Raw genomic sequence first — 72089 nt, 5'->3', positions numbered from 1 at the left:
AGAGGACCTTAAACAGGAGGTGAAAAACTGCCACAACCAATTAGAGATTGCATAGTAACCTAAAATCAAGTTAAAAAGCAATGCCATACCAAAAAAAGAAAAAGAAAGAAAGGAAAAGAAAAAAGAAATGGGATAGGTCAATTTCATCTCTTTGTCACACAGTGATGAACCCATATATGACCCATCCATATCAAGATATGAATCACCTTTTAATATTTTCTCTACCATGAAGCTCCTCTGATACTGTGGACTACATGACATGCTTTGTATTCAATCCAGTGTCACTTCTGAAAGGAAAAACTTCCCCATGTAGGAAATTCACAAGCTATGAGTTCAGGCAGCTACATTAGCATTCTGGAGTTCCCACCTTTCCACGTAAGTGCTACTCCTGTTACCTTACAACCTTCATACTGTAGCTTCGCATGATGTTGACAGTCAGTTTCTATTGCTTCTGACCATGTAGTTTCAAATTCACCTGCAAAGCCTGGCATGGTTTCCAGCATTTTCCTAAAAGTGGAGACTGGAATTTATAGGTTTTTTTTTTTTAATAAATTTGAAAGTTTAGCAAACTCTGAGATGTAAGCACATATTAAAAAAGTTACTGGTGTTTGGGTTGGAGTGTGAATTTTAAGGTCTGCAGAAATTTTAACTTCATTCTGAAATTCCTCCTCTGTTATATCTGAAATAGACCTTTCTCTTATGTAGACAAGTTCATGGACAGATGCTGCCTCAAGTGGAAGTCTGGGGCATCTAAAGAAAGGCCTGGTCATGAAATTTTTCTAGGTTAAGTTGGTGATACAGGAATACAGGAGAGAGACAGACAGACAAAAAGGAGAGAGAGACAGAGACAGAGACACACAGAGAGAGACAGAGACAGAGAGAGAGAATATCACTAAAATTATGTAATTAAATGAGAACTTTTTTTACTTCCTGAGCTCTCTTGATTCTTCTCTTCTTTCCACTCTTCTGATGACTGCCCTCCCCCTTTTTGCTTCTCGACATCTGTTCTGTGTTTCCTTTTATATTTTCTCTGATCTTACATGCTTTGTAAAACAGTTGTTCTTACCGTGAGTGAATGTTCTAACGCTGAAAGCAAGCATGATGAATTAATAAGGCTCCTGTAGTCCTTAGAGAGGAATAACGATACATGCAGGAGAGAGGCTATAACCCTGTAGTGCCAACATTCCAGTTTGTGGTTCTTTCCAATACCCTTTCTGCACTACTATCAACAAGATCACTGCAGGATGTCACAATTTAAATGTAATGGATAATGAATTCTCTAGAGATTTTTAAATATTTGTTACCTCTGTGTCTGGAAAAGCTGACGCAATACAACATGTAATTAGATACGGGTTTGCATTCAGAACGTGAGACAACAATGAAAAGCTTCAAGTGTGGTCTAGACTGTGGAAAAACAGACTCTATAGCTAAGTACTGTAGGTAACTAAATTTCAGTTCTAGGTAACAACAGATAGAAAATGTTTCATTATTTGGCTGTCTTCTTGAAAATCATTTAGTAGACTATAGAGCCAATTTCATATCTAAATCTGGTTCTCCAAAATGGTACTTCCCTTAATATTTCACTGCTTCCTACCAAAGAAAATAGATTAAATATTTTTAGTCTAACAATATATAGCAACTTTTGCTCAATGAATAACTCATTCACAAACATATTACAATAAAATAACAGCTATTTATTTTACCTCTGCCAAATTGTCTGATAATCTTGATCCATAAATCTAGCCTTAAATGTCTCACTAGATGGAAGAATATAGTGGTTTCCACTCAGAGTTGTATTGTGAGATACCAAATAGACTACACTGAGTAAAAGTGGACACAAATGTGAACAGCATGATTGACTTAGTTCTAATATTACTGTATGTCTGCCTATAATGGAATATGCCGATCTCTAGAGTTTAGCTTGAGAAGGTCAATAATGGAAAACAAAGAGGATAATATATAGCTTGGCACTTACTGTCCTGAAATTCCTTTCATCCAACACTTTGTCTCATAGTATTTTCATTTCCCTACCAAAAAAATGGTTACATTAGGTAACCTTCTCCACATGGACCCTTTCTGACCTCTGATATAGTTTTTCTGTTGCCAATTCAGGACAAGAAATGGCAAGCAGGCTCCCATCTGGAAATATATATATTTCTCCTGACTAAACTCAACAACTGGCTGTGATCCCAGGATCAAATTCTCCATACACAATGTGAGCATGATGTAATACTTTTCTTTTATATTTATTTTTAAACCAATATTCTCTGCTTCTTTACCGTCTATTAATTTAGAGTTTAGTTGGTCTTTTCTTGATTAGCTTCCTAAGATGCTTTGAAAGGTTGGTTCTTTAATAGTTTCTGTTTCGTGTAACCTTTGATCTTATAATCTCCCCTCTTAGAATTGTTTATAATATAGCTCCATAAGTCTTGATATGATGCATGAAGAAAAATATATAATTTTTACCTTCTTATTTGAACTACTGTTTATTCATTGTTTTTACATATCTGTACAATTCCCAGATGTTTTTCATCCTTGTTACTGACTTGGGATTTTATGGAATTCTGATCAGGAAAGCTGGGTGACATAATATAATTTAATAATTTAATTTTTTAAATTTCTGTGACTCATTTTGTTTTGTTTTTGTTTTTTTTGTTTGTTTGTTTTTCGAGACACTGTGACTCATTTTGAATGTGCCACATGAAACTATGCTGCAGAATCTCCCTCACATTGTTGAGAATGTGTGTTCTGCAGTTGGATGTAATCTTTCAGAAGTCTGTCAGGTACAATTGGTCCATAGTGAAGTTAACTCTGTTTCGCTGTTAGATGGACTGACTGATGTCAACCTGATATTATAATACCACCACATTGAAAGGAAGGTGTTGATGTCTTCTATTAATTAGTACATTGTATTCTGTCAGTCTCTTTATGTCTCTTAATGTTTATTTTATTTAATGTTCAGATATTGGGTACATAAACATGTAGATTTTTTTCCCAGCTGTATTAATCCCTTTGTCATTATGTAGTGAATTCTTTGTCTTTTCTACTGCTTTTTATTTTTACTTCAATTTACCTAATGAATTCATGATTATTTCTGCCTTGTTCTGTAGTCCATTCACCTAGAATTTCCTATTTCATCCAATTCGCATTCAGACTGTACATGACCTTTAGAAACAACTTGTTTCTCAAAATCAATATGTATTTCATCACTCTGTCTTTCAATGAGAAATCTCAATTTCTTTACAGACCACTATGGTTATTGATGTATGAGGTTTACAAAAACAATGTTCATACTTATCTTCTAATTTTATTACAGTTGAGTTCTCATTCCTTACTCTAACACAATCTTTAAATCTGATTTAGAGTTTTATTCTGGTACTGTTTTGCCTACTATATTATTTTTGGTTCATATTTTATGGAATTATGTTTTGTAATAACTATGAAGGCTAAAAATTAAAGTACCTTTTCATAATAATAAGTTACTTTGAAATAAGGGAGATTTATCATTGATTTAGAGATACAAAAAAGAAACTCAAAATCCTTAGGCATCAGAAAAATGCAAATCAAAATAACCCTGAGATTCCATCTTACATCTGTAGGAATGGCCAAGATCAAAAACACCAATGACAATGTATACTGGAGAGGATGTGGGGAAAGGGAAACACACCTGCATTTCTGATGGGAATGCAAACTGGTTCAGCCAATTTGTATATCAGTATGGCGATTTCTCAGAAAATTAGGAAACAACCTTCCTCAAGACCCAGCAATACCACTTTTGCATGTATGTTCAAAGGATACTAAATTGTACCACAAGGACATGTGCTCAACTATGTTCATAGCAGCATTGTTTGTTATAGCCAGAACCTGGAAACAACCTAATGCTCCTTGACCAAAGAATGGACAAGGAAAATGTGGTACATTTACACAATAGAGTACTACACAGCAGAAAAAAATATTGACATCTTGAAATTTGCAGGCAAATGGATGGAGCTAGAAAACATCATATTGAGTGAGGTAACCCAGACACCGAAAGACAAGTATCATATGTACTCACTCATAAGTGACTTTAGACATAAAGCAAAGAAAACCAGCTTATAAATCACAATCCCAGAGAACCTAGACAACAATGAGGACCCTAAGAGAGACATACATAGATCTAATCTACATGGGAAGTAGAAGTAGACAAGATCTCCTGAGTAAATTGGGAACATGGGAACCAAAGGTTAGGGTTGAAGGGAAGGGGATTAGAAAGGGAGGGGAGTGGAGAAAAAGGTATAGCTCAATAAATAAAGAAATAAAAATACCAGCAAAACATTGAGTTGTCTTCAATTCTTCCACATATTTTGAATTTTTATCTCTACCTTTACATCTTTCTATGCTGTTCTATCTCAAATTAATGGTCACTGTTTGGAATTATTTTACTTTCAGCTTTTTATACTCTATGTGTGAACGGTTTATTTACCATGTTCACTTTAGAGCACTCTAAATATTTCTGCATAACTACTTTTTGGGATGAGTTTTTTAGCACTGGCTATTTTCTAATTTACCACTTCAAACATATTTTAAAGAACTCCTTTGGCCATGTTGTGCAAAAGATCTGATGATATTAAGTTCACTCAACTTTCTCAGCTAAATTCACTTTTAGTCCTGATTGTCAGTTTGGTTGATCACTATCATTTTGTTATTTTCTTCAGCTAATGTTTATCAGATCTGTAAGGATTCTTCTGCATAGTAACAGACCAACTGAATAACAACTCTTTTGTGTTACTCATTCATTTTCTCTTGTTGCCTTGAGAATAATTGCTTTATCTTTGACCTTGGAGAATTTGGTAAAATTATATCTTGAGATATATGATGTACTAGGATTTCACTGTCAGACATGAATCTGATTCTAGGATTATGAAACTTTCTGTTGTTACCCTCTTTGATACTTTCTGCCTCTTTGATATTCTCTCATTCTTATTTCAAGTAACTTGAAAACTTATCCTATTAATACTGTTCCAAATTGTCTTCATCCTGCTTTTTTTGTCTAATCTAGAATTTAAAATTGACCATCTGTGATCTAACTAATTTTTTCATCTGTCTAGCATCTTTACAGTATTTGATGTTTCCTTAATAATTCTAATTTCATTTAGTATGGTTTCCAGCTTGACAGTATCTGTTTGGTTTTGTAAATTATCTCTATCTCTCTTTTTTCTGTGAAAGTATTAAAGTGTTGTTCTGTTTTTTTAAATATATATATATATATATATATTGAGCTTCTTTAAAACAATCTGTTTAAATTTCTATATGAATTGAGTTTCTAAAGGATCATATTCTGTACTTTCATCTGTTCTTATTTTGTAATCTTTTGAGGTTACAATTGCATCATGTTCCCTTTTCTTTCCTCCATCCAAACACTCCCCTATGACTTTTTGATGTTAGTTGTCATTATATTTATATGTGTATATACAATATATTCCTAAATATAACCTGCCCAGTCTGTATAATTTTACTTGTATGTATGTTTTAAGGGTTGTCCTTGCCTATTAGATAGTAATACTTCATAAACATGAGCTGAACAAGAAAAGCAACTATAAACACTATAAACATGCCAAAGTGTATGAAGAAAAGACCACGATGTCACCTTATATATTCTTCAAACAAGATGTTAGCTATCTGAAAGCTCTTGGTACTTCACATATCATATTGTATGTTTAATGTTGGTTCTAGATATTTACCCTAATTTTCACAATTTGACTTTTCTAGTATTAAATGCTTCCAAGAGTTTGAAACAATAAAACAGTCTATTATTTTTACCCAGACTATGCAATATGCTATATCTTGTTTTCAGTGAATCTGCCATTAAAATGTAGTTGTTTTACTCTTAGAAAGTGATCTTAGTCCAGGGTTTTCACAAACCAATTGTGTTGTTCCATGTGGATGGACCTGAGAGAGTATCTCACAAAGAAGACCATCTCGAGAACCTTAAAACTAGTTATAGAATATAAACTGATTTCTTGCCCATGGTAATTGGTCTCTTATCATGAACCACAGATCCTACGGTTACCATGAAGAATCAGTGCCAGATATGCCGTGACTTGACAGCCACTTCATTTCCTAGAAAAATAAAATAGAATAAAAAAAAGACAATGACTTCCCTATACTGTAATATTTGTGATTGGGGGAGAAATAGAGTGGGCAGTTGTCACTGGAAGCAGCAACGCAATCATAGAGACACCCGAGTCCAGAGTTTTCCAAGGGCAGTGGAGCACCAATACAAAGCCGAAGCCTACAAAGTCCTACCCTGCCTACTGCTGTACAGGAAGGACCCAGGTCACCAGGCAAAAATAATGAAAGTAAAATTGCAAGGATTTTAGGTCAAGGATTACCAGATGTCACCAAGATATGTATAGTATTTGTTTCTTGGAGACTGGGACTCTTGGATACATGAAATATTACAGTTTAATATTCCTACATAGTTAGAATACATACAGACCTATGTTCACTTTCCTACCCTAATTCCTAATGGGTAGGGAAACAATAGTAAGGTTTGAAATATATTATTAAACATATATTAGACAATTTTTGGTTAGGTATGGAAATTCAAAACTTTAATTAAGAGTTGAGTAATATTGGATCCGTCAAAATATAGGTATTTATATACTTTGTATACACATCAATTATATTTCCAAAAAGCTGAATATATCTATAATATATACAACAAAGGAAATGATTACATTCAATGCATGTGTTAGTAGAAACTGGTACAAACAATCAAGTGAATAACAGGGAATAGTCTTTCATTGAAGAACACACCAGCTAATCAGGATATTATCTGAACTCCTGAAAATTCCAAATAAAATAAAAGAATTCCCCTACTATATATGAACCACCTGATCAAAATTACAGTCTGCATGTCCAAGCATTAGTAAAGACATCAAACAGCACAAGCATCTTGTATTTTGCTGGTGATTTCAGTTCATCAACATTTATCTAAAATACTTAAAATTTTGATTCTTAGATGTAGAAATCAACATTCCAAGTGCATGATTGTTGTGTGACATTTCTTTGTACTGTGTGAAGATGTGTCACAATGATAGCCTTAATAAAAAACTAAATGGCACATAGTTAGGCAGGAGGTATAACAAAGTCTTCTGAACAAAGAGAGCTCTGGGAAGAAGAAGGCAGAGTCTCCAGCAAGATGGAGAGAAAGCAGGATGAAAAATAGAGTAAAGATAACTGATACACAGAAAAGAATGTAAATTAAAATATGGATTAATTTAAGTAATAAGAACTGGTTAGGAACAAGCATTAGATAAGGTCACACTTTCATAATTAATAATAAATCTCCATATCTTTTTTGTGGGCTGATGCCCCAAAGAAAAATCTGCCCACAAATGGCATCCAATGCAGGAACTCAATTGTCCTAACATAGGGCCTGAGAAAGCTGAGAAAAGTTCTGGACAAAGAGAAAGATCTAATTTTCTAGTCCTGAAGACCTCAGATGGGCCAGGGCTCAGCATATAGAGGCATGGTTACCAGCTGTTGTGTGCAGGCTTGACCCAGCCACCGCCTGCACCACGCGTCAGTCCCTTGTGCTAACCTGAGCCATGGGAAGCTCACATAGCAGGTTTAAGATTTTTCTCAAGTGATCAGAGAACATTGTAGATACTCAGTAAAGACAGATCCAGGTAGGGGAAAAACTCTAAACAGATTAAAATGCATTTTTAAAAAGTGTACATAGGCTTAAAAAAGAAAATAAAATGGTACAGGCAGTCATAGAAAATAGTTTATAAAGAATAAGAAAAAGTCTTTAAAGAGAGAATAAAATAATATGATGTGGGATGCCCTTCTATATGTTGTGGGTATGTTTTATTACTATTGGTTAATAAAGAAGCTGATTTTGCCAATAGTCAGGCAGAACGGAGCCAGGTGGGAAATTCAAGCAAAGATAAAAGGAAAAAGAAGACAGAGTCTGGGAGATGCCAGCAGGTAATGGAGGAAGGTCATTGGTTAATTAATAAAGAAACTGCTTGGCCTCATAGGTTAGAACATAGGTGGGTGGAGTAAACAGAACAGAATGCTGGGAGGAAGAGGAAGTGAGCTCATATGCCTTAGCTCTGCTGGGGCAGATGCGATGAAGCTCCAACCCAGGATGGACGTAGGCTAGAATCTTTCCAGTAAGTGCACCTCAGTGCTACACACATTAACAGAAATGGGCCAGGCAGTGTTTAAATGAATACAGTTTGTGTGTTGTTATTTTGGGGCATAAGCTAGCCAGGCGGCTGCGAGCTGGGTGGCAGGAATGCAGCCCCGCAGCTCCCCTCAACAGAATGGCTGACCAACGTGTGGACAACTGAGTCCACAGAAAGCCTGAGAAAGCTTGGGAAAGAATAGAGTAAAGCACGTTTTCTTGGTAGCAGCAATTTCTCAGGTCTGCTCTGCTTGCTAGAGGCAAGCAAGCACTCTCATCTAAGAGAGGCTTCCTGACTCAGCTTTAGCTGCAAAACCCTGCAGCTCATTAAGAGGTCCTGCCACGAAACACTTAAATGGTATTGATAAAAGCTGACTGCATGCTTGTTTGTTTTCAGCCGTAGCAGGAAAAAAGTTGTGCTGTTTTATTTAAAATGCTGGCTTTCTGGTCTGTCCTGCCAGGGCAAACTCTGACTCTTTCAGGCAGTCAGTTCGAATGAGTGTGATCTGTGATCAGAATGCTGCAGCTTGCTTGCTGGCAGGGACCTTGAAACGCCATAGACTTGTGGCAATAAACATGGCTATAGCTGGTACCTCCACCATGAGGCTGAAAGCTAAGGAATGGGCTGAATCTAACCGCCAAAGCCATGGCTTTAATCCTACCCATATTGCTCAGTAATTTTAAGGCTCATGTGGTCAGAAAAAGAGAGAGAGATACAGTAAAGAGAGATTCAAAAGCAAAGAAAATTTCTAAATGGTTTACAGTGTACTAAAAATATATGCAGACTAAAAGTTAAAGTTCTTAAAGTGAAAAACAAAAAAACGAAGAAAGAGAGTAGTTGGGTGTGGTAGTACACACCTTTAATCCCAATGCCTGGGAGGCAGAGACAGATGGATCTCTGAGAGTTCAAGGACAGCCTGGTCTACAGAGTTATTCCAGGTCAAAGATATACAGAGAACCTGTCTCAAAAAGCAAAAAATAAAAGTAAAAATAAATGAAATAGAGGTTAAAATAAAGCCACACAAAGATAGAAAATACAATGAGAATCTTGATACTATATGCTGTTATGCTCTGTTTGAATTGTTTGAATGCTGAGGAAGGAGCAACAGATGCTAAAAGGTATTTGTTTATAAATGCTGATGAACTAATCCAACGTATATATTTTGAAAATACCTTGACTTTAAAATTTGGATCTAAGGATATGATACTTTGGAAAAGAGTTTCTTCTTTTGTTTTCACAGAGGATGAGACTCTATGGATTGCTTCAATCCCAATATGGTATAGTAGACCACGCCCTCATGAAAGGTTGCTGTGAACACCCTCAAAAAATTGCTTCGCTCCACTGCCAACAGAGATGAAACTAGCAAAGAGGTTATCCCATAAAAGATCTGAATAACAGTGCCCCCATTCAGCAAGAAGCAGTTTGGAGAGAAATAACTGCGCCCATGTTCCCATATATTGTTTATAAATGTTCTTTTACATTTAAAGGGGGAGATGATATAGATGTGAATAGTTTGCATTGATATGAATCTTGGTTTACTGATACTAATTTAAGGTCAGTTTTGTTATATGTATATGTATTTCTGATATTGATTAAGGTATTGTGATTGTGTAGTTCATTTAAAAATGTAATGTATATAGGTTGTTAATGGATAATTATCAATAATAGTCAAGCTTGTAGTTATATTAGCTAGATTTTCTGGTTGTACATAGATATATTTCAGATAGGCATTCTTCATATCTTTCAAAGACTACAGAAAATGACATTTAATGTTTTAATAACTTGGGATTGTTCATGACAATGAGACACTCTGCTCCTGTCAGCACCAATCTACTTCAAGAGGACGATGGGCATTGAAGAAGCTCCTTATGGAGTTTGATAGCCATTTGGGCAAGAAACTGCTCTTGCCTGGACTGTTGCAAAAACTGGACACAAAGAACCCGCAGAGAGAGGACTGCTGAACTTGCCTAAAGGTGAGATGATCTTTCGGGATTCCTGATTCATGAAGGATTCTACGAGATATTCTGCAGGACACAGCAGATAGTGACTGAACTGCCTTTGAAATTTCCTGCTTCATGGAAATGTCTATGGATACTATGGACCTGTAGGCCGAAGATGGATGCCCCAACGGTACAGAGGAACTTTGGGTGACTGTCCAGGCAGCGAGATGTCTCTGTGATTTCTAGAGTTTTGTAAGTTGCTTACTTCTCATTTACTTAGGTAATATTATATCCTTCTGGAGTCTTTTATGGAGTTGAAGAATAGATAGATATAGCTGTTTTCCTTTGTTATGATAAAAGATAGAATAGATGTAAATATTGTAACTGTAATTCTTGCTTGATAACTTTTGTTATATGTAATTTTGCTATGTTAAAGTGAATGCCTTTCCTTTTTGTTTAAACAGAAAAAGGGGAAATGATGGAGGAAGGTCATTGGTTAATTAATAAAGAAACTGCTTGGCCTCATAGGTTAGAACATAGGTGGGTGGAGTAAACAGAACAGAATTCTGGGAGGAAGAGGAAGTGAGCTCATATGCTTTAGCTCTGCTCTCTGGGGCAGATGCAATGAAACTCCGACCCAGGATGGATGTAGGCTAGAATCTTCCCGGTAAGCACACCTTGGTGCTACACACATTAATAGAAACTGGCCAGGCACTGTTTAAATGAATACAGTTTGTGTGTTTTTATTTTGGGGCATAAGCTAGCCAGGCGGCTGCAAGCTGGGTGGCAAGAATGCAGCCCTGCAGCTCCCTTCAACAAGCAGGCACCAGGGAAGCAAGATGTAAGGCAATGTTGGCTACATAACAATATATAGATTAATATAAATGGGTTAATTTAAGTTGTAAAAAATAGTTAATAATAGGCATGAGCTAATAGGCTAAACAGTTTTTAATTAATATTAAGCCTCAGAGTGGTTATTCAGGAACTTATTGGGAGAAGAGAAACCTCTAGTTACAATAATATAAAATGTTAAGCCACATAAAGATGAAAAATACACAGGCTAGATTCTATATGGTTTCTTGTTGACTTTAAATTTTTGATTGTTGATGAGTAAACAATAGCTGCTGAGAGACATTGGATTATGGAAACTGCGAAATTAAACCAACCTATATATTTTAAAAATGTCTTCACTTCAAAATGAAGTCAAAAAATATGTTGCATTGGGGAAGAGGTTGTGCTTTTGTTTCTACAGAAAATGAAAGGTTTTGGATTCCTTAAAGATTGATAGAGACAGAGTTAAATCAGAAAAGATACCCTAAAATCTTAGCTACAAACATAAAGAAATAAACCTAAAAAAATCTGCAAGAGAAGTGGTATATATTTTATCTGCTCAGACATTAAACAAAAAAAAATCTTTGTCTGACATATGCACACCTCACATTCTATACTTGTATTGATACATATAAGTATGTTACCTTTAAATATTTGCCTGTTTTCAGAGCAAGGGAATAAGACACCAATAAAAATGGGTGAGCTAAGCTATTTAGCCTCTTAAAGTGCCTCTGTTGCAGTTTCCTCAGAGTACTGCATCCAGAACAGCATCAAGATTGCTGGCTGAGATGGTCCAGCCTCACAGACTATTCCACTCAGGACTCCAGATAAGCCTTACACTTTTTGTGCAGAGACTGGACAACAAATGATACAACTAGCTTTTCCAGGACTTGACCATTATCCCAATTTTCTGAGGGTCTCCTAAAAATTACCAGTATCACCAGACAATGGAAAGCAGTCTAGAGAGCACAATATCCACATCCCCAAGAGGCAGGGTGGGTGGTTTTTGATCATTTAGTGGGTTATGGATGTTTGTAATTGTTCAGGGGATTGGATGCAAGTTGTTATTGGTAATGATCAGAAAGAAAGCTAAACAAAGTAGATTATATTCAAAAATTTCTTCTGAAAAGGAAAAGGGGAGGATATAATATAGAAATAGAGAGATAAAAAGGTGGATTGTTGAGTCTATTTTGAATTGGCATGGATTTTTGTATATTCATACAAGTTTAAGAGTTTTTAAATACTTTTTCTATTTTTATTTAAGATAATGTACCTATACAGCTCATTTTATTATTTTTTTATTATTGCAAAAAATTTTCTGCCTTCTCCCTACCTCCCATTTCCCTCCCCCTCCCCTCATTCCTCTCCCCCTCCCCCCACTCCTTTCCCTGTCCCTCTCCAGTCCAAAGAGCAGTCAGGGTTACTTACCCTGTGGGAAGTTCAAGGTCATCCCCCCTCTATCCAGGTCTAGGAAGGTGAGCATCCAAATAGGCTAGGCTCCCACACAGCCAGTAAAAATGCAGTAGGATCAAAACCCAGTGCCATTGTCCTTGGCTTCTCATCAGCCCTCATTGTCCACTATGTTCAGAGAGTCCAGTTTTATCCCTTGCTTTTTCAGACCCAGTTCAGCTGGCCTTGGTGAGCTCCCAATAGATCAGCCCCACTGTTTTAGTGGGTGGGTACACCCCTTGTGGTCCTCCCTCCTTCTGCTTCTCATTTGGACCTTGGGAGCTCAGCCAGATGAAGGTTCTATGGTGATATGCAAGATATTCATCAGTATGGCTATAGGATAGAACCATTTCAGATTCCCTCTCCTCAGCTGCCCAAGGAACTAACTGGGGACATCTCCTTGGACACCTGGGAGCCCCTCTAGAGTCAAGTCTCTTGGCAACCCTAAGATGACTCCCTTAATTAGAATATATACTTCCCTGCTCCCATATCCACCCTTCCTTTATCCCAACCATCCCATTCCCCCAAGCTCCCTCCATCCTCCATTTTAAGAGGTAATGTAAAGTTTTAGTCCTTGAAGATTATTTAGGGTAACAAAAAAATACAGGTTAATAGTTAATCATCTGTAACAATCAAACTTACAGTCATTTTAAGTATGTTTTCAGCATCAAACAGAGATATATTTTAAATAGATAGAAAGTCTTAAAACACTTCAAAGACCCATAGTATATAACATTTAAAATGTTTTGATAACATAAGGAATTTCATGAGAGTGAGACAAGTCTACTCCTGGCAGCAACAATCTATTTCAAAAAGAATGATGGGCATTGAAGAACCTCCATGTGGAGTTTGTTTTTTGTGTATCAAAAGCTAACCATTTGGCAAGGGGTTGCCTCAACTGCTGAAAGTGTGCTGTCCAAACTAGACAAACAGAAAATAAAAGAAAATGACTGCTGAACTTTGCCAAGACAAGATAAGACAATCCTTTAAAGTTCCTGCTTTACAGAAAAGTCTGTCATATAGTCTAGACCCATAGGTTAAAGATAGATGTTTCAGTGTTACAGAGGAACACTAGAGTGACTGGCCAGACAGTCAGATGTTCTATTATTTCATAGTTTTGGAAGTTGTTTGACCTCCACTTCTTGTTTATTTGAGTAATATTTTATCCTTCTCAGGTCTCTGACAGAATTGAAGACAAGATAGTTATAGTTTTCTTTGTAACCAAAATTTTTTTCTCTTTTATTTATTTATTTATTAAAGATTTCTGGCTCCTCCCCGCCACAGCCTCCCATTCCCTCCTCCCCCAATCAAGTCTCCCTCCCTCATCAGCCCGAAGAGCAGTCAGGGTTCCCTGCCCTGTGGGAAGTCCGAGCCAGGTCTAGTAAGGTGAGCATCCAAACTGCCTAGGCTCCCACAAAGCCAGTACGTGCAGTAGGATAAAAACCCAGTGTCATTGTCCTTGGCTTCTCATCAGCCCTCATTGTCTGCTATGTTCAGAGAGTGATTTTATCCCATGCTTTTTCAGACCCAGTCCAGCTGGCCTTGGTGAGTTCCCAATAGATCACCCCCACTGTCTCAGTGGGTGGGTGCACCCCTCGCGGTCCTGAGTTCCTTGCTCATGCTCTCTCTCCTTCTGCTCCTGATTTGGACCTTGAGATTTCAGTCCCGTGCTCCAATGTGGGTCTCTGTCTCTGTCTCCTTTCATCGTCTGATGAAGGTTAATATTCAGGAGGATGACTATATGTTTTTCTTTGGGTTCACCTTCTTATTTAGCTTCTCTAGGATCACAAATTATAGGCTCAATGTCCTTTATTTATGGCTAGAAACCAAATATGAGTGAGGACATCCCATGTTCCTCTTTCTGGGTCTGGCTTATCTCACTCAGGATAGTGTTTTCTATTTCTGTCCATTTGCATGCAAAATTCAAGAAGTCATTGTTTTTTACTGCTGAGTAGTACTCTAATATGTATATATTCCATACTTTCTTCATCCATTCTTCCATTGAAGGGCATCTAGGTTGTTTCCAGGTTCTGGCTATTACAAACAATGCTGCTATGAACATAGTTGAGCATATATTTTTGTTGTATGATAGGGCATCTCTTGGGTATATTCCCAAGAGTGGTATTGCGGGGTCCAGGGATAGGTTGATCCCGAATTACCTGAGAAACCACCACACTGCTTTCCAAAGTGGTTGCACAAGTTTGCATTCCCACCAGCAATAAATGAGTGTACCCCTTACTCCACAAGCTCTCCAGCAAAGACTATCGTTGGTGTTTTTGATTTTAGTCATTCTGACAGGTGTAAGATAGTATCTTAAAGTTTTCTTGATTTGCACTTCCCTGATCGCTAAGGAAGTTGAGCATGACCTTAAATGTCTGGAGGCATTACTGTCCCTGACTTCAAACTCTATTACAGAGCTACAGTATTGAAAACAGCTTGGTATTGGCAAAACAGAGAAGTCAACCAATGGAATCGAATAGAAGACCCGGATTTTAAACCACAAACCTATGAACACCTCATTTTCGATAAAGGAGCTAAAAGTATACAATGGAAAAAAGAGAGCATCTTCAACAAATGGTGCTGGCATAACTGGATGTCAATCTGTAGAAGAATGAAAATAGATCCATATCTATCACCATGCACAAAACTCAAGTCCAAATGGATTAAAAACCTCAATATCAGTCCGAACACACTAAACCTGATAGAAAAGAAAGTGGGAAGTACTCTACAACACATGGGCACAGGAGACCACTTCCTACGTATAACCCCAGCAGCACACACATTAAGAGCAACATTGAATAAATGGGACCTCCTAAAACTGAGAAGCTTCTGTAAAGCAAAGGACACTGTCACTAAGACAACAAGGCAACCCATTGACTAGGAGAAGATCTTCACCAACCCCGCAACTGACAAAGGTCTGATCTCCAAAATATATAAAGAACTCAAGAAACTAGACTGTAAAAAACTAATCAACCCAATTGTAAAATGGGGCACTGAGCTGAAGAGAGAATTCTCAACAGAAGATGTCACCAAAATTTTTAAAAAGGTATAAAATGTATAAAGTTTATAGACATAAAAACTTAAATTGTTTATCTAAAAGCATGCTTTAATATCTAAAAGATATTATTTTTAGTATGTTAGTACAACTTATGACAAAACGATTTAAGTATAAAACTTTAGAGTAAGATAGAATAGATAGTGGAGTATTTTCTCTAGATTTGCAAAATGTAAATGGATTAGAATAATGCAATTTTTACCTCATAATTGTTCTTCTTGTATATAGTTTTACTATGTTAGAATTAAAGCCTTTCTTTTTTATTTATACAAAAAGGGGAAATTTGTGAAATAGCCCTTTACACTGTGTGAAGGTATGCCACTGTGACCGGTTTAATAAAAAGTTAAACAGTCAATAGCTAGTCAGGAGATAAATCATGGACTTCTGGACAGAGGGAGCTCTGTAAAGAGAAAAGGCAGAGTTGTTAGCCAGATGGAGTGGAAGCAGGATGGAAACACAGAATAAAGGTAGCTGAACCACATAAAAGAACTTAGATTTAAAAATATGGATTAAATTAAGTTATAAGAACTAGTTAGAAACAAGAATATGCTAAGGATGAACTTTCATAACTAATAAGTTTCCTTGTTGTTTTTGTGAGCTGGCATTTCAAAGAAAAATTCATCTACACATTTAGAAGTGTGTATCAAACTAAGTTCACTGTTTTTAGAACATATCAACATAGGGTAGGTAAGCAAATTGTGGAATGTATTTCCATAGCCTCTCATTCAGGAGAGAAAACTAGAGGACAATTAATAACCTAGGGCAAATCCACTTTTCTCCACTCTACACATTGCATACTGTGTGACTCAGTTTGCACAAAATGCTAAACAATCAGGACATGGTTGTAGGACTAACAATTACACATACTCTAAGTATGTAGAAAAAAATGAAAAGTAAGGAATAGTAAGTATTGAATGTTTCTGTGAAGCTTGCCATGGGGAAAAGAAGACACTTGTAATTACTGGACCTGTTTCTTTGGGTTTTATGACCTCTCCTGTTTGTGAATTGCATATCTGAGATAATGGTGGAAGGCTGTATTGCTTACCTTTCTCTAATCACCTAAGTCTAAGATGGAATTCACATAGGTGACTTAAGGGGACTATCTCAATGTATCTTTCTAACTGTCTGCCTCATTAATAGTTTTTTTTATGTCAAATCCACTTTATACACAAAAAATTCTTATTAAACTACCTCCTGAAATTGTTCTTAATTAATTACATGCACAGGTAGGTTGACCACTAATAGACTCCTACTGTCAAAATGCAGCTAAAAATTTTTGGTTCAAATGTACATTTTAATGTTTTATTGCTTATCATTCCTTATAAAGATACACAATGTTTGCTTTTTTCTGCTCCAGTTGGATTAGATTTTCCATTTTCTGTTGCTTATGTTAATAACAACAAAAGTCAGCCTAATTTAAAAATGTTTTTAGTACACTTTTATATCTACTACCTATAATTGAGTTTATTTAATTCACCCCTGTTAAATAGGTATTTGCAATATCTTATTAGTTTGGGTTCCATATATAAGAATACCACCTATGCTATATATTCATTAACTTGCCTATATCTCTGCTGTGATTTCTGTATTCATCATGTTTATTTATTTTAAGTTGATTTCTCATTGCCAAGTGACTCAGAAGTGTGTTTCACAAGCACTAAACTATGTCTCCAGGATTAAAATAAGTTATTTAGTAATTCACTTCTATTATCTCATTAAACATCTTTTACTATTGTCTATCAACTAAAACATTGTTCTTTATTTTTGTTACTGATTATTTATTATGCAATAAATATATTTCATGTTTACTATTTTTTCATATTGTGTGTGTGGTGTGGTGTGTGCAAGTGTGTGTATGTACAACTTCTTAAATTTATGTAGGCAATCATGCAGAAGTATGCAGGACATGTGAAAGGCTGAGTCTGGGATGAGGATTCATTTTTTTTCATCAAGACAGGATATGTCAATCAACCCAGAGTTTGCCCAAATGTCTTATCTTTCTCAGTCAGCTCGCACTTCAGAAGTCTTGCTGTCTTTTTCCTCTTGTGGAAATTGCAGGGCGTCTGCCATGACCACCTGGCATTTACACGGGTTTCTGGGGATCACAATTCTGCACTTGAGCATCAAGGGCTTAATTACTGATTCATTTCTTCAGAAACACTAAATTTTATTTTGGATGCACAATAGCTTGTTTATGTTTGTTTCTTTGAAAAATTCTTTTTTCTCTCAAAATTAATGTTTAAATCTACCTACTGAATGATTCATTCTCCATCGCTCCCTCTCCTTCCCTTTCTCCCTTCCTCCCTTTTTGTTTCCCTCCCTGCAATCCCCTATCTTTTATAGATGCCTTCTTATTTTCTTTATTCAAACAATTATTTGCCAAAAATAAGAAATCAACATGACTTCCCCCATCTATAATGCTTTTTAGTGTGTGCTTGTAATCAGCTTATTTGATCTCAGACTTGCTCTTTTGTTGAGTAAAATTTAGCATGATATTCATAGATATATCAAAATAATAAGTTGAAGGCATGGATAAAGAGGATGTAGGAACTGTGAAGACAGAAGCAGAGGCCCTGCTCATAGCCAGTGTGGTTAGCTAAGGATTATGTGAAATAAGTTTCTGAGTGTATAATTTTCTGTACACATTTGTATATTATATTAGCTACCATAAATGCAAATACGACTTTTGTTTTAATAAGTGCCAGGCAGTGTGTCCTATGATTTTGTGACTTAAGGTGGGTAGGACAGAGTACTGACAATGCCAGCAGTAAGCAAGTGTTAAATACTACAGCTTTGCCTCTGTATTCAATTACTCTTCAACCTCTAAATTTTAATAAATCACAGTAAAACTCAAATTTGTATTACAATAACTAACGAATGAGGGTCAAATAAGCATCCACACCTACATTCATATCATTGCTTCAGTTTTTTAAAGCTTATTTGTAAATATCGTAATTCCTTGCTCTTTCTTTGAAATTTCCCTGTGTACATTTCTTGGTATATTTAATAGGTTTTAGATTTCACTATATAATTTTGTCTGAATTACTTATTATATATTATCACTAAATTTTTATAAAGAGTATGTAAAGCACATTAGCTGTTTGAAAAATTGTCAAAATAGAGATTAGAAGAAATACCAGTAGGTGAAGCATAGTCAAAATTACAGGCATTTGCTGGATTAGAAATTCAGAATGGTGATTTACAAAATTTGCTCTGACATTTTCCTGAAGAAAATGCTGATTCCAAAATTTGTTTTTAATATGGCTCCACGGTATCAGGAAGGAACAAATAAGAATATGTTTGTAGTTCCAATCCAAAAAAAATGCATTAAAAAATTTGAAATTTAAACATGGTTGTTTTTTATTTAACACATACATCTACAAATTATAAGTATCTGAAATTCACATGCTATCACAGTTTCCTGTTTAGAGAAAACATAGATTTAACTCATTCAAGTTGCTATTTAGAGACCACTCAGCATTTCAACAGAGGGAGTCCTTGATGTTTACAAGGGTTTATTGGAGAAAAGCATCTTCACAACTTTGTCACGGATTTGTTTAGTTTTAACACCATAGACAATGGGGTTGAGAAAAGGTGGGACTAACAGGTAAAGATCTGACAGGAGGATATGCACATAGGTGGGTATGTGAGTCCCAAACCTGTGTGTGAAGAAAGAGAAGAAGCCCAGGAGGTAGAACTGTAGGAAGACACAGATGTGGGCAATGCAGGTGTTGAAGGCTTTGAATCGAGCTTCCTTCTGAGGCAGCTGGAAGACAGTGATGAAGATTCGCACATAGGAGAAGGTAATGAAGACTATGTCAAACCCTAAGATGGCAAAGGCAACAAGGAGGCCACAGACCTTGTTGATTCTGATATCTTCAGCTGCCAATTTCACAATGGCCATGTGTTCACAGTAAGAGTGGGAAACAATGGTAGTTCGGTAGTACTTTAGGCGGCACTTGATGAGCAATATCATTGGGAATGTGAGAATGAAAGACCTGAGTAAGACAGCAGCTCCAAGGCAGATCATAAGTTGTGGAGAGAAGATGGTGGCATGTCGCAGGGGGTTGCAGATGGCCACATAGCGATCCAGAGCCATGGCCAGGAGGATGCCTGATTCTGTTGCCTGGAATGAGTGGATGAGTTCCATTTGCAGCAAGCATGCATCAAAGGAAATCTGTGGTATATGAAACCAGAAGATGCCCAACATTTTGGGGAGAATGCATGTGCTAAGTGCAATGTCTGTGACTGCCAAAATGGCCAGGAAAATGTACATGGGTATGTGGAGGCTCTTTTCACTTTTGATTATAACTAAAATTAGAGAGTTCCCAATCAAAGCGATGATGTACATGGCACAGAATGGAATTCCAATCCAGCACTGCACTGACTCCAGGCCAGGTATCCCTACTAGTGTTAATACAGAAGGCATGAAGACTGAGCCATTGAATGTCAGCATGGTGAATATGTCAGTAGAACAGTGTAGCCGTATAACGCTTCAACTTCTGCTTCATACTAGGACTAGGCATATTAAATATAAGAGAAAATAATCCATTAGCAAAATAAATACTATGTAGGCTAGAAATAAGATTTGAAGCATGACATCTTCTTTTTCTAACCCCAACCATTCCCCTGGCCAAAGGGATTTAAAAATTAGTTACAAGGTTTTGTCTTTCTCCTTACCTGAGTTATTTTCTGTGACAAAGTTAAATTCAATAATCGATTGTTTATTTCTGCTCCAAGACCAAAAATACCTGATCAGAAATACCTCGTGCTTGATACTTGTCCTCTATGAACTCTTGTCTCCTTGTGACTGGAATACAGAGAATGAAGATATCACAAGAACTTGATTTTTCTAGACATGAATAATCTAACAGAGTGGGATATTAGTCGGCTTTCTCAAGGTGAGTTTGTCAGGAAGGCCTTCCAGGTCTGTCTCTCTTTACCTGGTTCTGCAGGTCTTTGCATTGTCTGGTCTTTCTGTGAAAGGATCCGCTAGACCTTATGCAGATTAGTCTTCTGAACATCTGTTCCTTTCCCAAGCACAACTGTTTATTTTATATTTCTGCCATTCTCTGAGAACATATTCTTTTTTATTTAATTACTATCCATCTTTTCTGTTTTGGCCATAGAAGGCCCTCACCTTCCATTGTCTGCCCTTTGCACATTATTTGCATTCACCAAGTCCCCACTTGCAGCCTCTGCTGTTTGCTCTTTATCAGTAACTAAGTCACGTATCAAAAGTTACCATTCCTTTGTGACGAAGTGCTTGAATAATACTGAAAATAATATAGAAGACTTTCTAAAGTTTTAATATATCCTTTGTCTGCAGCAGGGAAAGACTTCTATAGACAAGACTTTTATGCCTTTACATATTTTCTGGGAGACTATTCCCACACTAGTTCTCTGTCCCTTATCCTCCTCCTTCAATCCTTTTCACCTAGGGCATTACAATAGGCTTAACAACGTGCCTCTGTGTAGAAGGCCTTTGCTTTTTCATGTATCCAAAATTGCATGGGTATGGGATGTCTTGCCTCATGCTTACTTGAAACCTATATTAATCTCTTTCAAGAAATATTTTCACTGCAGAGGATATAATGTAGTAAATTATTTAGAAAGTATTTATTTTCTTTCAGCAATCCACAAACCGGTTTCCTGAGATGATTTTAAGTATTAAATGCTGTGAAGATGACCTAAAATGTCAAATTTCTAAAAGACATGCCACATAAAGGTGTCTTCCTATCCACTCAGCAAATGCGTTAGTCGGTGCTCTTTTTACCCTAATAAACACAAACTGTCTCTGAGAAAGGGAAGGGTGCCCATCATCCAGCCTTCTCGGCTCACTTGGAGAAGTACAATGTGCATCTTTTTCTTTCATCTTCATCTAGCTCTTTTTATTAATTAATTTTTCCCTGTCCCATCACACTTTCCTCTTCCTCACTCCTCTTCTCTCAGCCCCTTCTCACAAGCTCCCCTCCCTCATCCAATCCTCCTTTCTCTTTAGAAAAGTATAGACAAATTCATCTAATTCTTATACAGACTCCTGCTTCTCAATTTTCTTACACAGGACTCTCTTCAAACTTCAATATGTTGAAGCCTTCCTTATTGTAGCAGGCAATGTTAATACTCACAAATTGGAAGCCTATATGCTACCAATTTTATTAAGAAATATTGCCCATACAATCCAAATGTTCTTTAAACCAGCTAAGGAAAAAATGAAGGTTCATTAATCCTATATTTATAAAGCTCAATGTTATGTTTATAATTTGAAGTTAAGATTGTAGTATTTATAATATATTATTAAATATATTTGAATATCTTTACTCTGTGTAGATAGTAAACATTTTAGATTGTTTTAGTTTATTTAGATTGTGCCATTAGCATCAATGTTCTGTGATATCTGAAGATGAGGGGAGAGAGAAACATGTCAGTGTCATGAACTGTAGCTGTGGTTGAGCTAGACCTTGCTATAAAAGCTAGACCGCCCAGGAACTGCATAAATGCTCCTGGTTCTGTCTGCTGAGCACTAGTCTACAGATTTGTGTCAGTATACATAGCCTCAAGGTGGTCTCAATGGAAAGGAAAGACCTTGACAGTTGTTTACTGCATGTAGGATGTTATGAAATAATGTAAAAGTAGTAGCTCGCAGACTGGGAAAGGAGTCAGTGAGCACTGATGACTGTTGCAGAAAAAAAACACATAAAAAATGAAGCTAGAAATGGCCTCAGGTTAGAGTCACTGAAAAAGATGAAAAAGAGCAATCTAGAGAAGTATGTGCATACAAATTATACACATTCAAAAGGAGAAGGAAAGTCTTATTTCATTGATGCATCTGAACCAGCCACACACTACAGCTGTCTGGCCCCACTCTGTAGGAATACACAAGAAAACAGTATTACCTAGAGCTCCTGTCCTGAGTATGCTTTCCAGTGTCCAAGGTTGCAAGAATTTAAAAATAAAAATTCAAACTCCTATGAGGCCTAATCTGAACTCCCTACTGTCTGGATGATCTCTAGGTCTTAGACTACCCCTCTGATGGTCACCAGGCTTTACCTGCCACTGTCAGTCAGCTTTCGCAATTTTCTGAGGTAGTAAACCACATTGCAGGGCAGGTCCAAAGTCAACCAGATACTTTTTATAATTTGCTCCAAATTACCTGCTCTTTGTTTTCCATAAATGTTTAGATCCACATCCCCACCACAGATGTTTCCCATAAGGCACAGAGTGAACTGTTTCAAATCTACAGTTGGACGAGACAACCAAACTCTGGATCTGTAGCTGGTTATCCTTCAGGCTCTGGAGATTATTCGTAAATTAAGTTGTTCAGTTTCAACATAGGTAAACTAGGAAAAATATCTAGAAACACATTGAACAAAGGTCATGAATTTGAACAGGACAGTACATTTTAAATACTTAGAAATTATTTTAAAACACAATTATGTCAGTAAATTGCTGATACTGAGTCACAGGACTAGTGCCCAACGACTCTGTCACCAATCTTAGCATGATATAGCTCTCTTAACCATGTAACTAGCTTGTTTTCCATAAATGTATTTTACTTCTGTTCATATTGCTCTCTTAAAGTCGTCTGGTTTTCCAAAATTCTGCTTTAATTTTGCTATATCATATTTTACTAACAATTTCTGAAAGAATCCAGAATACACAGATTTCTATCACTGAAAATATTTCTAAAGCTGAAACAAGCAGCTACGTTTTGTCCTCCTACTGTCAAAGGGATCACATGGACTGCATGCTTCCATGATCAGTTCTCTGCCTCCCACTCACAGGAGACTCACCCAGCACCATCTGATGAGATGAGCTTGTGGAGTAGGGTCTTCTTGATGGTTCGGTCAGTGAAGGACGGGAGTTTTATACCCTAATGTGTCTGTGTGGAAATGAGCCTCCTAGTCCCTGTGGACCTGAAGGGTGAAGAGAAAGAGTAACAGGGCTGGCAGGTGACTCAGGGGGTGGAGACCTGTGTACCATCTGGGAAGCTTTGCAAGTGAGAAAGAGAGAAAAGTGAGATGACTGTTGAGTACCAGGCAGGCAATTGCCTCAAAGAGGGCCCGCATCAATTATTCTCTTTATAACACTTTGCTATACTTTTGGTGTATAGAAACAAAAAACCTGGTTTTCAAGGTTAATGAGAAAACAGGGTCCCAAGATGACAAAATCAACTATAATCACTATTTTTCAATAATCACCTAGAAAAACAAGTAAAAACTTTTTGTTGGCTTTTTTTGTTTGTTTTTTGTTTTCTTTTTTTACTTTATTTATGTATTTATTAAAATTTTCTACCTCCTCCCATCCTCCCATTTTCTTCCCACTCCCCCCAGTCCTCTTCCCCCTCACTCTCCAGTCCTAAGAGAAGTCAGGGTGCCCTGCCCTGTGGGAAGTTCAGTGCCCCCCCCATCCAGGTCTAGGAAGGTGTGCATCCAAACAGACTAGGGTCCCAAAAAGCCAGTACATGCAGTAGAATCAAAATCCGGTGTAATTATCATTGGCTTCTCAGTCAGCCATCATTGTAAGTCACATTCAGAGAGTCCGGTTTGATCATAAGCTCCTTCAGTCCCAGTCCAGCTGGCCTTGGTGAGTGCCCATTTGATCAGTCCCACCGACTCCGTGGGTGGATGCACCCCTTGTGGTCCTGACTTCCTTGCTCATGTTCTCCCTCCTTTTGCTCTTCATCTGGGCCTTGGGAGTTCAGTCCAGTGCTCCAATGTGGGTCTCTGTCTCTATCTCCATCCAACGCCAGATGAAGGTTCTATGGTGATATGCATGATATTCATCAGTGTGGCTATGGGAGAAGGCCAGTTCAGGCACCCTCTCCTCTGCTGCCCACGGACCTAGCTGGGGAAATCCCCTTGGACACCTGGGAACCCCTCTAGAGCCAAGTCTCTTGCCAACCCTAAAATGGCTCCCTTAGTTAAGATATCTTCTTCCCTGCTCCCATATCCACCTTTCCTCCATTTCAACCATCCCATTCCCCGAAGCTCTCCCCAATCCTGCCCTTCTCCCTTCTCTCTCCCCATTTCCCCTTCCCCCCAACCGACCCCTACCCCCGCTGCTCCCAACTTTTCCCCGGCAATCTTGTCTACTTCCAATATCCAGGAGGATAAATACATGTTTTTCTTTGGGTTCACCATCTTATTTAGCTTCTCTAGGATCACGAACTATAGGCTCAATGTCCTTTGTTTATGGCTAGAATCCAATTTTGAGTGAGTACATACCATATTCCTCTTTTTGAGTCTGGGTTATCTCACTCAGTAAAGTGTTTTCTATTTCCATCCATTTGCATGCCAAATTCAAGATGTCATGTATTTTACCGCTGAGTAGAACTCTAAAGTGTATATGTGCCACACCTGCTTCATCCATTCTTCTATTGAGGGGCACCTAGGTTGTTTCCAGGTACTGGCTATTACAAATAGTGCTGCTATGAACATAGTTGAACAAACAATTTTTTAGTATGATAGGGCATCTCTTGGGTATATTCCCAAGAGTGGAATTGTGGGATCCTGAGGTAGGTTGACTCCCAGTTACCTGAGAAACCACCACACTGATTTCTAAAGTGGTTGCACAAGTTTGCATTCCTACCAACAATGGATGAGTGTTCCCCTTACTCCACAACCTCTCCAGCATAGGCTATCATTGGTGTTTTTGATTTTAACCATTCTGACAGGTGTAAGATGGTATCTCAAAGTTGTTTTGATTTGCATTTCACTGAGGTGGTTGAGCATGACCTTAAGTGTCTTTTGGCCATTTGAACTTCTGTTGAGAATTCTCTGTTCAGTTCAGTACCCCATTTTTTAATTTGGTTGATTAGAGTTTTAATGTCTAGTTTCTTGAGTTCTTTATATATTTTGGAGTTTAGGCCTTTGTCTGATGCGGGGTTGGTGAAGATCTTCTCCCATTCAGTAGGTTGCCTTTTTGTTTTAATGACAGTGTCCTTTGAATTACAGAAGCTTCTCAGTTTCAGGAGGTCCCATTTATTTATTGTTGCTCTTATTGTCTGTAAGTCACAAGGAATTAGAAGCTGTCATCAAAAACCTCCCTACCAAAAAAAGCCCAGGACCAGATGGTTTCAATGCAGAATTCTACCAGAACTTCCAAGAAGAGCTAATACTCCTTAATGTATTTCACAAAATAGAAATAGAAGAGTCATTGCCAAACTCCTTTTATGAAACTACAGTCACCCTGATACGAAAACCACCACAAGGACTCAACCAAGAAAGAGAATTACAGGTCAATCTCACTCATTAACATTGATGCAAAAATTCTCAATAAAATACTGGCAAGCCGAATCCAAGAACACATCCAAAAAATTATACATTATGATCAAGTAGGCTTCATTCCAGAGAGGCAGGGATGGTCCAACATACGAAAGTCTAACAATGTAATCCATCATATGAATAAACTGAAAGAAAAAACACCATATGATCATTTCATTAGATGCTGAAAAAGCATTTGAAAAAATTCAACACCCCTTTATAATAAAGGTCTTGGAGAGATTAGGGATACAAGGGTCATACCTAAATATAATAAAAACTATATACAACAAGCCGACAGCAACATCAAATTAAATGAAGAGAAACTCAAAGCCATTCCACTACAATCAGGAACAAGACAAGGCTGTCCACTTTCTCCATACCTCATCAATATAGTGGTTGAAGTTTTAGCAATAGCAATAAGACAGCATAAGGAGATCAAGGGGATTCGAATTGGAAAGGAAGAAGTCAAACTTTCATTATGTGCAGATGATATGATAGTGTACATAAGCAACTCCAAAAACTCCACCAAAGAACTCCTACAGCTGATAAACACCTTTAGAAATGTGGCAGAATACAAGATCAACTCCAAAAAATTAGTTGCCCTCCTATACACAAAGAAGCAGAGAGGGAAATCAGAGAAACATCACCTTTCACAATAGCCACAAATAACATAAAGTATCTTGGGATAACTTTTACCAAGAAAGTGAAAGATCTATTTGAAAAGAACTTTAAATCTTTGAAGAAAGAAATTGAAGAGGATACCAGAAAATGGAAGGATCTCACATGCTCCTGGATTGGGAGGACCAACATAGTAAAAATGGCAATTCTACCAAAAGCAATCTATAGATTCAATGCAATCCCCATCAAAATCCCGACAAAATTCTTCACAGACCTTGAGAGAACAATAATCAACTTTATATGGAAAAACAAAAAACCTAGGATAGCCAAAACAATCCTATACAATAAAAGTACTTCTGGAGGCATTACCATCCTTGACTTCAAACTGTATTACAAAGCTACAGTAATGAAAACAGCTTGGTATTAGCATAGAAACAGAGATGTTGACCAGTGGAATCAAATGGAGGACCCAGATATTAACCCACAAACCTATGAACACCTGATTTTCGATAAAGGAGCTAATATTACACAATGGAAGAAAGAGAGCATCTTTAACAAATGGTGCTGGCATAACTGGATGTCAACCTGTAGAGAAAGGAAAATAGATCCATATCTATCACCATGCACAAAACTCGAGTCCAAATGGATTAAAGACCTCAATATAAATCTGACCACACTGAACCTGATAGAAGAGAAAGTGGGAAGTAGTCTGCAACACATAGGCACAGGAGACCCCTTCCTACGTAGAACCCCAGTAGCACAGACAATAAGAGCAACAATGAATAAATGGGAGCTCCTGAAACTGAGAAGCTTCTGTAATGTAAAAACTCTTTAATAAATTCCTGCTAATTGGTGTCTACATTGACTGATAGAAAAGAAAAAGTTTTTTCCCACAAGAATTCTAGGTATTTAAACAGAGATTTCTCATCAGGTTCACGAATGAGGCCTCAAACGACTTCCAGTTCCCAAAACTAATCCATTTCTTCATTGGTGGCATGAAATGTTACTGTGTTTAAGTCAGTTCTCAACAAGATATTCTTATCAAAAGTTGAAGTGCCAGTATGTATTTTAATCGTTTTAATACCACTTTTAATATCTATTTCTCAGAACTAATATCACAGCTTCTGATTAATGAATATAAAGGAAATGTCTTCCAAAATTTATTTAGATATTGAACTCTCAGGAACAATGTGTAAAATATTGATATCAGAGGCTTATTGAATACAGAGTAATTGGGGAGATGCAAGTCAAGGTACAAAATATTTCATTTGAGCAGGTAAAATAAGTTGAAGCCGAGTAAAGTGAGAACAAGAGATTGTGCATATCACATTACTAATAAGCTAGATTTTAACATCATTCCCATAATTATAATAAAATACAAGTTAATGCATATGATAAATATTTGAACAGAATGCTTATGTTCTCTCTCATGTACTTGAATTTGTACATGAAGTACTACATTTATCTCTTGACTGTTTTATTTTTGTTTCTTAGTTATGTGTGAATTTGTGTGAATGGGATTGTGCAGGTAGGTGCAGTGGCCTCCAGAAGATGGAGTTGGATCACCTGGAATTAGAGATACAGGCAATTGTCAGCCACTCAACGCAAGTTCTAGAGACCAAATTTGGATCTTTGGCAAGAATGGTACCTAATGTTTAACTACTTTACAGCCCTATGTTGTAAATTTGACATTTTACATAAAAATAAATTTGTTTATTATATTTTCTGAAAACTTCTTATACAAGTACTGCATTCATATAATTTCTACCCTTCCTTTGGTTCCCTCCAAATTTTCCCAAATCTCCACCTCTACCTATCAAACTCATATTTTGTTTTCTTTAATTATGTGTATATATGTATGTATTTGATAAATGACTAAGATCCACAATATGTAAATAACTGAAAAAACAAAGAATCTAGAAAACAAACAAGTCAATTTAAAAACAGTTCATGTATTTGAACTGAGAATTCTTGAAAGAAGAAATAAAAATGACTAATTAACCACTTTAAAAGTGTTCAACATTCTTGGCAATTACGAAAATGCGAATTAAAACTACTTTGAGATACCATCTTACGTCAGTCAGGAAAGTTAGCTTCAAGAAAGCAAATAGCATCGAATTCTGGTGTCATTGCTATGAAAAGGAATCCTCATTTGTTGTTGGTGTGACTGCAAACTGGTGTGACTGCAAACTGGTGTGAGCATACAGAAACCCATGTGGAGAATCCCCAAAAATACTACAGGTATATCATCCGAGGGACCCAGCTATGCCACTCTTTGGCATAGGTTCAAAGGACTTGACTATCTCCTACTCCACACGTTCTTGCATAGTCCTCTTTTTTGCTACTCTATTGATGATAGCTATGAAATGGCAACAATTTATATGTCCTCCAACTGATGATTGGATAATGATATGATATGATATGATATGATATGATATGATATGATATGATATGATACTTGATCACAATGGTGTTCCTGTCATTTGTAAGGAAAAGTGAAATCGTGACATTGGCATGTAAATGAATGGAACCAGAAAATATTATAATGGATGAGGCAAATCAGACCCAGCAAAAAATGCTTCATGTGCTCTCCTGTTTGTAGATCCTCGCTCTTGGTGTGAGCCTATAACCTGTAGCAATTGGAAAACTAAAAAGGGTGTGGATGAGAAGGTGCTTTAGAGATGGGGACAATAGGATACACATGCCCTATTACATGCTGTAATAATACATTCTGTAAGGGGAAATAGTAAAATTGGGGGGCTTGAAGAAAAGTTGCAAGGGACCTTAATACAAAGAAAATAAATGCAGCAGGAATAAATAACATTAAGAGTGTATGAAAAGGCCATAGGGAATCATTATTTTACTTTTACTAAAACTATGCTATGCAGATGTGCATGTGGATATTGTTATACATATTTTTACTTAAATGAGGTTATTAATTTGATGCAATAATGCACGCCACTAGAAACATGGTCTTTTAACAAAAGCACAGGAGAGAATTGCATCAAATATCTCAGTGACACCATTGGAGAAAATGTGGCACCAATAAATTGACAATTGTGAGATCTGTGGGTAGTCAGTAATGAATCAGTTCTTCAGCTAGGGGTTGATGATTATTCCTTTTATAATAGCTGGTTTTGTGACCTCTCCTGTTTACCAGTTACATATCTGGGTTAAGCATAAGTATGCATATAACAGTGGTTGTATTATTTATATTTTTCTATTCACCTAAATCAAAGACTAAAAACTGTACATTTCTATACATAGGTAAAGTAAGAGGCCTTTCTCAGTGTGTTTTCCTCTGACTGCCTGCTCTATTTATTAGTGCACTTTTGTTCAACCTATCACATACAGAGAAAATTCTTGCTACATTGCAACTCCTTGAAATTGTCCTTAAATATACCAATAACTTTACTGCCAACAGACTCCCACTATCAAAATTCATCTAAAAAACATTGTTTTTATCTTATAATGTTCATTTTTAATGTTGTTATTTGAGAAACTTCATATTCAGTAGATAATGAATCCATGGCATCATAAAGACAAAGATACATGGGTGTACTTTTTACTGGTGCAGTAATATGGGAGTTTTGCCTTTCAGCTGATTGTATTTACTAACCAAACTTATTCTAAATTGATTCATGTATTTGGCCCATTATTTTCATTTTTTTAAATTGATTTTATGGAGCTATACATTTTTCTCTGCTCCCCTCCTTTCCTTCCCCGCTTCAACCCTCCCCCAAGGTCCCCATTTACTCAGGAGATCTTGTCTACTTCTACTTCTCATGTAGATTAGATCTATGTATGTCTCTCTTAGGGTCCCCATTGTTGCCTAGGTTCTTTGGGATTGTGATTTGTGGGCTGATTTTCTTTGCTTTATGTTTAAAAGCCACTTATAAGAGAGTACATGTGATAATTGTCTTTCTGCGTCTGGGTTACCTCACTCAATATGATGTTTTCTAGCTCCATCCATTTGCCTGCAAATCTCAAGATGTCATTATTTTTTCTGCTGTGTAGTACTCCATTGTGTAAATGTACCACATTTTCCTTATTCATTCTTCATCTGAGAACCATTTAGGTTGTTTCCGGGTTCTGGCTATGACAAATAATGCTGCTAACAATTGAGCATCCTTTGGATATATACCCAAAAGTGGTATCACTGGATCTTAAGGAAGGTTGTTTCCTAATTTTCTGAGAAATTGCCATACTGATATCCAAAGGGGCTGTACCAGTTTGCATTCCTACCAGCAATGCAGGTGTATTCTCTTTTCCCCACAACCTCTCCAGCATAAGTTGTCATCAGTGTTTCTGATCTTGGCCATTCTTACAGGTGTAAGATGGAATCCCAGAGTTGTTTTGATTTACATTTCTCTGACGGCAAAGGATGTTGAACTTTTCCTCTATTTGATACATTTTTATGCCTACTACTTTCAATTGAATTCACTTGTGATTATTGAGTGGTTCTCACCTCCTTTTAGTTTTGATGCCTTATTCAATAATATCATCTATAGCACTTATTAATTAACTTTCAGGTATTTCTGAAGGAATTTTAATATTGGTCCTTGCTATTTTCTAACAGCTAACCTGAGCTAGTAGGAACTCACTGACTCCAGACTGACAGTGGGGGAACCTGCATAGGACCAAACTAGGCTCTCTGAATGTGGGTGAGAGTTGTGTGGCTTGGGCAATCTATGGGTCTACTGGCAATGGGACCAGGATTTATCCCTAGTGCATGAACTGACTTTTTGGAGCCCATTCCCTGTGGAGGGATACCTTACTCAACGTAGATATAGTGGGGAGGTCCTGGTGCTTCCTCAAAGTGATATGCCAGTTATTGTTGATTCCCCATGGGAAGACTTACCCTCTCTGAGTAGTAGATGGGGGTGAGGCGGGAGGAAGGTGGAGGGATCAGGAGGAGGAGAGGGAGGGAGAACTAGGATTGGTATACAAAATGAGAAAAGATTGTTTTAAATAAATAAATAAATGATGTTGATTTTTCATTGAGTATTCACCTGCACTTTGTGTGTCAAATAGTGGCATGTCTGATTCTGCAATGCAGAATTAACCTAAGTTATTCAATCATTCATTTCTGTTAGAGCATCCAAGACACTTTTCACTTTGTCTGTCAACATATTACTTTTAGTCTTTTGTTACTGTATTACTGATTACATAATAAATTGTTATTTATTATAATACCTATAGTTCATAATTACTAATTTTTTTCTTATTTTCTATTATTAATGTATGTGGTTTGAGCATGTGTCTATGCATATTCTTTCTTGTGTGGAAAACCATGTGTGGATGTGCATACATGTGTGTACATTGCACATGGAGGCCTGAGATTGATTTTAGGGATCATCATCCTTTGCTCTTCCATTTTGTTTATATTAAAGTTTCTCGATCAAACCAAGAGCTAGACACCATGTCTAGTTTGCCAGTCAGTTTGCACTGGGGATTTCCCGTGTCTGCCTTTCAAGGCTAGAACTACAGACAGAACACCTCGCCAACCAAGCATGTAAATAGATGTCGGAGAATAATCCCCAATCCTCATATTTGTGCACCAAACTCTTAAATGTTGGTCTATTTCTTCATCTCCACTAAATTTTATTTTTTATATACTTTATAAAGTGTTTAGTTTTTTTCAGCTATCAAGACTTTTTAACTTAAAATTTACTCCTTCCAACATACGTGAATAATGTTGTCATGTATGTGTGTCTCTCTCTGTGTATGTATTTATAATAGAGAGACAGAGAGAGAGAAAGGTGAACTTTTCCATCCATTGTTTATTTATTTTCTTGAACATTTATTTATCCAAAATGAGGCATCCAGGTGACGTTCCCATCTACAATGCTTTCTTTGTGTTCTTAAATCATCTCACTATTTCTAACTTATTTTTTATTGATGGAAATTTAGACATGACATCAGGTTGAAAACGGTTGAAACTGTAGGCAAAGAGGAGAGGACACTACAAAGGCAGATTTAGATCCCCTGCTCATCATCAGTTGTGTTCGGCTCACATTGGACTTTAGGGACATAGAATCCTTTTGGTTTTAAATTTTCTTAATTTTTGAGAATTTCGGCCATATATAAAATGAATTACATCAAACTCACCTCCTCTAACTTCTCTTATTATCCATTTTCCAAGGCCCAACTCCCAGATTCGTGTCTTTTTTTTTTTTTTTTTGAATAACCCACTAAATCAGGTAGCGTTGTCCATAATGTACGGGTATGGGTGTTGGGCAACTCACTGGCTCACGGGAAACCGACCAGTGATCACATCCTCAAGAAGAATGCTTGCCCTCCAACCTCATCAACTTCAACTGCTGATAACTCACTCATATAGGACTGGGCTGGAGATCTTCTACCACATGTATGCAGGTATGTTGGCTGAACTGACCGTGAGCAGGCCTTTGTTGAGTGTAAAGATATAGCCATATCATGTCCAAATGGCAGCATTTCTTAATACACCTCTTCTCTAGATCTTGCATTCTTTCCTGTGTCTTGCCTTGTTCTACTCTGAGCCCTAGTGTGGGGGTGTGGTGGAAGTGACAGAGATGTCTGCTTTAGATTGAGCATTCAGTCTTTCATTCTGAGTACTTTGTTAAATATGCATCTCTCAGCCAATTGCTGCCCACTGCCTAAAGAAGCTTCTCTGAGAAAGACAGAAAACAGCCATGGTCTATTAATGGAAACAAGTAGTAAGAAAGCCCTTTGGTGCCATGACCAATTAGCATCATAATAGCAGGTACTGTGGGCTCATGTCCTTCCTAACCATGGGCTTTTGACCAAGATTAAAGGACCAGCGTGAAATGCTCTCTTGTGCAAGGCTTCAATCTTCTCAGAAAGTCATTATTTACACAGTTACAGTTACACAGCAACTGACCCAGTGGCTTATTTTGTCTGGCAAGTAGGTGCTAGAGCTTTCAGGGTTTGGTGCTGGGTAAAACCATTGTTTTGCTCTCCCCCAGTACCAGGAATTTCACAGGATGAAAGCTGAGGAGCAGAGAGGCAGTATCTTGGAAAGTTTAAAATAGATTTCCATATTTCTGTAGCCAGACCTAGTGCTGCCTTTAGCCCGAAAAGTCTAACCATGTAATAATGGATTATAACCCAGGACAATGACAATAATCTGAGTAAATTTGGAGGCATCTGATGCCTCCCTGACCAATAAGTCATAAAGAGGTACCCATGTCTTACACTATAATTTTCAATTAATAACCCATATAGTCTTGAAGTGGCATAGTTCATATATGCAGTAAGCATCAATTCAAAATCCTTTTATAGCCGTGTTAGGGCATTAGCTTAGTAATCAAGGCCTTTCTGTAAGTCATTTTCATCATTCTTAGTTTTCAATAGGCCACACAGTTTCTGTTCCTTCCACACTCATATCAGCTTATTCATTTGACCCCTAATATACTCCCACTACTTTTATTAAAAGCATATTCTATTACTAAAACCAGTTATTTTAATAACGTTTTTGTTAATTTTTTTGAGAATTCCACACAAGATATTTTGATTGTACATATTCCCAACCCAACTGTTCCTATTCCTCCAATTGTTTTATTTTGTTGGATTGTGAGAGAGCAGCCTTCCCTCTGGGCTTTTGTTCATACTCTCTCTATGTTGTCCTTTACTCCAACTTGGTTTCCAATTCTTCTTTCAAGTATTCATTTTTCCTCTTACCTTAAAAATAGTGGAGTAAACTCATCTTTTCTATATAAATGATTTCAAAGTTTAATTAGCTTTTGATTTGATACTTTTCAGTGAAATATTATTGACTAACACCAGTAAAAGTAATTCACATGTTCTAAACCGTGTTAGGTAATGTTCTACGCACCTCAGACAGAAGGGTAGCTTGCACACAGTTCTCAAATTCTGACATTAGGCGATTTTTAAATATGGCCAGCCTCTATATTCATTTGCCCTTTCTTTTGTAAGCATTAGTAAAACTAAAATTTCATTGAAATTCACTAATTTCTGTAGCTCCAAGGGCATATGCCTTACAATAGTTCGCCTCTTTGTTCCTGCTTTCCTGGATGTGTCTTTGGTGCTTTCCAATTCAATATATTCCATTGCATTACTCCTACACAAATACCACAGTATCTTTTATAATTTGGGGATATCGATGAATAAATCTATGTGTACCATTGATTATGTATTATCTTCACATTAATAAGCATTTAAATAAAATCCACAAAAGGATAAATAATTCTAAACCTATCATAGCATAGATGGGAACACCTAAAGAAATGGAACAAATTCCAAATCTCAAGTGCTTGTTGGATGGGAAGTTTATAGTACTGATGTACAAAATCATTGTCTGGTTTGCCAGAAATATGTGCTGCTGTCTGCAGTTTGTTGTCAGAGAGTCAACCTGCTCCAAGAACAAGTAAATTGAAATTGATAGACACAAATATGGCCTTGAATTTGAAAGTGAGTGAAAAAGATTATGGAGGAGGACTTGAAAAGGGGAAAATCGTGTAATTACATTGTTATCTCGAAATATAAAACAAATAATTACAGTTCAAAGTTGCAACATGAGTAAATTATGTCATTATATGTGAGTCAAAAGATTGTTTTTATTTAATGCCTTCATCTACAAATTATAAGTATCTGAAATTCACATGCTATCAGTTTCCTATTTGGAGAAAACATAGATTTAACTCATTCAAGTTGCTATTTAGAAACCACTCAGCATTTCAACAGAGGGAGTCCTTGATGTTCACAGGGGGTTATTGGAGAAAAGCATCTTCACGACTTTGTCACGGATTTGTTTAGTTTTAACACCATAGACAATGGGGTTGAGAAAAGGTGGGACTAACAGGTAAAGATCTGACAGGAGGATATGCACATAGGTGGGTATGTGAGTCCCAAACCTGTGTGTGAAGAAAGAGAAGAAGGCCAAGAGATAGAACTGTAGGAAGACACAGATGTGGGCAATGCAGGTGTTGAAAGCTTTGAATCGAGCTTCCTTCTGAGGCAGCTGGAAGACAGTGATGAAGATTCGCACATAGGAGAAGGTAATGAAGACTATGTCAAACCCTAAGATGGCAAAGGCAACAAGGAGGCCACAGACCTTGTTGATTCTGATATCTTCAGCTGCCAATTTCACAATGGCCATGTGTTCACAGTAAGAGTGGGAGACAATAGTAGTCCGGAAGTACTTAAGGCGACATTTGATGAGCAATATGGATGGGGATACAAGAATGAAAGCCCTGAGTAATGTACCAACTCCAAGGTAGGTCACGAGTTGTGGAGAAAAGATGGTGGCATGTCGCAGGGGGTTGCAGATGGCCACATAGCGATCCAGAGCCATGGCCAGGAGGATGCCTGATTCTGTTGCCTGGAATGAGTGGATGAGTTCCATTTGCAGCAAGCATGCATCAAAGGAAATCTGTGGTATATGAAACCAGAAGATGCCCAACATTTTAGGGAGAATGCATGTGCTAAGTGCAATGTCTGTGACTGCCAAAATGGCCAAGAAAATGTACATGGGTATGTGGAGGCTCTTTTCACTTTTGATTATAACTAAAATTAGAGAGTTCCCAATCAAAGCGATGATGTACATGGCACAGAATGGAATTCCAATCCAGCACTGCACTGACTCCAGGCCAGGTATCCCAACTAGTGTTAATACAGAAGGCATGAAGACTGAGCCATTGAATGTCAGCATGGTGAATCTGTCAGTAGAACAGTGTAGCCGTATAATGCTTCAACTTCTGCTCCATACTAGGACTGGATACATTGAATATAATAGAAATTAAGTCATTATCAAAATGTATTTTAAGTAAGTTAGGAGTATACTATCCTTTCTCATCTCAGCTAATCCTCTCCACTTTTGTCTCCCTTTTCATGGGAATTTAAACTGAAGCAGTAAGTTCTAAGTTGTCATTACAGTATTAGTAATGCCAAAATTGCTTTGTAACGTTTTTCTTTTTTCAAAACACTGGACTCAAAATCCCTTTTTGCTTATTATCTATTGTCTGTGTGTTGCTAAGGACTTCTAAGTGCAAGTTGTAAAATGATGATTTAGATGATCTCACATCAACCTATAGTAGACACAGATAATCCACCAGACTGTGAGATTTCCCAGTCTTCTCTAAAGAAGGCTAGTGTTTTTGGAACATCTTGCAGGCCTATCGCTTTACTGCTGGTTTCTTTAAGAAGTCTCTTCATAGAAGACTCTCTAGAGCTATATCCAAATTAACCTGTTAAAGGTTTAGTATTTCCTTAAATCCAATTATTTATTTTACACATCCTACCAATTCTGTGAGAATTTTTAATGTGAATAGTTGATCAATATCAACACATTTATGTGACTATTAAAATATTATTATTTGCAGAATTTTCTAAATTCTCTAAATGCAAAACAGAAAGGCTGTGGTAAAGTTTATGATTTTAAACTGAAGGGTAGTGGGTATTTTTGTTAAAATAGACCACTATTTACCAATGAATAGACATGAAGTTCCATCTAATCTAACACCAAGTTATAAATGAAGACAGAGACATCTGTGGGCTATATGCTCGCTTTTTTCTTCTACTTTGACATTCATGGTACGGAACCTCAAGCCCCCCAAACTTACCTGATAAGACTCACACCACTCATGCTGTGGGAATTTTGTGATAGTTTAGTCAGTGAAGGCTGAGGGGTTTATACTACAGTATGTCTCTAGGGACCTGAGATTTTCTATTCCATTCCCTGGTGCCTCTGAAGGTCGTCCTGCAGCAAAGGTGAAAAACGATGCAGACTGTGGCTGCAGCCAGCTCAGGGATGGAGAGAAGCATAATGTGTGAAACCTTGTGTTTATTTCTGGCACTGAAAACGGAAAACAGAAAGTGTTTGAGAAATGAGAAAATTAATTAACAGATGTTGTTTACCAGAATTTTTTTCTTTCTCCAACTTCTCTATCCCTTTGGATCATAGAACTAAAATTACCCTCCTTTTGGAAACCAATGAGGTCCTTAGATGACATGAGGTCTTTAGATGACAAAATCATATGTGAGCACTTATTTCAAAATAACGACTTAAAGGTGAAAATAAAAGCACCTTGAATATATTATTCTTATTTGAATCTTCAAATCACTAAGTCATCTTCAAAAAATATTGAAGTCCTTAGAGAGATGGAGCTCTTACGTCCCTTATGGAAGTCTCTCAACTGCCTGGATCACACAGAACACTTACGTGTTCACCTTTGCCAAAGCCAGTAGACTTTTTGTCAGTTCCTCATTGAATGTGCCATGCACGAAGGTTTTTAAGTAGTTTGTCCATGCTCTAAGGGAAAATACAGGAGCTTGAGGACAGATGAGTCAGTATCAACTGCACTGGGAAAGAAACAAAACATCTTTAGATGTGGTCCTTGTGCATCAGTAGTGATTTTTTTTTCAGACCCATCAATGAGGATGACTTTGGAAAGTAAGCATACCTGAGAACTTCAATCAACTTTTAGCACCTCTAAGTCTTCCTCTTGAACCTGGGTGACCTAAAGTCCTTCTGCATTTAAGCCAGCTCTCACTATACTATTCTCATAAAATTTTTGAATTGGTGATAGGCAATTTTGTTAAAATTTTGTAGCATTTGTAATATCAATATGCTCAGAACTAATGTCATGACCAGTATTTTCCTAACAGAAAGAAGGGTGTAAGCTTTCAAAAAAGACTTTAAAAACTAAGAGTAAAATGTGATTACTAGGGACTGTGTGCACAGAGAAATTGGGAAGATATATCTTATTAAAAAAATGTTATTTAACATGTTCAGTAAGTTCATGGTGACTAAAGCTAAGAATAACATGTTCCACATTTTAAATTGCTGAAAACTCAATTTTTGATTTATTATCATGAATAACATAGTAGGTGATATACATGTTCAATATGTGGGCATCTCCAATCTATACCATATGCATAGATTGAAATTTATTGTATTCTTTAAATGTTCATTTTAATATCCTTCATGATAGGGAGGGGTCTTGACGTTTGCATTCAAGAACTGAAAGGAATAAGATTCCTATTTTCTGCTCATGTAGGAAATTCATTCTGCTTTAGAGATGATCCATAGTATGTTTCTGGGCTACCTTACACACGAAGCTTTTTAAAAGGTGACACTGTGAGTGACACCACCAAACACAGAAGACAACAACAAGAACAACAACAATAAAATTATAAACAATTATACATCAATATGAATTAATTTAATAGACTATTAACAAAATCAGAAGTACACTTGTACACTTCCCTTAATGTATGTGAAAGCTTATTTTATTGAGGTTTCCACACTTTATTGATGATATCTCTTAAAATATTGGAGAAATATGGAAAATATCCCACCAAAATAAAAGCTATATGAGGCAAGTCTTTAAACAATATTATTTTCAATGATGGCATGTTAAAAATTTAACTTTGGGCAAGGTGTGGATGCACACCCATTTAATCCCAGCGCAGAGGAGGCAGAGGCAAGTAGATCTTTGTGAGTTTGAGACAAGCATGATCTGCATAGAGAGTTTCAGGCAGACCAGGATTATATAGTAAGACTTACTTGTCCAAAATAGAAAACTCTCTCCTTTAATTCCTGGAAGAAGAGAAGGAAGAAAAGGAAGACTTTGAAAGCCAGAGTTGGATAGAAATTCTGGGAAATAGTATCTCCTGGACATGACTAGGACCTTGCACTTGTGAGCACATAGCAGCTGTGGCTGTCCGTACAAGTCCCACACGGGATCAATCAACACTTCAACAAGGATAGGAGAGGGACTCCTGCGACCCCACCCTACCCAAGGAACTTTGGGCAGGATATGGCCATTGAGGAAGGAGAGGCCGGTTTCTTCAGTAGTGTGGCCCATAGGACTTTGCTTCACGGTTAGAGCTGTTTGTTCTATATTTCTCACAAGGAAAAGAATACATAGAAGTTCATTCGCAGCTCGTTAGAGAACTTGGTACATGTGAGTCTAATGTAAATATATGAATATGTCTGTGCATATATATGGATAAGTATTTATATACACATGTAAACAGGATAGTAACAAACTCTTAACAGTTACAAAAATGTTAAAAATTCAAGTTGAATTTCTAAATGTCGCTGCTTTGTCTTTTTGTATAATTGAGATCTTTTTGACAGTTTCATAGCTTTTAATAGATTTTAACAGAAAAATGAGGAGATTTTTTAGCAAAGTGAATTACTGTATAACACATACACATACGTCATCTGAGCAGAGCCCTTTTCAGTGTGAGTTTCCATGTGGACATTCCAATAACACTTCTGTTGAGATCTCTTTTTAACTCAGGCACAGGATTTCCCAGTCATTTATTCTTGCAAAGCCTCCATTTCCAGAAGGATGCTTCCTTAATGTCTTAGAACAGAAAACCCCCACACATATGTAGAAAATTAGTTTTTATAAAACTCAGGTGATATTGAGAGTTAACTTTATCTTGGTAAGTGTATTTAACTCATTATTGACAACTTATTTAATGTATATATTGTGTAAGTTTATGCTTTAAAATCAGCTTTGTGATCATCTATAAGCATAACTAAATATATATACATATATTTATATATACATATATATACTCTCAAGGTAGAGGTAGGTAAATCTCTGTGAGGTAAATGTCAGCCAGGGCTGCACAGTGACTCAAAAAAGAAAAAGAATAAAACATTAGGGAGTCTAAAAATATGTGGGTTTTGTTATAGTAATTTATAATAGAAAATAGATGCTGACAAAAATAACCGTAATACAGAGCTTTGTGCTATTGATCCACGCATCTGCCAGTGGGCATAGAAATGCTTTACCTTTCAGAAGAAAATAAGACTCACTTTAAAATATGATCAAAATACAATGTACATAATTCTCAGAGAATTAATAAAAATAATTTTAAGATATTCAATGGCTTTCTGTTCTCATGTCTTTCCTCTACATAAAAAAAAATTGTATTTTTCACAGTTACTTATATACAGCTATAAAATAATTGAAAATACACACTGAAAAGTCACTAAAAGTCCCACAATCTCTGGATATATTAATTAATGTATTGAAAACCCCTGTGGATATCATCATTTTGAACACTAAGGGCTTCTAGATAAATTTCATTACTCCTATTTTTCACAGGGCAGACATTTAAAAAGAGAGTTTTATTCTGGAATATGCACTCTTTAGCATCGTTCATCATTTTAACAACATTTAGTCACTGAGGAGAAAAGCAAAACCACTCGATCTTGGATTTGCTTGGTCTTCACCCCATAAATGATGGGGTTGAGCATCGGGGGTACCACCACATAGAGGTTAGCCACTAGGATGTGGATGTGGCGAGGGATGGTTTTGCCTCCAAAGCGATGGGCAAAAAATGAAAAGAATGCAGGTGTGTAGAACATAAGAATGACACAGATGTGGGAGCCACATGTGTTAAGGGCCTTATATCTGGCAGCCCAAGAAGGGATATGAAAAACAGTGCAAAGGATCATAGTATAGGAAATAATGATGAGTATTATATCCAGCCCTGTAGACAGGAGGGCCATAGTCAGGCCATATATGATGTTGATAGTGATATTGTCACATGCCAATCTGGCAATGCCCATATGCTCACAGTATGAATGTGGAATTACATTTCTCCCACAATAAAGAAGTCGATATACCAGGAAGATGAATGGACAACAGATGAAAAGGCTCCTGACCACAGCTGCTGTACCAATCTTGCCAATGACCGAAGAGGTGAGGATGGTGGTGTATCTCAGTGGGTAACAGATGGCCATATAGCGGTCAAAGGCCATGGCCAGAAGAACAGCAGACTCTGCCACAAAGATAAAATGTATGAAGAACATTTGGGACACACAGCTACCAAACGATATACCCCTGGAATGGAACCAGAAGATCGCCAACATCTTGGGGGCTGTAGCCGTGGAGAGTAGGACATCTGCCAAGGCCAGCATGGAAAGGAAGAAATACATGGGCTCATGGAGGCTGCGTTCAGTCGCTATCAAGAAGATCAAGAGGACATTGCCTATGACAGCCACAATGTACATAGAACAGATGGGGATGGCTATCCAGGTATGTAGATCTTCCAGTCCTGGGATTCCAATCAGAACATACCACACATCCTGTGGACTGGTGTGATTGTGAGGGGAAGAGGCCACCTTCATTGTCTATCCAGGCCCTGGTACTTTAACAATCACAAGATTGAAGATTGAAGAATACCACCAAGACTGAGTGAGGTCTGATCATATGCTTCGCCAATATTCACATCTACATGAAAAACATCAAGGAGGATGAACTAGAATAAGCATGCACTCCTTTGATTAAGGAATTAATTATTGCATATTGAAAGAAATGGTTATCATTTAATATGTATTTTACCATCTTACATATGTAAGCTTATTAAATTCTTATGAAAACCTACTAGAATGATCTCTATAATAACTTATAATATCCACATTATTATTTACAGGGACAGAAAAAAAGGCCCCATAAACTTTGAGTCCTTTTTCCTAGAGCCCACTGAATCCAAAACTCAGAGAGAGAAACTCGGAGAGCTAATTGCAGTCATCATCTATTACTGTATACCAAGATCAAACTAGATACAGAGCATGCACATCATCAAGTCTCTCACTCCTCATATCCCTGAAGAAAATAGACACAAAGCTAAATCTGTCTCCCATGAAATAAAGTTTGATAAGGTAGATTTCAAGCCTTATAACACAATATGCCGTCTTTTACGCTGAGTGATCAATGAATTGGTGCTAAGCCTTGTATTAGCCATTGGAATCACAAAAGAGAATTAAATGTACTCCTGTCTGCCAACTAACCGAATTCTCAAATTGATATGCGATTTTAAAGATCTAAACTATTTGTAACCCCAGATTTTACTGGAAAAAAGCGAAGAAGCATACTAAGTAGTTAAGAAAAATTATTATACTACAGTCTATTGAAAATTAAACAATATGTCTTTGTATTGTTAAGCACAGCACAGAAGCAAATGGTGAGAACTACTCCAGTCACATAAATCCCCTCACACTATGAGTAATACATGATGTTTAATAAAAAGAAGAAAGGCGTATTGCTGATAACAAGCTCCAAATGAGGGGATAAAAGAAAGGGTCAAGACATTGCTACGTGTGTGTGTGTATGTGTGTGTATGTGCAGATAAAACATGATATAGACATAGATATGAGATTTGTAATTAACAGATAGCTCCAATATTCTTCCATTACTTTTCTCCAACAAAAGGTGAAAAAGGTTTGATTCTCTAAATGACACATGAACATGCAAAATGATTATCTCACAATGTACTGAATAAAGAAAAATCTTGGCTGGCTGTACATTCAACTAGAAATTAATATTGTGAATATGTAAAGAACCCAAAAAACTAATATGGAAAAAGTTATCCATTGAGAGGGCCCTTGGGCTGAATAGACAGTTATCAACAGAGAAATAAAGGCAATAAATGTTTGAAAGACTACTTGACATTTTTAAGGAAATACAAATGAAAACTCACTTGAGAGTTACTGTATCTCAGTCAGAATACTGAAACTATGATATTCACAGGAAAATGAATGCAATCGGAGATTATGCTAAGCAAACTAAAGCCAGATCCAGACAAATTCTGCATGTTTGCATGCTTCCTATTATATGTGGAACATCGGTCTAGATTTCATTATAGATGTGAAATTTCTATAATTTCTATAATTTCACATCTATAATGGGGGGGGAGCAATGGGAGCAGGTCATCAAAGCAAGGTTAGTACTATGAGAGAGGATGAAGTGATAGAAAGAGAGCAGAGATGGTGCTGGAGAAGGCTGTGGAATAGCTATGCAATGAATGCAGGAGGAAACTATTGGTAAGAGAATAGAATCTGTCAAGGGGGAGCAGAAGAGAAGGGAGGGTGGTGAGGATGCTAAGTATAACAATGTAGAAGGAACTATGTATCATGACATAGACACTCAGAAGTAAGTACAATGGTATAGCTAGATGATTATGTAACAATAAAACACAAAGTGTATGCTTAACAAAAAAATTGATTAAAGGAGGAGGAGCTGCCCTTTATACCTTGATTCCACTACAATTGAGTCCTCCAAATATGCACCATTGTGCTGTATTGTTGCCTCACTTCATTTTCTATTAGTACAAAATAGCCTCTTTTCTCCAATTAAAACATTAGACACTGCTTATTTAATTATAGTTGAATATATAAGGCAGAGTCAGCCAATTTGGCCTTACCATAAGTTGGCATGAAATTCTTTAAAATTAATGGACATCTATGAATCTGTTCTTCTCACATAAACCAACTGGTCAGTGGGATTGTGTAGGATAGTAGAACAGTCACTGTGGAAGAAACTGGTAATTTATCAGAGAGTAAATTGATACTTCATCAAAAGGAAAGCAACCAGACCCTTCAGGGTGTTTGTTTGTTTGTTTGTTTGTTTTTGGTTGGTAGTAAGCATTAGCCAATTTGAATCTTTTGTTTAGAAAAACCCGGATAAATCCAGACCCCTCTAGCAGAAAGAATAGAGCCAAAAATCTAGCAAGGAGAGAAGAACCAAAAATCTAGGTGAGACAGTTCAGTGACTCTGTTCCAGGAACTAGCTGACCATAAAGTTAGATTATAATCTTGAAAATAATCTTGAGAAACGGGGAGCTACCCCCTTGTGATTATCACTGGTATTTTCAGAATTTTCCAATGACGTTCTCCCTACCCCCTTTGGGTTGTGGTTTCTTCCCCTAAATACCCCTCTCCCAGCTACTTGGGTTCGAACTCCTCTACCCCTGTGTGGGAAATGAGTTTCAGCCCCAGCACACTGGTTCCTGTCAATAAACCTCGTGTGATTGCAGGAAGGACAGTCTCTCATGAGTTCCTGGGGAGTCGTGTTATCCCAAGTCTTGAGTGAGAGTCTCCCCACTCCTGGGGGTCTTTCAGTTTCATTTGTTTTTCACTGTGATACTAAGATCAGTAGTTACCTAAACTCTTGATCTGGCTCCTTGTAGTGTTATGCTCCGACAATATTGATGGGATATTCTGACTGGGGCTGCATGCAATTGGACCTGAACCCCTGCCATGTACTTGGCTGTGTAAAAGAGACTGTTACTTTGAAGTTTAATTCTCTTGCTGATAAATTACCCGAAAGATTAGAACCATTATGAATCCATTCTCAAGCTAGTATTTGAGGATAATAGCTTCATAAATCAGATAAATTTCTATTGCAGCAACAGATGACATTAGGGAACTCATAAAATTACCATCATTAAGACAAAAATAATTGCTACTTTAAACAAATTTAACATTCCAGACTTCAGATTAAATTTGATCGTAACATACTCCCAAAGCCAAGATGTATTACCTTAAACTGACTATAACAACCTATCTTCTAAAAGCGTCACCTGTTTCTAGAACATCCAGTGACGGAAGCATTGCCTTAAAGTAGACCTCTATTCCTACCTAGTCACGACTAAGATCCTTACCACATCCGGAGCTAACATCTCTGAGTTTTGGTTTTTTAATATGCATCTAGATCAGTACCTGATATTCTAGTGCTCTAGTGCTCAGTGCATTTTGTGGGAATTAGTCACACATTCATCCCTATATACATAAATTGTTTTTACTAAACTTTTTAAATGACTAAGCCTTATTTACCACTATGAAATTTAATGTGCCTCTATTTAGTGTGCCTTGATAGCAAATATATATATATATATATATATATGATCATTGTGTAAATACAATCTAAATGGGGAAAAGTCTTATCTGCTGACTCCACTATTCAACGTAAGATAGAAGTACACCACAGTTGCAGATCAACTTGCCTAGAGTTAAGTGGTGTACCCTATGGTGAACACTGAGGAGCACCTTCTTCCGTTTTTTCGTTTTCTCCTGCCCTCTGCCACAAGCTTCCTTTGAACATAACTGTGTACTTACTTGTGTCTGTTAGAGGATTGAAGATACTTAGCAGGTTAGGAGAAAAGGCAACAGCAAGGAGATTCCCAGAGTCCAGCCAGAAAATCAGGACCACTTACTTATACCTCTTTTTAGGTATCTCTTGGGCCCTAGATGTTTAGCCCAAGAGCATTGAGTTGTATCCTACCATTGCAGAATTGCCCAGCATTGGTTCTTCCCCCTGAGAGCTTCCTGCATTCTCCTCCTCCAGAGTCTGAGAAACATTTCCTGTGACTAACATTCTCAGGCACTAAAATTAATACACGTTCAGGGTCTTTTGCAAGTCAAGTGCTGTTTCGCAGAGGCATCTACTGTGATGGAGCTCTAGGTACCATGCAGTAGGCGTGCTGCATGAGGCTTAGAACCCACTATAAAGAATTCGTTTCCCTTTTATGCTCCTTCAAATCTTGGGGCTCTTTCTTTTTAATTCTGTTCCCCAAGTCCCATGATAAGAGTAGGCATGATTAGAAGGGTCAGAAATGCAATAAGATGGCGTAGAAATCTATTGTTGTCTTGAATATTTTAATATTTTAGTTTCTTTAAGAGATTAATCTTTATTTTTTTGTTAATTTTGTGTCTGTGAGTATGGATTCCAGGAAGGCTCAGGCCTGAAGTTCTCCTGAACCTGCAGTAAAGGCTTCTCTGAGCTACTATTATTAGGCTAATGTGGATGCTGGGAAGGAACTCCAGCCATCTCAATTACCATCCCAATTACCCACCTTTCTTCGAAAGACCAGAACCACCTACCTAAGAATAGACCCTCCACGGGCTAGGCCCTCCAGTATCAGTTAATAATCTTCCAGAAGTACGCCCAGCCCACACGTCAATCGCTTCTAGGCAATTCTTTTTTTTATTAACTAATTTATTTAATTATTAAAGATTTCTGCCTCTTCCCCGCCACCACCTCCCATTCCCTCCCCCTCCCCCAATCAAGTCTTCCTTCCTCCTCAGCCCAAAGAGCAAGCAGGTTTCTCTGCCCTGTGGGAGGTCCAAGGACCACCCACCTCCATCGAGGTCTATTAAGGTGAGCATCCAAACTACCTGGGCTCTCACAAAGCCATTACGTGCAATAGGATCAAGAACCCATTGCCATTGTTCTTCAGTTCTCAGTAGTCCTCATTGTCCATTATGTTCAGCGAGACCGGTTTTGTCCCATGCTTTTTCAGACCCCGGCTAGCTGGCCTTGGTGAGTTCCCGATAGAACATCCCCATTGCCTCAGTGTGTGGGTGCACCCCTCGCAGTCCTGAGTTCCTTGCTCGTGCTCACTTTCCTTCTAAGAGATGCCCAAACATACAACAAAAGTATATGCTCAACTATGTTCATAGCAGCATTGTTTGTAATAGCCAGAACCTGGAAACAACCTAGATGTCCTTCAATGGAAGAATGGATGAAGAAAGTATGGAATATATACATATTAGAGTACTACTCAGCAGTAAAAAACAATGACTTCTTGAATTTTGCATACAAATGGACGGAAATAGAAAACACTATCCTGAGTGAGGTAAACCAGACCCAAAAAGAGGAACATGGGATGTACTCACTCATATTTGGTTTCTAGCCATAAATAAAGGACATTGAGACTATAATTCGTGATTCTAGAGAAGCTAAATAAGAAGGTGAACGCAAAGAAAAACATATAAGCATCCTCCTGAATATTAACCTTCATCAGGCGATGAAAGAAGACAGAGACAGAGACCAACATTGGAGCACTGGACTGAAGTCTCACGATCCAAAGGAGGAGCAGAAGGAAAGTGAGCACGAGCTAGGCAATTCTTTGAGACTTTCTTCTTCAAAGACTCAATGCTGTTTCAGGATGCTGATTAAAGCAGACCGGTAGGGGGCAGAAGTGTTCCACTGATTTTTCTTTTTTTCTTGCTACTTCAAAAACACTTGAAACAAGTCTGTTTTTAAATGTGGTCAGGTCAGTTAGGGTTTTGATATGGCTGAAAACATAGATAAGAACCTCTTACAAAGTTTCTCCAAAGACCTGGGCTCTTAGAGGTTCCAAATACGCTGATATCAGACAGAACAGTTGACCACAAACTTAAAGAATTTGCAAATACGTGTGCATTGTTATGACTATTATTTTATAAATGCTCTTTTCAATTACTAGTATTTTCTCTATTATTTTATTCACTCCATATTTTATGTCTATAAAGTATATGCTAATCTTATTTGAAACATAAAGCATTTTATATTATAACATATTATATTCTATTTTAATATACATTTTAAAATATACTATCTTATATTATATAGAAACATGATTAAACATAAATAATACATCTACTTAACTATAGCCATCTACAGGTTCTGAATATCTTTCACCAAAATTTAGATTATTTAATTGATATAAGACATGAATGGTCTTTTTTAGGTGAATTTATCTGTCAATATGGGAGTGAAAAGTCAGATGGATTCTGAGAGTTTTGTCAGCCTTAACATTTTACCACTGCTAAATAGATCTCCATTCGTGCCTATTCATTTGATGGTCAGCAATGTTCTTAATATTACACTTAAAAATTCTAGTAGTGTGTATAGATGGCAAAACCAAGAAGGGAAGTTTGGAGAACTTGTTTAATGAAGCAAGTCTGAGGTAACCTGAGAGAAAGTTAAAGTTAGATACCAAATGCAGTTTGTACCTATATTAAACTCCTCTTTGGTTTAAAATACCTTATATAAAATTTTGCCTAAAAGGGGTTTAATTATTAAATTATGTGGCTTACTTTTCATTTCCATTTGTAGCCCAGTCATTTTATTCCTGAGCTATCAATATTTGTCTCCTGCCCCTCTTTCCATGTAGCTGGTGGTCTGGTTTAGTCTCTCCCCTTCATTCCCTCCAGTACTCTGGGGAGCTGAGTCAACAACTCTGTCAGGATGAAGCAGCAGTGAGTGGCGGTTTACATCAACACATCACCACATTGCCAGCTGTGGCTGTCTCTCTGCTGATAAGGAAAGCTAGCTGGGAAGCCTTTAGACGAGTCAAAAATACATCCTGTATAGGTTCTTGGTTTTTGAAGTATATAAATCTATGAGATAGAGGGAGGAAGGGAGGATGGCAGGGATGGAGGGAGGGAGGGAGAAGGAAAGAGAATTAGAAACCTGCTCTCAGAATTACAGTCTTGGTGCAGTAAAAAAATTACCATAAAGGTCCCATCTTTTTTTCATTCCCAGTATGTGCACTTTTGATTTTCCTAATAATACATGAAGTAAGTGAACTATGCCTATTTCAATATGCCAAATAAAAATTCAGTTTTCAAACCTGCTGTGGGGAGTTTCTGATTAAATCAGCTTAAGCACTAAGAATTAATAATTGACAGAAACCTAAAGATGTTGCATTATATAATGGTTAAATCTACAGGTATAGCTCGTAAATGACATGTACTGTCTCTTACAATCTGTATTTGTTAGTGGTCTTCTAAACGCTGACAAGTGGTCAGTCAGCCCACCTGCTGTGTGAAGGGTTGTTATTTGTTTGCTTGCTTGCTTGTTTGTCTATCTCTTTGGCAAGTTAGAAAGTTCACTTATGTCAATTAGTGGGTAGGTTGTGAAAATCTTCAGTTTTGTATGAAACAAGAAGACATTGCCTTCAGAACTAGTGAATATAACTTTCATATTGACAGATACTTGATTGTGGATTGTAGGGGGCCCATGTTTTATAAAACAGCTTCACTCTCCTAACAGGAATGCATATTTTACCAGTGCTCAGCTGGTCCCTACCCTCACTGACCTGATGTAGGTGGATAGCTCACTGTGAGTACAGGAGCCACATGTGAAGGAGCATGCAGAGCTTGGCTGCTGGTTTTTGCTTTGTTTTGTTTTTTAAATTTAGAGTCATTTCTTACCTGGAGGTTACCCCTAAGGCACTTAGATATAAACTAAAGACATTTTACTTTCCCAAGTCATTTTTTTATGCAGTTGACTAGATTGTGATAGTCTGTATGCATGCTATTGGCCTCCAATAAAGCTCGTGCAAAACCTAACATGTCTCACCATGCCTGTGAACACTCATCACACATGCTATGAGCAAAGGCTGAGGAATCTCTCATCTACAAAAATACCAGATGAGAATGAAAGCTTCAGAAGTGGCAACTGCTAGTATGTCTATATAACACACACACACACACACACACACACATATGTTCACATATGCTCCAACACTCCTTTTGCCTCTTTTATAGCAGCTATTCTAACAGGAAAAAAAAGTGTTATCTCTTGGTAGTTTTTTATTTGAATTTCCTGATATTGAGTTTCTTTTCATATATGCTTGGAAATTTGTGTGACTTCTCTGGAAAAACTATGTTTTGTTCCTTTCTCTGTGTTCTTTCTAGTAGATTATTTGAGTTCCTTATATACTTTACAGCCACGCTTAATGAATTTTGCTCTACAATTTATTCTAGATATGTTGTATTTTTCCATCTTAAGGCTTTGCTTCATTTTAGAGTTTAAGGCAACAGGTAAATTTAATTTCATTTTGATGACTTCACCATGCAGTCTCATAATTGATATCTAATTAGTCATCATGTATCACATGTATTAGTCTAACAACATTGCCAGACTTGTGGAAGAATAGAACACTTGAAACTCATAGCCAGAAACACACACACACACACACATCAGAAGCAAGTTCAGGGAGATGCCAATCTCCAATCCTTTCATGGATATTCAAAACAGACACATTTGTAATTCTCGTTGCTGTGAGCTCAGGAAAGCTCCCAAGGTCAGCAATGCCTATCAAGAAACAAAATGTTTTCTCATATTCTCCCCAGTCCCGCCTTTACCAGTGTCGAGACCCCTGATCTCCTGTGCAAGCTGCGAGTGTGTGGAGATTCACAGGACACTGCTGATGGGAGAGGCAGGGGACAACGACTCAAGAGCTGTTTTTCCTGTTTCCAGCATATCTCTATAACACAGTGGAGTTATCTAAGATAGAGGTCAGGAGAGGATGAGACGTGAGGGTAGAAAAGCATGGAAGGAAGAAAACCCTTCAGAGTGAAAATTGCAGACAGGAGAAATGACTAAAGTGAGGTGACTAAAGTGAGGTCTCTGAAGCACCAGGCAGTGAGTGGAAAGACAAGAGAAGTTTCTGAGAACAGCTAGAAAATCTATGCTGTAAATGAAACCTTAAGTTGAATTCTTTTCCGAGTGATGACGAATGGCATCGGCGGTTCCCATAGCAACTGCTTACTAGCTCATCGCCTATCACGAAGCACCAGATACCAGCTTATTAGCTCAAAGTCAAAAGGAATAGCCTTTTCTGAATACTCATTTCTTTTCTCTATTTTATTTTTGGTTTTAATTGAAATAGAATGACATGACTTTTATCTTCCCTTTACTTCCCCAAACATAGCCCAGTTACTTTATTTATACTTTAATTGCTCCATATGAATTCTTCCAAGAAACACAATTAAAACACACCCATTGCAAGGAAAATAAATATCTTTTATTAGATAGAAGTAGAAGCCCAAAGGTCTTCATTATTTAGCACAAATGGAGAGTTTTTCTCCAGGAGACAAAAAAAAAAAAAAATAGTGCATAAACAAGAGCAGGAAAGGGGGTTAGTGGTACTTGTGAGCCAGGGCAGAGGCCACACCAGCCACCACCTTCTGAAAGGCAGCCTGTGCAGCAGGGGTGAAATCCTTGCCCAGGTCGTGGGACAGCACAATCACGATCATATTGCCCAGGAGCTGTAGAAAGACAGAACAGGCATCTCATCATACTAGAGCAAAAACACCAGACACTGCAGGCTCATTTCAAACAGCAACTTATGGTTATAGTCTTACAGCAGACGCAGAATGACAGCTGGGTCCCACCTGCCAGTGCTGATGAGAATCCTCTATGGCAACAGAATCTATAGGCAAATTTTATTCTTCCCTATGAGCCTAGTCAAAGAGCCAGTGGGCTCTGGTATTCTTGAGAGCTGTGCAAGGAAGCAGGGCATTGCCTATCTTCCCTGTCCTCAATGCAAATTACCAGAAAATACTTGAAAGAAAACGAAATAAGAAAAAAAGCAGATAAAGAAGAAGAAATAGATTTTAAAACTGGAAGTGAAAATGAAGAGTTTCTTGGAGAAAGAGGAAATCACAGCCTCGAAGAACAAAGAGGGGAGACCACGATAGTGAGGGGAGGTAAAGTCATCAAACTCTTGCCGGCCCTCCACGGGGCACAAGCAGGCATCTTCCATCCAAACTTCTCCCTAGTGTCTCTTCCCTCTTCCTTCTGATGGGAAGGTGGACGCCAAAGCCAGAGGAAGGAAACCACGGGCAAACCCATCAGACTCACCCTGAAGTTCTCAGGATCTACGTGCAGCTTGTCACAGTGCAGCTCACTCAGGGCGGAAAAGGTGCCCTTGAGGTTGTCCAGGTGTTTCAGGCCATCACCAAAGGCAGTGATCACCTTCTTGCCATGGGCTTTTACCTTGGCATTGCCCATGACAGCAGAGGCAGAGGACAGGTCCCCAAAGTGTTCAAAGAACCTCTGGGTCCAAGGGTAGACAACCAGCAGCCTAAGGAGAAGACAACCAGAGGACGCTGGAAGTTAGTGCCTGTGGAAAACAGACCTGCATCTCCATGCACCCAACTTGTGAGCTCATTGTAACCTCAGTACCAACCTGCCCAGGGCCTCAGCGCCAACTGCGTCAGCATTGGCCTTCCCCCACAGGCCGGAGATGGCAGCCTTCTCGGCATCAGTCAGGTGCACCATGGTGTCTGTTTCTGGGCTAGTGCTTCAACACAACTATGTCAGAAGCAAGTGTGAGGAGCAACTTGTCCTGCCCCACCTTTTATGCCCTGCCCTGGCTCCTGCCTTCTCTGCCCACTGTGAGCAGATTGGCCAATGTCAGGGTGTGACTCTGTAGGATGAGGCTTCAGCAATGACAACCATATCTACTCAGGGCGGCTACAGCACTGACTTAGGGATCTGAGTTCTGGGTCCTCCCTCCCAATATGATCGTTCTTATCCTTTCAGCATTCACTGGCCCTAAAACATCTTTTTTTGGCAACTAAATTTATGAATTTTTGGATAAATAACATCGTTGGTCTATTAGATTCTTCTTCAATATTGTTTACTACAGAAATGAAAAATAGTAGCATATTATGAGTAGGAAAATGACCTGTTTGGGTTTTTCATTTGTTTGTTTGTTTTGTTTTGGCTTGAATGTTTAAGAGGCTCTCCCCTTGAGAATTCAGGTTATACAACATAAATAAGAAGACAAAATAATCATTCTTCTATTGTTTCTTTAATTCTGTTTTTATTTAATTTTGGATTAAATCTCCAGGGAAAAAAATTAAACATGTGTTCACTTATTTCAAGTTGGTCTTTTGTGTGTTTCCTTGTTTCTTTAATCTGTTTACTTAGTCCAGTAAGTTTAGAGAAGCAGCTAAATTGAGTGTGTCTTATACACTTGTTACTCTTTAAGTTTTGGGGACCCAGAGATGGAAACAGAACTCTCAATTCAGAAGAAAATCAATACAGATACAAAGCTTGTTAGAACCCAAAGACTGGTGGTAATATTTGGGGACTCGGTTATCTGGAAGGAAAGACTAAAGAGGAACAGTGAACATTCTCTATCTGTAATCATCTGTGGATGTCTGGAGGAGCAGAGGGACTTTCTATCACTTAAATTCAGTATCGGGAAAACCTAGTGGCAGAAAGGTTGAAAAATTCTTCCTGTGTTCAAATTTTTTTCTATCTTCCTTCTTCCCTCCCTCTTTCTTCCCTCCTTACCTCCCTCTCTCTGTCTCTCCCTTCATCTTTTCCTTCCTTCCTTCCTTCCTTCCTTCCTTTCTTCCTTCCTTCCTGTCTTTCTTACTTTGCTTTCATTACTGATTCATTCGTCCATTTTGCTGCTTTCTGGGCAGTATGTATGTTATGTTTTAGAGTCATTTTCATGTTTGATAGTCCTTACCTATCTCCACTTGCTGTGTACACTTATTTATTGTTACTATTAAACTGTTTAATTTTCATCTTTATGGATTTTCCAGTTTCCCTCTACTTCCTGCCCTCTAAACTCTCACATAAAACATCCTTAACTTTTTACACTAAGAACTTCTGAAGTAGATTTTTCCTTCTTGGTGTTAAAAGCTGCAAGAAACTAAATAAACTCCAAGAGTAGCAAAACAGAAGGCATAATTACAGGATGAGGTTCTGGGGGAAAAGGCCACAGTAGCATGAGAGGAAGGAGAGAAGCCCATGTGGGTGAAAATGACTAACACACATTACAGAAATGTGTAAAAGTATTAAACTATGCAAAGACTTCAAAAAGTTACCATGAGAAAAGGAAAAGCTACAAGCATTTCTGATCTCTCTCTCCCCTCCCCTCTCCCCACCAGTGTCTGGCTGGCTGCTGGCTGGTGCATTGCTCCCTGTTTCTCCCCACTCCTCACACATATGCACTTCATTGAAACATAATGGACCAGTAGTACATAAAGCAACCAAGAACGGAGATGACTAAAATACACTGTCTACAACCGCTCATATTAGATCTCCACCACTAAACTTTCACAGGAGCTCTGCAGCAAAGAATGAGAATACAACAACAAACTGCCAAGTTTTCCCCATCCATGTAATTTTAGTAAGAAGACCATGACTCTTAGCAACTAGGACCTGTCGGTGAAGGACATGAGTTTCAGAGAATTATCCAGAGTTCTCCAATATGGTGATTGTTTTAGACAGCTTCTTTCTGTGGTTTTCTGCTTCCAGAGTGGAGATAATACAGGAAGCTGTTGTGCTTTTTCTTCAGTATTTGGAAGGCAAATATTTCGAGTGCCTCCCTCCCCATTTAAAACTCTTAGCATCTATAAATTCTCTTACTTTATTGCCCATTCCCCAAACATCTTGCATTCCTTCATGCCTGATTATTATTATTAATAATAATAATAATAATGGTATGGTATTATTATTATTATTATTATTATTATTATTGTGGTTAACGGTCTTCATTGGGTTTTATAGCATTTAGACCAGAGCTGCCAGGTGGTGACAGTCTTATTGCTGATTGGGCTGGATGTGGATGTTAGGGTGGGGTTCTTGGCCTGGGTAGGTGCAGGGTTGGTCATCCCAGGAGCTCTCCCGTGTCTTTGCCACCACCGTGAGTTTTCCTGCATTACCTTGACAAGTTCACCCTTTGCAGCAAGGTGCAGGGTCAGATCTCCTGCTTTCATGTCTCAGGGTCGGCCCTTCCACACTTACACCTTCAGGGCCAGCTCTACTGTGTTGCCCAGGCATGGTGCAGGGGCCACTCTTGTGAGTGCTAAATCAAATGGCGGGGGGATTGGACAAGGCTAGCTCTCCCACCTGTCTGAGGCATTGATGAGGAGAGGAGAAGAATCTCTCTCCTGCCCATGCTGCCACATGACAGGTGAGTGATGGGGACGAGTCTTTCAAGCTAATGATAGCAGAGCTGGCCACACCTTTGCCAATGGGATTGGCTCTATTGTGCTGTCCAGACAGGGTGCAAGGCCTGTTCTCAGAGTATTGCACCTAGTGGCTGGCACTCTGCAGCCCTTCTGACCTCAAGGTCAGTTCTCTCACTTGACTCAGGACATCCATGGGAGGCAGGGGCAGAGGAGCAGACTATTTCTTAATTTGTCTATTGGGGACCTTGCTGGAGAGGGGAAACTCTAGGACACGGGGAAAAAACTAGAAAATAATCATTCTGAGTGAGGCATCCAAGACCCAGAAAGACAAATATGGTATGTATTTTCCTATATGTGGATATGGGCTGTTAAGTAAATGATAAAACATCTGACCCAGAGAGATTAGGTAAAGGGGGGGTGTCAAGAGGGAAGCATGGATCTTCCTTGAAAGCATAAAGAGAATTGATTTTATGTGTGAACTGGGAGCAGGTAGGGATGGGAACTGGAAAGATCATGAGGTGAGGGAGGTGAGACGGTGGCAGACACTATGTGGAGAAACAGCTGGAAATGGGTGAATTTAGGAGACGGTATGGAAAGTTAGCACAGCGGTATCTTCCTGGAATTTATAAAAGTGATCAGAGGGAAGATTCTTAGTAATAAGGGACACAGTCTCAACTTCCCACCTCTTGTAGCCTGGCAAGATTTTCAGTGGCAGGTCTAGGATGCTTTCAATTGACTTGTTGGCCAAGGGCATCTAATGAAAATCTGCAAACAACTCAGGCTGATGCTAAGACAAAGGGTTGCTCTCCACAAACTGACAGTGTGGCCCCATTGCTGAGAATAACATCCTTACATCTCAATGAATGATGAAAAGTCGAGCTGGTGCCTATATGGAGGTTCACTATGTTCTGGTCTCTTTGGTGGTGAGGGAAGGTCCTCTGCAGGCTACTGAAAGCGAAATATGGACACTGTCCCATCCACCAAACCTTTGACCTATACTCTGTCCTGCCTGCAAAATATGCCTAGCAGGGTGGCACAGGATGTTTGGGAGTGGCCAATCAATGTCTGGTTGGATTTAAGGTCCACTCCACAAGAAGTAATTTATACCCAACACGGTTTAGAAAACTATGAATCAGAAACTATATAGCCCAAAGATCTAGACTAAAATCAAACATGACTGATCTATTTAAAAAAAAAAATAATTAATTAAATGATTCCTAATGATATTCTGCTGTTTTCAGATCAGTACCCTATCCAATCATCATCAAAGAGGTTTCCTCAGGCAGCAGATCAGAACAGATGCAGAAACCCACACCCAGACATTATGTAGAAAGAGAATCTAAATTGGAGGTTCAATCAAATCCTTCCCCTCAAAACTCAGGGTATTAGTTGGAAGAAGAGGTGGAAAGATCTTAAGACTCAAAAGGAGTGGAAGATACCAGAAAAACAAAGCCCTCTGAATTATCTAATCAAGGCACATATGAGCTCACAGAGACTGAAGCAACAAGCACAGGGCCTACATGGTTTTATACCAGGTCCTCTACTTATATATTATTGCTGTGGGATAACCCTCCTGTATGCTGTGAATATGTATTACTCGCATTGGTTGATAATAAAGCTGATTTGGCCTATAGCAGAACAGAATAAGACTAGGTTGGAAAACCAAACTGAAGATAAAGAAAGAAGAGGGCAGAGTCAGGCAGAGAGATGCAAGCAGTTGCTGGGGAAACAAGATGTTAGAGGACAGGAAAAGCCATTTGACAAAATACAGATTAATAGAAATGGATTAATTTAAGTTATAAGAGCTAGTAAATAATAAACCTGAGCGATGAGCCAAACATTCTGGAATTAATATAAACTTTCGTATGTTTATTTGGAACCAGGTAGTCAAGACAGAAGAAAAGTTCCACCTCCATTTATACATTATAGCTATTAGCTTAGGAGTTTTATGGGACTCCTGGATATCAGAAGGAATGCGTCTCTGACTCTTTTGTCTGCTTTTGGACTCTTTCCCCCCTGTTTCCATGTCTAACTTCAATATGAGAGCTTTTGCTTCATCTTATATTTTATTGTGTCATGTTTGACTGTTAATTTTTTTATTATTAAATAAAATTATTCATTTAAGGTCTGAAGAGATGGCTCAGTGGTTAAGAGCATTGGCTGCTCTTCCAGAGGTCCTAAATTTCCAGCAACCACATAGTGGTTTACAACCATCTGTAATAAGATCTGGTGCCCTCTTCTGACCTGCAGGAATTCATGTATGCAGAACACTCCATATAATTAATAAATAAATATTTTTATAATTTTTATTTATTTTTTTATTCATTTATTCGTTATAGATACAATATTCTCTCTATGTGTATGTCTGCAGGCCAGAAGAGGGCACCAGACTTCATTACAGATGGTTGTGAGCTACCATGTGGTTGCTGGGAATTGAACTCAGGACCTTTGGAAGAGCAGGCAATGCTCTTAACCACTGAGCCATCTCTCTAGCCCTAAATAAATATTTTTTAAAAAATAAATGATGTGTTACATTTGTTTATGCTGTGGAACATTTGTTGAAAATATTATTCATTTATTGTACATCCTGATTGCAGCTTCCCCTCCCTCAACTCCTCCAATTCCCTCCCCTTTAAACTCCCCAATACATCCTCTTCTGTTTCTGTTGAGAAAGGAACAGGCTTCCAATGGCAGTCAACAAAGCATGGTGTGTACAAGATACACTTAAAGAAATGCTCAACATGCTTAGCTATCAGGGAAATGCAAATCAAACGACTCTGAGATATCATCTTATACCAGTCAGAATGGCCAAGATCAAAAATGGTAATGACAATCTATGTTGGACAGGATGTAGAGTAAAAGGAACACTCCTTCACTGCTGGTGGGAGCACAAATTTGTACAGTCACTTTGGAAATCAGTGTTGTTATTTCTCAGAAAACTGCAAATCAATCTACTTCAAGATACATGATACCACTCTTCAGCATATACCCCAAGGATACTCGACCATACCACAAGGACACTTGCCCAACGAGGTTCATAGTAGCATTATTTGTAATAGCCAGAACCTGGAAACAACCTAGTTGCCCCTCAACAAAAGAGTGAATAAAGAAAATACGGTATATGTATCTACCCTATGGAGTATTATTGAGTAGAAAAAACAATGACATCATGTAATTTGCAGGCAAATGGCTGGAAGTAGAAAAAAAAATCATCGTGAGTGGAATAAACCAAACCCAGAAAGACAAACATGGTATGTACTCACTCATAAGTGGATATTATATGTAAATCAAAGAATGATCAGGCTACAGGACTCAGATCACAAGGAGGACCCTGAGAGGGATAAATGGCTCTCCCTGGCAAGAGGAGGTAGATGAAATGTCCTGGGTAAACTGGGACCAGGGATGTAGAGGGGAGGGGATTTGGGGATGGGAACATGAGGGATCAGGATGGTTCAGTTGGCAGTGGGAAGGAGGGGGAGAATAGTGGCAGAGACATCTTGATAGAGGGGCTCATTGTGGGGTTGGGGGAGAAACCTGGTGCCAGGGAAACTCCCAGGAGTCCACAAGGTTGACTCCAGCTAAGACTCCTGGTAAGAGTTAAGAGAGTGCCTGAACTGGCCTTCCGCTGTCATCAGGTTGGAGACTCCCCTAATTGTCATCATGGAGCCTTTGTCCACTACCTGATGGAAGGGAAGCGGATGTAGGGATCAATGGCCAAGCACCGGGCCAAGCTCCAAGAGTCCAGTTGAGGAGAGGATGGAGAGGTTTTATAAGCAATCAGTTTTCAAGCTCATGATGGGGAAACCCACAGAGACTGCTGACCTGAGCTTGTGAGAGCTCACGAACTGTAGACAGACAGCTGGGAGCTCACATGAAACTGATCTGAGCCCTCTGCATGTGTGTGACAGTTTTGTAGCTTGGTCTTTTATTGTGTCCCTAGCAGTGGGACCAGGACCAGTCCCTGATGCATAGGCTGGCTCTTTGAGGCCTATTCACTGTGGTGGGATGACTTGTTCAGTCTTGGTGCAGTGGGGGAGGAGATTGGTCTTGCCTCAACTTGATGTGCCACATTTTGTTGATTCCCAGAGGAGGCCTTGTCCCATCTGAATGGAAGAGACAGAGGAGGAGTGGATGGATGGGGTGTGTGAAAGGGAGGCATGGGAGGATGAGGGAGAAGTATGTAAAATAAATAAGAAAAGATAAACACAATTTTTAGAAAGCAGGGCATGTCAAGTTGAGGTCTGACTAAGCTCATCCCCTTGTATTAAGACTGGGCAAGGCAACCCAGTATGAGGAATGGGTTCCTGGAAGCCAGGCAAAGCCTTAGGGACAGGCCCTGCTCCCACCACTTCAGGAGTTCCACAAGTAGCTCAAGCTCAACAACGATCACACATATTTAAATGGCCTAGGTCAGTCCCATGCAGGCTCCATAGATGCCAGTCTAGTCTGTGATCTCCTATGAGCTTAGGTTAGTTGTTTCTGTGGGTTCCCTTGTGATGACCTTAGCCTACCCTCCACCATCCCTAACTCATACAATCCTTCTTCCTTCTCTTCAACAGGATTCTCAGAGCTCAGCCCAGTGCTGAACTGTGTAAAGGGCATCTAGTGTTTCTGGCTATTAGGAATAACACTGTTGTAAACAATTGTGGAACGATTGAGCATCCTTTGGGTATATGCCAGAGACTGGCATAGCTGGATCCTGAGGTAGCTTGATTCCCAATTTTCTAAGAAACTTCCATATTGATTTCAAAGTGCTTGTACAAATTTATACTTCTATCACCGAATGAAGGCCCCCTGATGACAACTAGGGTTGTCAATTTGATTAGAGATGGCCAGTTCAGGCTATCTATCCACTACTGCTAGGAATCCTAATTGGAGTCATCCTTGTAGATTTGTAGAGATATCCCTTGCACCTGGTTTCTACCTGACTCCAAAAGGCCGCACCAAGAGGTCTCTTTTACTACCTTTGCCCTCCTCTCACCACCCAACCCCATCTCTCATATTCCCATCCATGCCTACCCTACTCAACCTAGGAGATCTCTTCTATTTTCCTTCCCACAGAAATCCATGCATCCCTATACCCTCTTTGGGTCCTCTTTGTTACCTAGCCTCTCTGAAGCTGTGGATTGTAGCATGGTTATCCTTTACAGCTAATATCTACTTATGAGTGAGTGCATACCATGTTTGTCTTTCTGGGTCTGGTTACTCAGGATGATTTTTTTTTTCTAGTTCCATCCATTCGCCTTCAAATTTCCTGATGTCATTGCTTTTAATAGCTGAGTGATATTTCATTATGTAAATGTACCACATTTTCTTTATCCATTCTTCAGTTAAGGGGCATCTAGATTGTTTCCAAGTTCCGGGTTATTATGAATAATGCTGCTATAAACAGTTGAGCAAGAGTCTTCATGAAATGATTGAGCGTTCTTTGGGTGTATGCCCAAGAATGGTGTTGCTGGGTTATGAAGTAGACTGATTCCCAATTTTCTAAGAAATCTCTGTACTGATTTCCAAAGTGGCTGTGCAAGTTTGCACTCCCTCCAACAGTGGAGGAGTGTACCCTTTGCTCCATATTCTCTCCAGCATGTGCTGTATTAGCGTTTTTGATCTTAGCCATTCTGGCTGGTATGTGATGGAATCTCAAGGCCGTTTTAATTTTCATATCCCTGATGGCTAATGATGTTAAACAATTCTTTAAGTATCTCTCAGCCATTTAGATTCATCCGTTGAGAATTCTGTTTAGATCTGATTGTTATCTCTTAGAAGTCTTTTTCATGAGAGACAGAAAGGGAGTGGATCTGGAGGAAATGGGACATGGGAGGAAGTGAGAGGAGTGAAGGGAGGGAAGCTATAATCAGAATATATTGAATGGGAAATTAATGTATTTTCATTTTTATTAAAGATAGATTTTATATATACATATATACACATATATATGTATATGCATATACAAACACGTATTTTCCGTCTCACACCATTCCAGATACATGTATATACATATATCTGAATATGAATATATCTGGACATTCATATATCTGGGTATGAATATATCTGGAATGGAGTGAGACATCTTGAAGGCTGGGGTTGTGGAGAGTAAGACACCTTCTGAAATCAGCATAGAGAGATAGAAACACATAAGCCCTGAGATCTGTGACTTTCAAGATGATGAGAAACACATTGCATCTGAGAGCTGAATTATACAAAGAACAGATGGAGAGGGCTATCCTAGGAATAGAATTAGAACATCCTAAGGGCTGGTGCAGTTGTGAGATGAAGTAGCCATTTTACAGCCTTCTTCAGCTCTAAGCATGTATGGAGACCACAAGACGGATGACTCAGGGGCTCTCAAGAGGCTCAGCCTGATCAGGCTTTTTAAAGGATATTTTTATTTGTGCCAGATGACAATAAAAATGGTTGACCAGCCTAAACACATGCCTCCATCAAAGGGTTAATTTTGTCATCTTGAAAATGTGGTTATCATTTTGTGATTGATTACAATGTACCCATGCTTTTTTTGATACCCACGAGAGGACTGTCCCTTACAGAACAGAAATGGAGGAGGAGTATATGGGGACATGGGGGATTACACAGAGGGGAGTTTGGGGAGGGAATGGGAGGAGAGAAAAGAGGGGAAACTTTGTTCAGAATACAAAATAAGTGAATAAATTTAATTAATCAAAATGTACTGTAGAACTTTACATATATAAACTTTCAAATTCTTTATAATGATATTTTGAACAGAACTATAAAATAACTTACAGCATTATCACCACTACTCCTAGGGAGAAGATCCCATAAACTTCCAGGCTCTTGTTACAGCATTGGTTCAGCAGTCAAGCAGAGCAAGACATCTTCACATAAAATATTTAACTACTAAACTATTTAAATAGCAATTGAGACAGTTTGTTAGTACAGAAACACACACTTATAAAAATGGGAGCAAGCTAGTGGAATAGAAATTGGCAAGCACACGAACACCTTCAGGTATCAATGTTTTTCTTTGTTTGGTTTTTGATTTTCATGACACAGATTCTCTGCTTAGCCCAGGCTGTCCTGGATATCACTCTGGAGGCTATGCTGACCTTGAACTCACAGAATTTTACCTGCCTCTGCCTCCCAAGTGCTGGGATAGAAGTGTAAGCTACCACCACCCAGGGATTACCAATATTTTTAACCACTATGTCTTGGTCATAGCCACAGGAAATTAATGGCAGCTGTGTCTTATCCATCATTCATATTTTCACAGAAAGTGTCATTGTCTAAGCAATAAAAAGAGAAAAACTCTCATCAAATAACCCATTTAGTTTAAAAAATCATAAAAATACTACAATTTCATATCAGATCAATCAACTATCAATGAAGTTAAATGCAGTATTTCTCATTTTTTAAAGAAATTCTAAACTTTACTATTTGCAGGAGATGCTGGAGACTATCTTGGTAAAAGAAATAGCTCAGACTCTAAAATATAAGCATTATTTACTTTCTCTAGTGTGAAATATGAAAAAAGAAGGATGTGTGATAAACACTACAACTGGTATCAGTGGAAGGGAAAAGAGGAAATGAGCCATGGATGTGAGGGAAAGATGATCAACATATTTTATACACATAGAAAAATGTACTAAATGAAGTCCATCGGTTTTTGTCAAGTAATATAAACTAATAAAAATTAATAAAAAAACAAATTCTTTACCAAATATGAAATATGTAATGTCTCAACCTTAACTATGGTCACCAGTCAGTGCAATAGGACACAAAAACTCACTGTTCTAGAGTAACAGCCACTATCACCTTTTACCAACATCTCTTTGAAATCTTCCTCATTCATAGCTGCCCTTTCCACCCAATTTCCAGGTCATTGTTGTCATCCCAGTCAGAGATATCCCAGATATAGAGTGTTCTGTTAAATGAATTAAACACCCTTTATGGTTTTTTATATGGCATAATTCTATATTCCAAATCAAAACAGGAAAATTTGGTTAGGAGCACACTTCATTGTTGGAATGCTTGAGTGATTCCGGTGATTCCCTGATCAGATCTTCCATACCAAACAGGAATAGGTGGAAGAGGAGTAGTGGGACTAGCATCTCTGGGAGGAGAGGCGAGGAGACAGATGGGAGAGCAGTGAAAGGCCTGTAGTTGGTGGCCTCTGACGTCATATAGGGATTTTTCATATGCCAGTTTTTATCTCTTTCACATTCATGTTGACACTGCTAGCTCCCCATCACTGTGTCTATGCTCTTAGAAAGAGGCTTGGGAAACCCCCACCACCTGTGTTGTCGATACTGACCTATCTCCACATCAGTTCAGGTACTTTCTGTCTAGGCAAACAAGGATGATAATCATGTCCAAAGTTCTGGAACTACTGTGGCAAAACTCCATAAACTTCTAACTGCATTTCTTTGTATTCTTTAACTCTGGGCTCCATATTTATTTCATTGAATTAAGCATAGTTTGAGTTGTAGACTGTTACTGTATGGCCATCAACAACCATCTGAATTATTCCTCAATGCTCACCAGCTTCTGGATAAAGTGCAGACATGTACTACAAATTTAGAGTTCATAATTCTTTATGTTGCTAGGCCTGTATCTTCTTAGCCTCTCAAAGAGACAAGACCGTCTTCTCTGTTGTCCCTGTTGCCAGCATGAGCATGACTCAACTTGCTCTGAAAAACTCAAACCACTTTTAATAATCACATCCATTAATCTTTTTGAAAGTATTTTCACCATGGATCCAGACATACGCTTCATATTACTCTCTGGTTCTGGTCCTCCACTCAGAACTGGGCATGACTTCCAGACAGAGTAACACAAAGCTCTTCCCGGTTTATAGCCTCACAGTCTGGCTTTCCTGAAGTGCTTATTGCTTCCTTCTATCATTGTTGCTTACAGGACTCCTTCCTTGTTTATACTCCCAGACTCTATATGTGTGCTTTCTCTCCTATAGTAACACCAAGACATTATATGATCTTTTCTTCAAAATAGATAGAAATCCTTTGTGTTCTCAATCTCTTCCCAACCAAGTTAAGACTGAGGCAATGCTAACCAAAGTCCACAGGAATCTACTCTCTCATTTGATCACAAGAATTTAGTAAATATATTCATTTTAATATCATGTAAACTATCAAAAATACTAATAGGTACCAAAAAAAGATTACTAGCTTTATAAAACAACTTTCAGAAAAAAAAGTGATGAGCCTTGGAATGAGTCTGATCTAATAGTGTTTATTATTGTGAGTATTTAAGCCTCTACCCTGCTGATTAATGTGAATATTGCATATTCTGTGCTGATTGATGGCTGTCACAACATAACACTCCTTTCATATAAATAAGTTATATCTTAAATTTCAGGTAAGAGTGACACTATATAATTCATCCATGCTTAATTCAAGTTCCTTTTCTTCTCATTATGTCATAAGGATGGAAAACCACAACCAGATTTTCTCCTGTCTTATCAAGTCTGAGCTTTTAATGTGTCCCCTCCAGATAAACAGGTATTCATTGATGTTTGCCAATTTAGTGACAATAGAAGTTTACTGAATATTCCTTTCTCTTAAAACCATTAGGAAAAGACTTTGTAGAAATGGGAAACAGGAGACACAGCCTTATGATAAGGAAAATAATGTTATGCACTTGGTGGTTTGTTTCCATGATAAACTCACCCTTGAATCAAAGACTTTTGTTCAAAGTACTGCATGGAAAGACTAGCGGGTTAAAGGGAGAGCCATGGGACTAGTTATGGGACTTATGTCTCTTGCAATCATTGGTATCCTTTTCATACTAAGCCCCTTCTTTTGCTTTCTTGGGTTATCAGCGTTTCTTCCCTCCTCACCTCTATTTCATGTGGAAGTCTGTGTGTTGAGCTGCATGGTCCTCCTCGAAAGTCTCCTTACAGCTTCTACTCTCCACTTCCTGTGTCCCAACCCTCATTTCATCTAGACTGGCGAGACTTTCTGCATTAGTTTGCATTCCCCTTACACAGTCTCATTCATACTCGGATCAGTGTCAATCGAGAGAGTCCGTACAGAGGCTGAACTGAGTTATCACCAACACACACTGTTAACTTCCTATCTGTTTGTGTGTTTGGCAAGATATCTGTTCCACATCTCCACAGAATATTTAGGTGAATATCATCTGTATGCTAGCTTATTATCATTTTCAGTACTCTCTAAGTAATTCAAAAAAAACTTCTTTCAGAACAAGGTAGTAAGAGGTAATATTTTCTTTTCTTTTTTTTTTTTTTTTTTTTTTGGATTTTTCGAGACAGGGTTTCTCCGTAGCTTTTGGTTCCTGTCCTGGCACTAGCTCTTGTAGACCAGGCTGGCCTCGAACTCACAGAGATTAGCCTGCCTCTGCCTCCTGAGTACTGGGATTAAAGGCATGCGCCACCACCTCTCGGCAAGTGGTAATATTTTCATATCAACACATCAGTACATTAGGGCTGAGACTGCTGATATCAACACATCAGTACATTAAGGGCTGAGACTGCTGATAGAGAAGGTTAGCTATTTGATCTGATGATACTATATTACTTTGAAAAACTTACTAGAAAAATATTTCTTAGGAGAGAGAAAAACAGAGAAAGAGGTGAGGAGGGAGGCAGGGAGGAACATGTGCATGCACACACACACACATGGAAAAAGAGAGAGAGCCTCCAGCACCAGTGAATACAGAGAGTAGCATTCAACCAGGCCTTTGGCTTTTGCAAATCCAGAGAGCATCTCTGGACTAGACCTCAGCTCCACCAGGACACAGAAGCACCATGGAATAGACCCAGGTCCAGGTGACTCATAGCAAAGCAAAAATAATCCATTTCAATTAGGATTCAGTAAAGGAGTGCAAGCATAATATGATGTGTACCGCCACTTCCTTATAAACTAGCATCTATTATTGATTTTATTAAACCCAGAAAAAGTAGGCAAGGATTCTACATACTACAAAAAGGATTGCTTACGCTATCTTTTAGTTAGCCAAAAGCCCATTATGTGACTCATGGGGCAGCTGTAAAAATTTCCAGTGCCATTTGAAAGCAGAAGATACTGCTTTGAGGACAGTAGGCTTCAGGGCTCTAGATACTGCATCCTATGAGGCCCACATTTTGTAAACACTGCTTGGCTTCTTAGCAAGAATTAGTAGGGACTATAGATATGCATGAGACACCTGGCCTCAGACTTATCTTATGTGTCCAATATTTTATTCTATATGGTTTATACTTTCCCATTAGTCTAAGTCTTCAGTTCATTTAAAGTTGCACAATCTCTTAATGTTTTGTGAGTTTTATTATGTAACCTCAATAAAACTTATACAGACTATTCCTTAATTAAAGACCACTTATGATGTGCAGTCATTTCAAAATCTTACTAAAATTTTACTGGAGAGTAGTGCAAGAAACGCATGGAACTCATATATTGTTTACAGAATTTAGTCTGACCTGGGTGGTTATGGAGAGAAAAACAAACTGAGGATGTACTACCTACGGTGTTGACTCTAGTAACCGCATACGAAGAAAAACAATCAGACAGCGTGAAAGACAGACTGGATCCCCAACTCATCTCTCAATACTGAAGATAAACATACTAAGAAAGAGTAGGTAGTCTGTCTACAGGGTGTTATGAAACATTCATGACACACCAGTGGAAAAAACTGGATTTTCTTATTCTTCCATTATTAACTCCTAACTCAGGCCAGAACATGGTGTGATGTGAAAAGCTCCCAGGGAAAACCTCTTTAGTACAGTGGGGGTCTCTATGGTCAGAGGATTCAGGAGATGGTGAACAATGTGGCCAAAAAAAAAACATGAATTGAGAACTTTAGGGAATAATAATAGCTTTAGGCAAAAAAAAATTATTGACTAGAGATCTGTCTATAAGGGGTTAGGTAGGCAAGGGAAACGATAGGAGACATTTGTAAGAAAGACTAGAGAAAACAGATGACACACTTAAAATGTAGCCAAAATCTAATCTACAAATGAAGCCACCACTTGAATTCTCCTGTGAGTGCTGTGTGCATGAGAGGCTGTAGCATGTTCCTTGCTGTTTCAGCAGCTATCATGAGAAACAAGGCTTAGTTTCTTTTCCCAAGGACAGAACTGAACTCTGACTTCTTTGTATCCTGAATCCTGACACATGAGTACTTCCATATGAGACACATATATAATTGAACACACCACTGCAGTGAAAGTAAATGCCTTTTATTAGTCAGAAGAAAGATGCCCCAAGGCCTTCATCATTTTGCCCACAGGTGGCAGTTGTTCTCTAGGAGACAAGTGAGCACAGGCAAGTGCAGGAAAGGGGGTTAGTGGTACTTGTGAGCCAGGGCAGAGGCCACACCAGCCACCACCTTCTGAAAGGCAGCCTGTGCAGCAGGGGTGAAATCCTTGCCCAGGTCGTGGGACAGCACAATCACGATCATATTGCCCAGGAGCTGTGGGAAGACAGAACAGGCATCTCATGATACTAGAGCAAAAACACCAGACACTGCAGGCTCATTTCAAACAGCAACTTATGGTTACAGTCTTACAGCAGAAGCAGAATGACAGCTGGATCCCACCCGCCAGTGCTGATGAGAATCCTCTATGGCAACAGAATCTATAGGCAAATTATAGTCTTCCCTATGAGCCTAGTCAAAGAGCCAGTGGGCTCTGGTATTCTTGAGAGCTGTGCAAGGAAGCAGGGGATTGCCTATCTTCCCTGTCCTCAAAGCAAATTACCAGGAAATACTTGAAAGAAAACAAGATAAGAAAAAAATCAGATAAAGAAGAAGAAATAGATTTTAAAACTGGAAGTGAAAATGAAGAGTTTCTTGGAGAAAGAGGAAATCACAGCCTCAAAGAACAAAGAGGGGAGACCACGATAGTGAGGGGAGGTAAAGTCGTCAAACTCTTGCCGGCCCTCCACGGGGCACAAGCAGGCATCTTCCATCCAAACTTCTCCCTAGTGTCTCTTCCCTCTTCCTTCTGTTGAGAAGGTGAACACCAAAGCCAGAGGAAGGAAACCACAGGCAAACCCATCAGACTCACCCTGAAGTTCTCAGGATCCACGTGCAGCTTGTCACAGTGCAGCTCACTCAGGGCGGAAAAGGTGCCTTTGAGGTTGTCCAGGTGTTTCAGGCCATCACCAAAGGCAGTGATCACCTTCTTGCCATGGGCTTTCACCTGGGCATTGCCCATGACAGCAGAGGCAGAGGACAGGTCCCCAAAGTGTTCAAAGAACCTCTGGGTCCAAGGGTAGACAACCAGCAGCCTAAGGAGAAGACAACCAGAGGACGCTGGAAGTTAGTGTCTGTGGAAAACAGACCTGCATCTCCATGCACCCACTTGTGAGCTCATTGTAACCTCAGTACCAACCTGCCCAGGGCCTCAGCACCAACTGCGTCAGCGTTGGCCTTCCCCCACAGGCCGGAGATGGCAGCCTTCTCGGCATCAGTCAGGTGCACCATGGTGTCTGTTTCTGGGCTAGTGCTTCAACACAACTATGTCAGAAGCAAGTGTGAGGAGCAACTTGTCCTGCCCCACCTTTTATGCCCTGCCTTGGCTCCTGCCTTCTCTGCCTACTGTGAGCAGATTGGCCAATTCCAGGGTGTGGTTCTGCAGGGTGAGGCTTCAGCAATGACAGCCATATCTCTCCCTGGCAGCTATGGCACTAACTTACATGTCTGAGCTCTGGGTCCTCCCTCTGAATAGTGTCTGCCCTTATCCCTGCAGCAAACACTGGCCATAACACATCATTTTTGGTAACTTTCAGTAAAGTTAACCACCAAGTTAACAAACAAATTGGTTGTTAAAATTACTTTCCTAATTATATCATTATGTAAATGAGAAACTGAGGCACAAATTTAGATATGCTTTTCTCATTGTTCCCAGTTTGAGTTCACGGAAGGACCTTCTCTCTCCAGGGTGCTCCTGAACATGCAACATAATCATTATCACAAATTGTGGTGCCTCCATCATGCTTCTAGGTATGCCTTCTATTGGGTGTCACTTCCTCTTGATTAAAGAATAAACACTATTTTATTTACTATTTTTTTCATTTCTCTCACACGAATGTTTTTGTGGTTTAATTGCGTGTGTATATGTGTGTGTATGTGTGTGTGTTTTCAAGTTTCATGAACACATGTGTGTGGGAGGAGTGTGGGAAGAGGCCGATAATCCATCTTCAGGGAATCTTCCTCAATTGCTCTCTACCTTATTTATTTAGTCAGGATCTTGCAAGTCAACCCAGTGCTCACAAATGAGGTTAGGTTGGGCAGCCTGCTCTTTAGGGATCCCTGTCCTGCCATCCAGGCTTTGAATCACAGGAAGGCGGCACACGATGCTCATGATGAGTATATCTGTGCGTGCCTATACCTACGTATGGAACTTACCTAGCTCTTACATCTTTACACAACCCCCAAAAAATGATGTCTGGAAAATTAGGTAAGCTTGAATTGAAATTATCCTGTGCAGTAGTGGCTAGATTCAATTTTAGGGACCCAGAGAAGCAAACAGAATTCTCAATTCTGGAAAAATAAACACAATATGAAGCTATTTAGAATCCTATGTTTTGAGACATTAGGAGAGACAATTGTCTCAAAGTAGGGATTCCTAACTGCTTCTGTCTGGGAAGGTACCTGTAGCCAAGCAGAAAAGAAAGTGGAAAGGCATTCTACTGGTGACTGACTGATTGATCAATTAATTGATTGGTTGGTTGACTCATTCATTCACTCAGATTTGTGGCTGTTAGCCATTAAGTGTACTATATTTTGGACCATTTTCTTGATTTATCCCATGCCCTAGTTGATTTTTTGTTACTGTTGTGTAAGCTTGATACAAGTCAGAATTATTTGGGAAACCAAGAGAAACCTTGCTTTAAAAAGTTCCTCCCTCAGATTGCCTGTAGGCAAGCCTGAAGGATATTTTTTTTTATTAATAACTGATGCTGTTGGGCACAGCCCACAGAGAATGATGCCATACACCAGCAGGTACTTCTTGATGCTGTAAGGAAGCAGGCTGAGCCAGCTAAGAGGAGCAAGCCAGTGACCAGCATTCCTCCGTAGCCTCTGCATCAGTTTCTGCCTCCAGGATCCTGACTTGAGGTCTTATCCTAACTTCCCTCCATGAGAGAGCAAGACTTGAAAAGAGTAAGATGAAATAAATGCTTTCTTTCTCAAGCTGGCTCTGGTCATGGTGTTTTATCAAGTGGCAGAAACACTGAGATACCAAATCCTATTTTCCCTCCAACGCAGCTTGTCTACGTTATCCAAATTTATAGGCACAGCTCCATAGCTCTTCCAATACCCTTTTGCTTCCTGTTTTTATTTTCTTCTATGAAACACACTGTTTACTTCTCATGCTAAAACAGACTTCTGTAGTTTGATTTCTTGATGTTAAAGGCTGCAGTGTAAAGAGAAGAAGCAGGTTTTCTGAGGCAGTGTTGGAATCGTAACACTTCCAAGGTTGCTAGGTCTCCACTTTCTTTTTCTTATCCAGACCTTCTGATCTTTGTCCCCTGCCTAAACTGAGAGCAGGGAACCACTTTCCTATTTGCAGTGTTTCTAGACTTTATCTAGGTGTACCACTGTCTAGAAACAACTCTTTTTCCACCTGATCATCACCAGCAACAAATATTCAATAGTAATAGCTCATGCTTTTAGCTCTAATACTCATACATTATAATTCAGATATTTTTCAAATTTTGAAATATTCTTTAGAATTCCATACATATATACAGTGCATTTTGATTATACCTACTTCCCCAACCCATCCCAGAAACTCCCACCTGATCTCTTTCTTAATTTCAAATTCTCTCTCTCTCTCTCTCTCTCTCTCTCTCTCTCTCTCTCTCTCTCTCTTTCTCTCTCTTTCTCTCCCTCTGTCCCACTGAGTTCAGCCAGTGCTGCTCATAGAACCATGGATGCTACTACTCCAAATACTGGAACATAGGCAAACTCCTAGGAGCCATAGTGTGACAGAAATACAACTGCCTTTCTCCCATTAAGTTACCAGGAAAATAAGGGATTCTGTGTCATTTGCTGCTCCAAGAAGATTAACATCGTTTTCATTGCTCCCTTCTTCTGGTAATTCCTCCTTCACTGATGGATTGGTTTTGCCTTTCATTTTACCTTTCCCAACCCCTCAGTGGGTACAGGCAAACAAAACTCACTAACTCACTTCTTGGTCATGTAGAAAAGGCTGGGTTCTTCTACAGTTTTCTGGAGTTTAGGTAACAATTATATATGCATATTTATTATTTTGTGTAATATACAACTTTTATGTATTATATAGACTAGTACATTTTTATCTTTATTATTAATTAAATTTTTTCATTTATTTTACATTCCAATTGCAGTTTCTCATCCCACCTCCTGCCCCATCCCCCAATCAACTCTTCCTTTCTCTGTTTCTGTTCAGAAAGGGACAGGCTTCCCATGGGCATCAACAAAGCATGATTTATCAAGTTGAGGTAGGACTAAACTCTTCCCTTTGTATTAAGACTGGGCAAGGCAACCCAGTATGAGGAATGGGTTCCTGGAAGCCAGCCAAGGTCTTAGGAATAGGTCTTGCTCCCACCACTACGAGTCCCACAAGGAGCTCACACTACACAACTATACTATGGAGAGTGCCTCTGTTAGCCCCACACAGGCTCCTGAGCTGTTGGTCCAGAGTCTGGGAGCTCCTATTAGCCCAGGTTAGCAGTCTGTGGGTTCCCTTGTTTTTCTTGACAACCCTCCGTCTCCTCAGCAGGATTCCCCAGATTGGCCCAGTGCTTGGCTGTGGCTCTCTTCATCTGTTTCCTCCAGTCACTGGATGACAGCTGTCTGATAACAACTGCGGTTGTTTACACTGGTGCCGTTTTTGTAGTCAGTCTTCAGTAAAACCTGAAGAAATGAGATTTATTTATTTCCTTTCAGCTTTGTATAATACACAAAAGTTTCCTACTTATAGGCCCTTTGAGACCTTTTCCATTCCTAGAGAAAAACAAACAACAACAAATAAAGGAAATGGAATGTAGCGAATTTTTTATTAGGCAGAAGCTATCTTAAAGGCGGGTATGTCTCCCCGTGCGTAGAAGATAATTTTCTAATAGTCTTCCAGTGATGTTGAGGAAATAGGCCAAGGCCTCAGTGGTACTTGTGAGCCACTGTCATCTGGAAAACAGCCTGGGTACTGCTGGGATGATTTCCTTGACAAAGTATAGAAATAGGCGATGACTATGTTGCCCAGGAGTTCTAGGGAAGAGCACACAAAAACATACACATAGTTAACGGAGAAATCAAGCTAGTCCTCTGAGGAATGGCACCAACACCATAGATTTCTAGGTAATTTCTTCTAAAACTAAAAAGAAAGTAAATATGTCTATGTATCTGTGTTTTTATAAAGGGAGGCAAATACGGACTTGTGAAGGAAAGTTGACAAAAGATTGAAAGGCGTCAAATGGTACAATACAGAAAAGTAGAGGGAAATGTGGAGGGAAGCACACAATAAAGTGAACAAGAGTGTGGAGAGGAGACAGCGGAGCA

At 38.5% G+C, this 72089-nt stretch overlaps 5 protein-coding genes across 5 annotated transcripts; all 5 read right to left on the bottom strand.

Annotated features, from left to right (window-relative positions):
• Positions 1 to 18957: 18957 nt before the first annotated feature.
• On the bottom strand, positions 18958 to 19908 carry LOC130880500 (olfactory receptor 52A5-like). The gene has a single exon (XM_057779563.1). The coding sequence runs from the start codon at positions 19906 to 19908 to the stop codon at positions 18958 to 18960; it is 951 nt and encodes a 316-aa protein (XP_057635546.1).
• A 15149-nt stretch (positions 19909 to 35057) lies between these two features.
• LOC130880502 (olfactory receptor 52A5-like) lies at positions 35058 to 36008 on the bottom strand. The gene has a single exon (XM_057779565.1). It carries the CDS (start codon positions 36006 to 36008, stop codon positions 35058 to 35060), a length of 951 nt encoding a protein of 316 aa, XP_057635548.1.
• Positions 36009 to 40487: 4479 nt separating this feature from the next.
• On the bottom strand, positions 40488 to 41453 carry LOC130879774 (olfactory receptor 52Z1P-like). The gene has a single exon (XM_057778582.1). It carries the CDS (start codon positions 41451 to 41453, stop codon positions 40488 to 40490), a length of 966 nt encoding a protein of 321 aa, XP_057634565.1.
• A 9208-nt stretch (positions 41454 to 50661) lies between these two features.
• Positions 50662 to 52013, bottom strand: LOC130879394 (hemoglobin subunit beta). The gene is made up of 3 exons (XM_057777877.1): positions 51851 to 52013; positions 51523 to 51745; positions 50662 to 50927 (listed from the first exon to the last, which is right to left on the bottom strand). The coding sequence occupies exons 1-3, from the start codon at positions 51940 to 51942 to the stop codon at positions 50799 to 50801; spliced, it is 444 nt and encodes a 147-aa protein (XP_057633860.1). The 5' UTR covers positions 51943 to 52013; the 3' UTR covers positions 50662 to 50798.
• Positions 52014 to 66762: 14749 nt separating this feature from the next.
• On the bottom strand, positions 66763 to 68093 carry LOC130879393 (hemoglobin subunit beta-like). Its single transcript, XM_057777876.1, has 3 exons — positions 67939 to 68093; positions 67612 to 67834; positions 66763 to 67016 (listed from the first exon to the last, which is right to left on the bottom strand). The coding sequence occupies exons 1-3, from the start codon at positions 68028 to 68030 to the stop codon at positions 66888 to 66890; spliced, it is 444 nt and encodes a 147-aa protein (XP_057633859.1). The 5' UTR covers positions 68031 to 68093; the 3' UTR covers positions 66763 to 66887.
• Positions 68094 to 72089: the final 3996 nt, after the last annotated feature.

Source organism: Chionomys nivalis, chromosome 8, assembly GCF_950005125.1.
Source record: "Chionomys nivalis chromosome 8, mChiNiv1.1, whole genome shotgun sequence".
NCBI lineage: Eukaryota > Metazoa > Chordata > Mammalia > Rodentia > Cricetidae > Chionomys > Chionomys nivalis.
Note: the sequence above shows the minus strand (reverse complement) of the source record. Positions and strands in the feature narration are given on the sequence as shown.

Coding starts and splice junctions, on each gene's coding strand:
- LOC130880500 (XM_057779563.1), bottom strand. CDS start 19,908: ATGCTGACATTCAATGGCTCAGTCTTCATGCCTTCTGTATTAACACTA.
- LOC130880502 (XM_057779565.1), bottom strand. CDS start 36,008: ATGCTGACATTCAATGGCTCAGTCTTCATGCCTTCTGTATTAACACTA.
- LOC130879774 (XM_057778582.1), bottom strand. CDS start 41,453: ATGAAGGTGGCCTCTTCCCCTCACAATCACACCAGTCCACAGGATGTG.
- LOC130879394 (XM_057777877.1), bottom strand. CDS start 51,942: ATGGTGCACCTGACTGATGCCGAGAAGGCTGCCATCTCCGGCCTGTGG. Junction 51,746..51,850: donor GGCGCTGAGGCCCTGGGCAG/GTTGGTACTGAG, acceptor TCTTCTCCTTAG/GCTGCTGGTTGTCTACCCTT. Junction 50,928..51,522: donor TAGATCCTGAGAACTTCAGG/GTGAGTCTGATG, acceptor GTCTTTCTACAG/CTCCTGGGCAATATGATCGT.
- LOC130879393 (XM_057777876.1), bottom strand. CDS start 68,030: ATGGTGCACCTGACTGATGCCGAGAAGGCTGCCATCTCCGGCCTGTGG. Junction 67,835..67,938: donor GGTGCTGAGGCCCTGGGCAG/GTTGGTACTGAG, acceptor TCTTCTCCTTAG/GCTGCTGGTTGTCTACCCTT. Junction 67,017..67,611: donor TGGATCCTGAGAACTTCAGG/GTGAGTCTGATG, acceptor GTCTTCCCACAG/CTCCTGGGCAATATGATCGT.